This window comes from Carassius auratus, chromosome 27 (assembly GCF_003368295.1).
Source record: "Carassius auratus strain Wakin chromosome 27, ASM336829v1, whole genome shotgun sequence".
In the NCBI taxonomy this organism is placed as follows: Eukaryota; Metazoa; Chordata; class Actinopteri; order Cypriniformes; family Cyprinidae; genus Carassius; species Carassius auratus.
The window spans coordinates 18,938,429-19,010,517 of NC_039269.1; the positions used below are offsets into that span (position 1 = coordinate 18,938,429).

General features: G+C 32.9%; 1 protein-coding gene and 2 long non-coding RNA genes across 3 annotated transcripts in view; 2 read left to right on the forward strand and 1 right to left on the reverse strand.

Moving 5' to 3' along the window:
• The first annotated feature begins 993 nt into the window (after positions 1 to 993).
• Positions 994 to 42,614, forward strand: LOC113046331 (potassium voltage-gated channel subfamily H member 7-like). Its single transcript, XM_026207221.1, has 12 exons — positions 994 to 1,009; positions 1,106 to 1,317; positions 6,432 to 6,857; positions 12,843 to 13,242; positions 16,260 to 16,460; positions 21,545 to 21,799; positions 27,590 to 27,795; positions 27,875 to 27,959; positions 31,902 to 32,105; positions 34,796 to 34,952; positions 38,674 to 38,851; positions 39,877 to 42,614. The coding sequence occupies exons 1-12, from the start codon at positions 994 to 996 to the stop codon at positions 40,111 to 40,113; spliced, it is 2,577 nt and encodes an 858-aa protein (XP_026063006.1). The 3' UTR covers positions 40,114 to 42,614.
• A 22,782-nt stretch (positions 42,615 to 65,396) lies between these two features.
• On the reverse strand, positions 65,397 to 69,452 carry LOC113045765 (uncharacterized). Its single transcript, XR_003276031.1, has 2 exons — positions 67,562 to 69,452; positions 65,397 to 66,388 (listed from the first exon to the last, which is right to left on the reverse strand). It is a non-coding gene; the product is annotated as an uncharacterized LOC113045765 (long non-coding RNA).
• Positions 69,452 to 72,089, forward strand: part of LOC113045764 (uncharacterized) — a 4,171-nt gene continuing 1,533 nt past the window's right edge. The window contains exons 1-3 of the long non-coding RNA XR_003276030.1: positions 69,452 to 69,694; positions 71,167 to 71,325; positions 71,486 to 71,563. This is a non-coding gene — a long non-coding RNA (uncharacterized LOC113045764). The remainder of the gene's footprint in view (positions 69,695 to 71,166; positions 71,326 to 71,485; positions 71,564 to 72,089) is intronic.

A 72,089-nucleotide genomic window follows, 5' to 3' on the forward strand; every position in this document is an offset into this window, starting at 1 on the left:
GATTCTTTCAGTAAAATCTCACATCTACAGTTTAGATGATGGTATTTTAATTCAACACTGATGAGTTTCACTTAAATGGTTCATTAAGCTGAGCAAACAATATGTACTGTTTTCAAATATGCAAGTACGAATATTATATACCCACTATATTTTTCTTATATGTACGTTTTTTTTTTCCCTGAAATGCCTTAATTTGTTTTAAAATATATTTAAAATATTTGTATTTAATATTACGATTTATATATATTTATTTAATTTTTCAAGCAATATGTGTTCAACTATTCAAGGCAAGATCAAGCCTGTGTGATCTTACTAATATATTACATATTTATTTTTCATATGATAGTTATGTATTTGCTCTGAAATGCCTTAAATCGTTATTTTATAAAAATAAAAAAAAAATAAATTTGATTTACTTTTTTATGCATTGTATTTTAATGTAAATTTGTATTTAATATTACATTTTTAAATATATTCTTGAATAATAATAATTAACATTAAAATATGATTAATAATTTTTTTCAAATATTGAGATTAAAAGCATTATTTACCTGCATATTTTTCTTAAAACATTTGAATATATAATAATGTGTAGAGAAATGTATGCACATTGTGAATATGTTTTTAAATATTAAATACATTTATGAATAACTGATTAATAAATGCACAGTGATTAAAAACCGAATATATATATATATATATATATATATATATATATATATATATATATATATATATATATATATATATATATATATATATATATATATACAATTTATTTATTTATGTATTTTTTATTTATTTTTTTACACAATTTAATGCCTCCGTCTTAATATTCACATATATACTCTGTGACAGTGGACTGTGAAACTATTCTAATGACATGTTTTTTTATTCAAAAGTGAAAGTTTTGTCAGTGTTTACTTACCAAGTTCACACAGCTTTGGAATGACATGGTGAATAAATAAGTGAGCTGAGGGTTTAATATCCAAAATGCTGCCTATCACCAGTTTAATATCTCCAGAAATGATCTATTAGCTATATCACTCAGCCTTATGCGAGATAATCTCTGTTATTCACTCTCTTCTTTACTCTGTCCCTTCAGGTCCGTTCAACCATCTGAAGTCCAGTCTGCTGGGATCCACCTCAGACTCTAATCTGAACAAATACAGCACCATCAACAAGATCCCGCTCATCACACTCAACTTCTCCGAATCCAACGATAAGAAAGCACCTTCCCCTCCGTCCTCGGAGAAAACCATCATCGCACCGAAGGTCAAGGACAGAACACACAACGTCACAGAGAAGGTCACACAGGTAAGACTGAAGTGGGATGGTGTCAATGTGTCGACATCAACGCAAAACTGACCCTATTTACTTAATTTATGCATGTTACTGGCCTTATTGTGAACAATTAAGACAAAAATGTTCAGCAAGTTTGAAAAAATAAAATAAAAACTAATAATGTGATTTTCAAATGTACATTACTGTTTTCTATTTGAATAATACATTGCAATTTATAATTGCAATTTAAAATAGCTGTTTTCGATTTGAATATAATTTATGTACTGTAAAATGTAATTTATTCCTGTGATCTTCAGAAATCATTCTAATATGATGATTTGATGACCAGGAAACATTTCTGATTGTTATCAATGTTAAAACAGTTTTGTTGCTTCATATTTTTGTGGAAACTAGTAAATTCTTTAGGATTCTTTAAAGAATAGAAAGTTCAAAAGAATAGCATTTATTTGCATCCTTAACAATTTAATGCACCCTTTCTTAATAAAAATAGCAATTTCTGTCTCTCTCTCTCTCTATGCATATAGATATAATTAACTAAAACCATAAAAAATGTTTAACTTTTGTTGATTTTATTTAAGTTTATTTAAGTTTATTGATGTAAAAAAAAAAAAAAATGCTGTATATAATATATAATAATATATATATAAATATATATATAAGCTAGTAAAATAAAAATAATAGACATATTTAAAAAGAAATACTAATGCTTTAACTAAAATAAAAAAATATATATATAAAAATAAAAAATAAAAAAATAATATAAAATAATACATTATGCTTAATGTTTTTAAAATACATTTTTATACATTCTTTGATAACAATAAACTCTTTTGTATCATTATACATATCTTTACTCTCACTTTTTATCAATTTAATGTGCCCTTGCTGAATAAAATTATTAAAAGAATTATGGTGACTTTTGAATAGCAGTTTTTATAATATAGTATATGTACTAGTCCCCAATATTTACAAAGGGCCTTTAAAAGCATGAAATAAATGAATGTGAATGCTAACAGATGGATATTACAGACTCCCTCAGTTATGAATGCTTCATGTTGATTTAGCAAAGTAAAACTGGTTGTTTTTCCTCCAAGTTTCTCAATAAGACCTTGAGGTGAGGATGTGCTTTTGCTCTATTTCTCCTGCGTGGAGTCTGAGTTAATCGATGTGTCACGAGCGTAATCCGTTTGAGATATTGCATGTGTCTAGTGCTTCATGATTCAATTGGAAATCCAATAGTCTTGTGAACGAGCACAAACAAGCTGTAACAAATTCTCCCGCACAACATTAAACGATGCTAACAGTCATGTGTATGCAAATAAATGCTAATGAGGAGACCACTTAACCTCAGGGATATTAAGACGAGAGCAAGAAAACAGGGCAACCAGCAGTAATTATTCAGAGTCCGCAAACTACTTACAACCATATTTAGCACCTTTTTGAGACACCGAAATGCATCAAAAGAGCATCCGAGCATGAAGATGGATTTTCTACCACCTCTGGGAAATAGATCGCCAAATATTGGCAAAACACAATTCAGTAGCACTGCAACAGTCTCTGTGTGAGAGCCTCGAGTGTAAACTGAACTTCTTCTTTAATCCATGAAGCTGGATGTGTGTTTGCACATTAGATCTGTTCCAGCTGCCTAACTACACAGCATTTATATGCATGCTTCTAAACATATGACTACTACCAGGCATGCATTGCATGTGTTTTTCACGGAAATCTCAAAAATGCATGGCACATGGTGGACAAAGCAATAGAAATGTTAATAATAAACACACTTCCATTAAAAAAATTTGGGTCGGTGAGATTTCTTCTTATTATTTGTAAGAAATTAATAGTTTTATTAAGCAAGGAAGCTTAATACTGATGAAAAGTGACAGTAAATACATTTATAACGTGTCAAAAGATTTCCATTTCGAATCAACGCTGTTATTTTGATCTTGCTATTTCTATATTTTTTGAGCAGCCAATCAGCAAATCAGAGCGGATAATGTGATGAGTAATGATGCAAAAAAATTATGGCTTTTCATCATTTGAATAAATTATATTTTAATATATATTCAAATGGAGAATTGGTATTTTAAATGGTAATAATATTTCACAATATCACAGTTTTTTCTGTATTTTTTCCTTTGGTCTAGATAAGCAAAAGAGACTTATTAAAAAATAATAATAATAAATAAAATAATATATTTATTTGTATGTGCATTTTAGGCTTACAGCTTAATAATATGTTAATGTCAAATGATAAGTATGCAGCCACCTTCTAAATAAGTCACTTATCAGCCTGCGAGAGAAAAAGATAGAGAGAGAAAGAGAGCGCCCGTCATAATTTCTTATAAAGTATTTATCGGGAAAATACGCCTCATTTGCTGACTGTCAAAGGTGGTTAAATCCTGCAGCAAGGTGTGTGTGTGTGTGTGTTCATTCAGAGCTCAGTTACACACACACACACACACACTGCTGGATTACAGACTATTATTATCCTAATGCTTTTACTTCTGCCGTTCACTGGCTTTGCAAAATAGTGAAATGAAACCGTGGTTGAGACCTTTGTAGCGCAAAGGAAAGCCGTGTGTTATTGATTATCGTGGAGATCTTTCTATTCAACTCTGAGAGACACAGACAGCAGAAAACAAAGCATAATGCAAATAACACAGATTTTCATCATTTAGCTGATTCCAAAAATAGTGTCTCGAGTCATTCTGTCACAAAATATAATGCATTTGTAGCATTTATACTTTTGAAAACCATTTGTAAGTTGACTTAAGTCTTGTATTGTCCCTTAATCAGTAGAAAAACCGACACAATAGCAGGATTCCTGTCTGAATCTGAGTCGGTTACAAGTTACACCTATTCTTTATCAGATTTGTACATGTATGAATGATTCTGAAGACATTATGTTTTGCCTAATCTTGATTTCAAGGTTAGAATTATTGACAGAAGTGACAGAAGAAAAGGCAAACATGAACCAGATGTTTTCTTCTACTTCTGTGGTGTTTTACTTGCATCCACATGACAGAAAACGGCTGATTTTGTTTCTTTGACATTAAATGGAATATTTAAACATGTTTTCCCACTCCTTGCAGATTTTAAGTTATGTATTTAACTTATTTTTGTCAAATTTTTGACATTTCATTAGTTTCGTTATTTTGACGATTAATCGCATCCATAATAAAAGTTTTAGTTTACATATGAGTTTGTGCTGTGCATATTTATTATGTTTATATAAAAGCACACACAAACAGTATATAGAAAATATTATAAAAAACAGAAAATATTTTTACATGTATATATTTATAGTCATAAAATTTATATCATATATAAATATATTTATAATATAAACATTAAAAAAAATAAGTTGAAAAAACTACATTAAACCACGGTAGGTAATAAAATGTGCAGATTTATTTTTCAAGATGCAGGGCTACAGTATGTAATCAATTGCAACTAGCAATATAATAATATCTTCAAAAGCATGAACAAAACTACACAAGATAGCATATACAACACAATAAAATCACATTTAATAATGCAATCCGAATTTTATAATACAATATGATTATATTGTATATTATTGATTTAAAATTTTAACACAATTTCACCAATACAACATTTAATAAAAAAGAAGAATGTAGGTAGTGTAAAATGCTATAAAATAATATAGAACAACAAAATGAATGGTCATATATCTGATAATTTGCTGAAAATCTATAATTTTTACCCATGTTATTTTTACTTTCATTATTTCTAAAATAGTGATATAAAAGTAAATTCCATTGCTGTGAGCCTCCACTTCATGAATAGCTTTAAGGTAAAGGACATGAATAGCATATTTCATATTTCAGTGAAAAGGAGATTTAGTGAAGTGTTGTGCAGCGTTTTGTCCTTGAGCAGAGCTCTCTGATAACTTCAGAAACAACCTAAGATGCATGACAACTAGACTTTATAATCCAAAAAGCTATATGTAATGTGAGCCCTTGTGACAGCAGAGACGGCTGGTGCTGTGCAACTATACAGAAAGAAATGAATATTTATGTCATGCTCTGAGGCTCCCTGACACGCTGCGCTTATGAAATGTGAAGAACTCAGTTGTGCCGGTGCTTTCTGTGAAATATTGCATCAGCTGGAAAGAAAGAAATGACAACTGCAGGGAAATATGTGTGGTGTGGTGAAACTGTCACAAATACAGCATTATGAAGATGGGTCTGTGGATATCTGACTGACCGCTGTCAACTAGTGCGATGTAAACTATTATTGGGAGAGATTTTTAATAATCCAGCTATGTTCGGATCTCAGTTTGAAAATGCACAAATCAGTATTATGATTATTTATTTATTTATTTGCCGTTTTATTTTTTTAAACAATTAAACTTAAAGTGTACTACTGACATGGTAGTATTTTTACATGGGAGAAGTTTGAATGAATTAATTTATTCATTTCTCGACAACTTGATTTATTAAAATTTAATAATGTATAATTTAACATTTATCTGTTAAATTGAAAAAATTATACATTACTCAGCATTTTTATTAAAAGAAAATAATAGTTAAATAATAGAAAATAATAGTGCTTCTATCTATTATTATTATAACTGCATGAATGAATGAATGCCGAAAATTATACACTAAATTAAAATTAAATTAAATTTATGCATTTAGCAGATCCTTTTATCCATGTATACCTATCAATGTATACCTATTACACTACTCAATAATTGCAAAATTATATACAATCTGTTTAAAATGTTACAATATTCAACTTCTTTCTGCTGCTATTATTATTATTATTATTATTATTATTATTATTATTATTATTATTATTATTATTATTATTATTATTATTATGCAAATAATAATTATTATTGTGCACATAATGCATCTGTTTATAATCGAATCCAGATACAATGGCGTTCATAATAATACAAATAAATATTTAGCAATTTTTTACTAATAAAAAGGAGTTATTGTTCTTAATAAACTTCATTCCATCTGCATTAGTTGCTGAATTATTTGCAGAAGTGATTCTCCACTGGTTTTTTCCAGACAGTCTCTATCAGGACAGACCTGTGATCGTGCACCGTGCAATATTCACGTCTTTGCTTTCCTCTCTCGTTCCAGGTGTTGTCGCTGGGCGCCGATGTGCTTCCAGAATACATGCTCCAGGCGCCACGCATGGATAAGTTCACCATCCTGCACTACAGCCCGTTCAAAGCGGTGTGGGACTGGCTCATCCTGCTGCTGGTGATTTACACCGCCATCCTCACTCCTTACTCTGCTGCCTTCCTGCTCAACGACAGCGAGGAGCATAAAAGACGGGAATGTGGCTATTCCTGCAGCCCTCTCAACCTCGTGGACTTAATGGTGGACATCATGTTCATCATCGACATCCTCATAAACTTTCGCACCACTTACGTCAACTTGAACGAGGAGGTGGTGAGCCATCCGGGGAAGATCGCCATCCATTACTTTAAAGGCTGGTTCCTTATAGACATGGTGGCGGCCATTCCCTTCGACCTGCTCATATTTGGATCAGGATCAGATGATGTAAGTCACGCCAGAACTTAATCTGCTTCCTTCTGCACTTGGCTGCTGGTCTAATCTAGAGAGCTCAAACTCAAATTACCACTCGCCAGGTGGTGTTCTCCTTCATGTTGGCACAAGATTGCAGTGGATATGAGCAAACCGGCCTCTATGCTGTTGTCAGTGAAGTTGCAGTTATGCTTGCACTTGTGCATTAGGCCTATACTCGGCGTTTGTAAGAATTTTTAGTGGTTATGAAAAAGGTCTCTTTTGCTCATCAAGGCTTCATTTATTTAATTAAAAATACAGTAAAAACGGTAATATTGTGGAATATTATTGCATTTTAAAATAGCTGTTTTCGATTTGAATATATAGTAAAATATAATTTATTCCTGTGATTCAAAGCTGAATTTTCAGCATCATTACCCCAGTCTTCAGTATCACATGATCCTTTAGAAATCATTCTAATATGCTGATTTTTCTGCTCAAAAAATATTTCCTTTTATTATCAATGTTGAAAACAGTTGCGCTGCTTCATATTTTTGTAGAAACCTTGATACATTCATGTCAGTATTTTTAGGAAGTTCAAAAGAAAAACATTTATATGAAATAGAAAACTTTTAGAAATGTCTACTATTACTTTGGATTCATTTAATTTATCCTTGATGAACAAAAGTATGAATCTTTCCAACTCTTTTACAAACTCTGGAAGGGCAGTGCTTGCATTTGACAGATGATTTTATGCTAAACAACTCGCAATGCATTAAATATGTCTTGGATTTTGTTGTTATGCATGTTCATTAGAAATCAAATCCATGACATTGGTGACGCAATAACCATCAGTTGAGATACAAAAACATTTGGAACTAAAAAAATTACTTTAGGCTACGTACTTTAAGAAAACAACCAGAAAACATAAAAAAAAGAAGAAAGAAAAAATATTTGTGTGTCAGATTTAGGAGTAAACAGGTAAAACAACAGTTCACCTAAAATCTAAATTTTCTGAAAATCTTCCCAGCCTCAGGCCATACAAGTTATAGATGAGTTTGGACCAATGGATGCTGTGCAGTGAATGGGTGCCGTCAAAATGAGAGTCCAAACAGCTGATAAAAACATCACAATAATCCACAAGTAATCCACATCACTCCAGTCCATCAGTTAATGTCTTGAGAAGCCAAAAGCTGCATGTTTGTAAAAAAAAAATAAAAATAAAAAAAATATTCAAGATGTTTTAATGTTAAACTTATGCGTCCATAATCCACTTCTTCCAGTGAAAAAGTCCATCCTGGACTGGAGTGGTGTGGATTACTTCTGGATTATTCTGATGTTTTTATCAGCTGTTTGGACTCTCATACTGACGGCACCCATTCACTGCACAGCATCCACTGCTGAGACACTGATGGAGTTCTTCAAATCTAATCTGATTAAGAAACAAACTCATCTACATCTTATGACCCGGGGATGCATACATTCTAAGCAATTTTTCATTTTTGCGTAAACTATTCCTTTAACACACAGGGGCCTGAATAAAACAATCTCACAGGACCTTTTAGATGATCTGTTTATTCAATTATTGTTTGTACTGTACATTGTCCGTTATACAGATCAGATCAGGCCTAGTGTTTCCAGAGGTCAGAAAGCACAACTGTTTCAGTGAATCAGGGATTAGAGTATCAGAATACACTGTATGCTGTTTTTCCCTCTCTTTTTTTTTTTGAATGGCCTTCATTTCTGAATCCATTTATTTGGATTAGTGGCTAAGCAAATGGGAGTCAATGATTATGATGAGAGAGAGAGGAAAGAGAAAACTGATGTTTGAACAGCTTACAGGCTGAATCGCTGGCACGCCGGTTGGCTCTATTCCTCGCTTGTTTATGTGGGCACGTCCGTCAATGGCCTATCATGAGCTCTTGGCACATTGGAGCATATGGTTTCCCCGCTCTGTGGTCTGTTCCAGTGACAGCTACTCCATCTGAGCCATTTACAACCTAAGGGCAAGAAACACACACACAGCGGCTTTTAAAATATTAAAGAATGGCATTATAGATTAAGAGCTACTGGAAATGTCAGCAGGTCATTATTTGATGGCATGCAGTGTATATTTTTAGACTATAGAAGGGTTTTGCTGCTTGGTTTTGCTAAGTATATTGCTTTTGTTCAGATCATATTTTCCCAGAGGTTTCACATTCACACGCTTGTCAGAAAAGGGCTGTGGAGCTCCAGCCTTCACCCGGTTAGCAAACCTCACGCTTGCTGCATCTGCGCTCGGTTTTACTGCAGGCGCTCGCACATCTGTCTCTGGTCGCAACTAGAGCTGTGAGATACAGCTAAATTATCTTGATATTTATGTGTGCTCTGACATGTCTGAAAAGTGTGATTTCTTCGCAATCGGAGGAATCATTATTTTAATTCAAATTTTTTACAACCAAAAATTCAGTGTTGTCAAGACTCCAAATGTTTAACAAAGATAAGATAATAATTATATATATATATATATATATATATATATATATATATATATATATATGCTGCCTATGCAAAATAAAATAAAATTGTACCTGTATCAATCTTAATATATTTACTAGAATAACAAAACTCAATCATAAACATCCATATATACTTATTTGTTTTTCCTTAAATGTTGAAATAAATCAATTCCACTCTAAGGTCTCTGTTAACTTTTAAAATTTATGATGCAAATGAATCGCTCAACTGGATCAAACTTATCAGCTTCTTCTTTTATTTCTTACTTTCAATAATTTGAATTAAATTGAATTTCAGTGAATGTTTGGTTGAAGTTCTAATACTGATACTGTTAATTATTTGATGTTACCCTGTCCACTTCAGACATAAAATTTGGGGTCAGCAAGATTTTTTTCTTTATTTTTTGAAAGAAGTCTCTTATGCTCACCAGGGCCGCGTTTGTTATATATTATTACACCTTAAAATAACTTTACTTCAGTCTTCAGTGTCACATGATCTTCAGAAATCATTCTAATATACTGATTTACTGCTCAACAAACATTTCTGATTATTATGAATTTTGAAAACAGTTGAGCTGATATATTTATGTGGAATTTTTTCATTATTCTTTGATTAGAAAATGCAAAAGAACAGTTTTTATTTGAAATAGAAATCATTTGTAGTTATATAAATATCTTCAGTGTCACTTTTGATAAATTTAATGCATCCTTGCTGAATAAAAGCAATATATCTTTAAAAAAACAGCATCTCACTGACCCAAACTTATGTATGATGCATAAACTGTATATCAGGTTAAATAAAAAGACTGAGAAAAATATATAAATATATATATATATATATATATATATATATATATATATAGAGAGAGAGAGAGAGAGAGAGAGAGAGAGAGAGAGAGAGAGAGAGAGAGAGAGCACTAAAAGGCTTTGTCTTTATTATGGATCTGACATTCTGCATTACACAAATGCAGCCCTCTGCGGTCAGACAGTTGGATTTGATCTGTGGTCAGTGGTCAGAATGTGATATGTGTGTATGTGTGTGTGTGTGTGTGTGTGTGCGTGTGTGTGTGTGTGTTAGACAGATGGCAGGTGGCTACATGATGCATCTCATTTACAGCACTCAGATGAATGGCTTGACCACACTGGCGATGACCACAGCTTGAATCAAGCACTTGAATCATATTCCACAGGCTTTTATGACATCTGTAATAATCATCACTTATATAGCCTCACACTTTTACTGTCAGACAGTATACACCGTCAGCAGAGTGTGTTTTTGATTAAAAATTATGATGGCGTGATATAACATGTTAGCAAGATGCTAAAAATGCTAAAAACATGCATGCTAGCAATCTGTTAGAAACATGCTACCAAAATTCTAATTCATTATAGAAACAAGCTAGAAACATAATAAAAAATGGTAACTCAGGTTAGCAATATGCTAATGTTAGAAAAATACTAGCAACATAGCAACTAAAACTATGATGATACAACATATTATAAGGTTTTTATAATGCATTATGCATTTATTATAATGCCTTAAGAACAGCTTTATAATGTATTATAAATACAGGCTTCTCAAGCTTTTAAACTCATCTTAAACTTGCAGACAAGGCTTTGTCAACCAATATTTATTTATTACCAATAAAATTTTGTGTTCACACTTTTCTCATCTACTCAAAAGCTGTAATTTAAAGTATAGGCCATTCATGTGAGGTCAAGCTTAATGAACCATCAGTATAATTGAGTGTCCATCCTCACAATGTCCAGCTATAACTCAAAAGCGTGATTCGCTGCTAATCAGTTTTTAATGGGCTGTTCATGACAGATGCAGCAGGGCCTGTGTCTGCACTCAAAAAAGCCACGTGCTTTGCTCCACATGCTAGCTCGCTAACACGCTGTCAGCGCTAGTATGCATGCTAAGCATTGCTGTCAGACACATCTATTAAGACATATTCTAAAAATACCCAGCGCGGGTCCCAACCTCTCTTTGTGAGGCCACTGAATAATTGCCAGCCAAACAAATGGTCTCCCACCAGGGGACGAAGTAAGATGTTGAAGAGTCGTTTCGAATGAGATAGTGCCCGCTGTCAGCTCGCAGGGACCTTGTCTTCATATAGTGAACTGATTTCACCTGCAAATGAGGATTTATCTCTTTTCTCTTCAGTTTGGTAGTGTGAGAGCTGGGCGAGATACAGTATGCTAAAACTCATTAGCCGTGTCTCACATTTCTGGTGTTTATTTTATCCTCGCGGTGCGAAATTTTGATGAGATGGATCTCTGGTGTTAGCAGGCACAGCCGTGTGTAATGGGCTAAAATTAAGTACAACTATCAAAATATTAATTAATGTGGCAGTCACGCACAGACATGACAGATCTGAGCTTTGGGTATATTAGGACACAATGTGTCCCGGCTCTTCTGATACACTTAACTATGGATATTTAAAGGTATAAAAGACCATGGCTGTGTTCCAGGACCTAGAGAGCTGAATAGGTAGTAGTTTGAATGGAACCTGAAACGGAGTGACTGATTTGGAACACTCTTTGTAGGTAGCAATTCTCTGTGTTATATAAATTATACAAAGTATATTCATTTTTGTTTGCAGTAAACAGATGTCAAATAAAAAAAAACTGCATTTATCCTTTGTAGAAAAAAAACATCCCATAATGCAGTGCAAAAAGGCAAAATAGTCATCAAAAAATTCATTTGAAATCTGATTCAAAACTGACCTATTTATTTATTTTGTGTAATGTACTTTGCATTTTTATTTACATTTCCACTGTCAGTAATCAGTAATTACTTTTTATATATATAAACTAGCCAGTTGTTGTTGTTTTTTTAATTTGTTGAAACTGTTTTCATATTTTGTCATTGTATTAAACAGCTTTATTGATCATTGATATTTCTATTTTGTTTGTCATTCTGGATTAATTTTTTTCTCTCTTAGTCAATTTTAATGTAAGATAGTTGTCCAAACATCATCTTTCTATTGCACTTTTACATTTTATCTCACAATTTTTCTTCCTCAGAATTGCATAATACAAACTCGCAATTGCGAGTCAAAAAGTCATAATTGTGAGATATAAACTCTCAACTGCGAGGCAAAGTCGCAATTTTGACAAATAAAGTCCGAACTGCAAGATATAAACTCAAATCAAATCAAATTTGACGGATAACTTACAACATGCAATTGCAAGTTAAAAAAGTCAGAATTGTGAGATGAAAACAAATGCAAGTTGTGATATCCTTTTTTTTGTGTGTGTGTGTACTAATCACCCCCCCCCCCCACCCCCGCTTATTAGAGGTTTGGGTCGTTTTATGCAGATTTGATTGAGTTGCACCTAAATTCTGGGACAGCCTTTGTTTTGGGTCTTTAAGTGCAGTTCACTAGGTTTTGAAGTCTGTGAATGAGCAACAGAGAACCAAACTCAGCCTGAATGAGTTGAATGAGTATTAGCCAGTCATTCTTGGTAAAATCCAATCTGCTCTCAATGCAACTAATACACACCTTCTCTCTTTCCCAAGACGACCACTCTGATTGGCCTGTTGAAGACGGCGCGGCTCCTCCGACTGGTTCGTGTTGCCAGGAAACTAGACCGTTACTCTGAATATGGCGCAGCGGTTCTGATGCTGCTCATGTGCATATTTGCTCTGATTGCCCATTGGCTGGCCTGCATCTGGTACGCCATTGGAAACGTAGAGAAACCGTACCTGGAGCATAAGATCGGCTGGCTCGACAATCTCGAGGTGTCCCTTGGGAAGAGATGCAACTCTAGTGAGCACTGCTCTGGGCCATCCATAAAGGATAAATACGTGACCGCGCTGTACTTCACGTTCAGCTCGCTGACCAGCGTGGGCTTTGGAAACGTGTCGCCGAACACCAACTCGGAGAAGATCTTCTCCATCTGCGTCATGCTCATCGGATGTAAGTCTGAAAAACATGTAGTGTATGTACACAAATAGCTTAAAGGAATCAATCGTTCCAAAACTGACAGTTCTGTCATCATTATTTACTCATTCTCATGATGTCCCAAACCAATATATTGTTATTTTTCATAAGAAACATAAAAAGAGAACATTTCCATTCAAAAAAACAACAACATTATAGTGAGTAAATAATGACAGAAGTGTAATGTTTGGGTGAAAATGGCAATATATAAAAAATAAAAGCATGATGTTGTGTAATAAATGCAATACATACACTACCATCCAAAAAGAAAGCATTAAATTGATCAAAAGAGAGAGTGAACACATTTTTTTATTAAGTTACAAAAAGATTACTATTTTAAATAAATGCTGTTCTTTTGAACTTGTTTTCCATCAGAGAATCCTGAAAAATTGAATTTTTTTCAACATTGATAATTATAATCAAAAATCTTTCTTGAGCATCATATCAGCATATTAGAATGATTTCTAAAAGATCACTGAAGACTGGAGTAATGATGCTGAAAATTCAGGTGAGCATCATACATGTTAAATACATATTACAATAGAAAACAGTTATTTTAAATTGTAATAATATTTTATATATGTCTGTTTTTACTCTATTTTTAATACAAATAAAATACATCTTTGTTGACTTCTTTTAGAAAACATAACAATCTCCAAACTTTTGAATGGTAGTATACTGAAGCATAACTTCACAAGTTAAATTGTGTAAAGTTTCAATTTATGAGTAAAATCCAGTTGAAGTGCATGTCCTGAGATGACTGCAGTGAATCTGAAATGACCCAGGCATCTGTAAAACTATTCATCCTGATATACTTAATCTCTGTTTCAATCTACCAGATGGATTCTAATACTTGGAAACAATGCTGTGTATCAATATGTTTATTGTCTTTTCCATTCAAAGACTGCATTACATCATCTTTAATCCATGTCTGTTGATCTTTAGTCCAGCTGGTGTACTTTTAAATGCTGACAAAAATATATATTAACTGTAAAACTACCAATGAAAATATTAACGAAATATTAATCAATATTGATAAAATATTAATATCATCTGCCTTTGACTAGCAATTGCAAGTAGCCAATCATGTCTCAGTGTTGTGATATAACTAAATCCTATTGGCTGACAGGCTAGCATGCAGTTAAGTAAATAGATAAATTAAATTAAATTAACATCCATTTTTAATCTAATTAATACATTTTATTTAAAAAAAAAAAGCATTTTATTCACAAACTATTAAAGCATAAAGCACAAAACTATTTAATTAGACAGTCAGTTTTGAATAAGTAAATAAATAACCGTTTGGACTTATTAAAAATAGACTAATTTATTATTTTATACACTATTAATTTTTATTTACATTTCTACCGTTTATGGATCAATATAACTGAAAAAGCGTAAGACACTAAAATATTTAATAAGATAGTTTATTGTGAATAATAGAAAAAAATATATAAAATTAAGTATTTTCGGAGCTGCTTTGCGGATCATTTGAATCAATTCGAGAGTTCGGAGCGGGTTCACGAATCATTTGAGTCAGTTTGGGGATCGCAAATCATTTGAATCAATTCGGGAGTTCGGAGCGGCTTCGCGGATCATTTGAATCAATTCGAGAGTTCGTATAGGGTTCGCAAATCATTTGAATCAGTTCGGGAGTTCAAAGCGGGTTCGCGAATCATTTGAGTCAGTTTGTGGATCGCGAATCATTTGTATCAGTATCCAAAGCGACTTACAGATGAAGACAGTGGAAGCAATAAAAAACAACAAAAAGAGCAATGATATAAGTGCTATAACAAGTCTCAGTTGGGTTAACACAGTAAACGTAGCATGGGATTTTAACTAATATCATAAATAAAAAGAAAACAGATAGAATAAAAAATAAAAGAATAGAGCAAGCTAGTTAGAGGTCTTTACACATACACACACACATACACAATTGCATAATAAATGAAAAGAAAATAGAATACAAAAAGATTACAAAGGTAGTTAGATTTTTTAAAGAATAGAATTAGAATAGTAAGTGTTAAAGTTAAAGGGTCAAATAAAGATGGAAGAGATGTGTTTTAAGCCGATTCTTGAAGATGGCTAAGGACTCAGCGGCTTGTATTGAGTTGGGGAGGTCATTCCTCCAGAAGGGAACATTTAATTTAAAAATCCGTAAAAGTGACTTTGTGTTTCTTTGGGATGGCACAATCAAGCGATGTTCACTTGCAGAACGCAAGCTTCTAGAGGCACATAAGTCTGAAGTAACGAATTTAGGTAAATGGGTGCAGAGCCAGTAGTAGTTTTGTAGGCAAACATCAATGCCTTGAATTTTATGAGAGCAGCTATTGGAAGCCAGTGCAAATTGATAAACAGAGGTGTGACATGTATTCTTTTTGGCTCATGAAAAATTAATCTTGCTGCTGCGTTCTGAATTAATTGTAAAGGTTTGATAGAATTGGCTGGAAGACCTGCCAAGAGAGCATTGCAATAGTCCAGCCTGGACAGAACAAGAGCTTGAACAAGGAGTTGTGCAGCATGTTCCGAAAGAAAGGACTTGATCTTCTTGATGTTGAATAAAGCAAATCTGCAGGATTGGACAGTTTTAGCAATGTGGTCATTTGAGTCAGTTTGGGAGTTCGGAGCTGGTTCGCGAATCATTTGAGTCCGTTCGGGAGTTTGAATGCAGTAATGCAGTAGCTCTTTCTAAGGGTATTTTTTTCAAAATCCTTTTGCACATTTTATTTATGTTCAGTTGTTCTTTCTAGCTCAAGGAAATACACAAACTAATAAAAGGATTAATTATTAAGGTTGCCTGTTGACTGCTGTATATAAAAGCCCTTCAATATAGTTGTTCTTACCTCAGGGGATGAGGGGAATCATCAAAAAAAAAAAAAAAGAAAATATATATATTTTTTTGCTATAATAGGGTACCGGCACCTCTTTTGGGCCACTTAAAGCACTGCCTGGCAATAGCTTTCATCTGTGTACCTCTGTCCTGTCCTCTCCAGCTTTGATGTACGCCAGCATTTTTGGGAATGTTTCTGCCATCATCCAGAGGCTGTATTCGGGAACGGCACGGTACCACATGCAGATGCTCCGTGTGAAAGAGTTCATCCGATTCCACCAGATCCCAAACCCGCTCAGACAGAGACTGGAGGAGTATTTCCAGCACTCGTGGACCTACACCAACGGCATCGACATGAACATGGTGCGTCTAGTTATTCAACCATCTTATTTTCAGATCTTTATCTGATGTGAATTGATCATTCACTAAGATGGGATCAGTCAGTGATGTTTTAAGGCATAAGGTCATTTAAGACATCATAAAACAAGAACAAAAAAAGGGTTTTGAAAAGCAAACTAAATTATAAAAATGTAACATTGAATATATGTTACAAATACATGTAATCAAAATCAAAATAATCTTACTTTTATAATAAAGATTAAATATTTTATTTGTTTACTTACTGTACATTAGACCACTGACCAACAAAACGTTAATGTGTTGTTAAACTATTGAAATATTACCTAAAAAAAAGTTTTTATTTTTTCTTTATTTTTTTTTAGCACCATGTCAGATTCAAGGGGTCGGCTGACATATAAGTTTGGGAATCCCAGTGCTAAGTCACGTTTATTGGAGAAATTCAGTCATTTTCATTAATTATTTACTTTCTTTAATATGGATGTAAACCCACATGCTGTTATTTTATCTGAAATAAAATGTATTTAAAAAAAAAAAACTTTAATCTTGTTGCAAATGCAATATTTCTCATTTTTATTTGTGCATTAAAATAACTAAACCCAATAAAATCTCAAATTAAATAATAATGAACTATTTATATAAACAAACAAAAAATTGCAAAATATTAACTAATCCAATAGTATCTTTATGATGCCAATATAACACTGTATACAAAGAATGCACTGTATTTCATATCTCCTGAAGCAATATGATAATATTGCATCAGGAAAATGACCCAAATTCAAAGTTTTTATCCACATTTTTGGCTGAACTATTCCTCGCAGTGATCTGTGAAATGCTGTTTGCACATGGCATCACATCAGTGTAAATATGTAAGTGTTTGTACTGAAAGCAACACCTTTCTTTCTCTCTCCATGTCTGTCACATATGAAATGGAATGACCTCGTCGCCCTGGGAAGAGCAGGAGGTATTTATATACAGTCAGGACTCATCTTCATTCATGTCTTTAGAGACTCTTTCATACACATCAGCCTCCCTCTGCTCACCTCAGTTACAAAGTGCATCTTTAACACTCTTCTTCAAGGTCTCTTAGCAGAAAATGCTTGTTTCCAAAAAATGTTTCTGGCTGAGAAATATAACTTATTTGATCTTTTTTTATTATTATTATTATCATTTTCTTTTTTACTTTTGATGATATTTCATGCAAATCTTTTTTATTTATGATGAAAGGGAAAATAAAAGTAAAAATGTATCACAATTTCCAAAAAAAATAAAAAAGATGCCTTTTGGTGATATTTGATGAATATCTAATTTATTCCAATTATATTGTGAAACCAAAAAAAAAAAAAAAAAATCAAAATAATGACCAAATAAAATGTGCATCAAAGTAATCAAAATTTCCAAATATATATTTTTTAATAAATTTATACATACAGGTATTTATAAAATTAATTTTTGTAATTATGTCTTTAAGAAACCAAAATAATAATAAATAATCAAATAAAATGTGCATCAAAATCATTATAATTTCAATAAATAAATGTAAAAAATATATATAAATAGAGTAGGGCAATATAACTTATTTTATTTTATTTTTTAATGTATTTTTTGATGATATTTTATGTATATCTTAGCATTTATTCTCGTGATATCGTCTTTAAGAAATCAAATAAAAATGTAAAACAAAGCACAAGAAATCAAATCAAATCAAATAATAAGTTCTTCAAAATTGATTTATGTCCTACTACTTATTCTCATGATACTGTCTAATCAGTGTTCAGAAAACACAGAAAACACTTTTTCAAATAAAAAGTGCACACTGTAAAACCCGACAAGTTAACTCAACTCAAATCGTTTGAGTAAACTGATTGCCTTGACTGTAATACCTGACAAGTAAACTTAACTCAAACGGTTTGAGTAAACAGATATCCTTAAGTAATGTTAACTCAAACCGTTTGAGGAAACCGATTGCCTTAAACCATTTAAGTTGAAAAAACTAACAGTTATGAGTACTCCGAACTTAATTCAGTTGAGTTCACTGAAAGAAGATATACATTGCAATTAAGTGATTAAGTGATTAACTGAGCTTTAGTGATGAACACCTGCTGTTAACAAACATAATTACTGAAGAAAAGAGAGAAAGGAACAACAGCTGACTTCAGACACAGCCTTACTCAAACCTGACAAGTTAACTTAACTCAAACCGTTTGAGGAAACTGATTGCCTTAAACCATTTAAGTTGAAAAAACTAACAGTTATGAGTACTCTTTACTTAATTCAGTTGAGTTCACTGAAAGATGTACATTGCATTTAAATAATTAAGTGATTAACTAAGTGCTGATTGAGAATTAGTGATGAACAGCTGCTGTTAACAAACAGAATCACTGAAGAAAAGAGAAACACAAGAACTACTACAACTGACTTCAGACACAGACTTAGATGAAATCAACTGAAATAAAATACATGAAATCTCTCAAGATCTGATTAAACAACCCCACAAACATGTTTGTTTGATGCTGCAGCATCACCAGCTCCACTTATTAATAACCAGACTGACTTTATTTCTGTCAGACGTCTACAGAAGATCTTATTGAGAATGAACTAAGGTTTAGATGTTGATTTGTTTCATTTGAAGTAACCATGTTAGAGATCAGTGTTTGCTTTAGTTGGGCTCTTGACCCTTGATTTCTGTCTTAGTCTTTTCTCTGGCTGTTATAACCGTGTGTTTCTAAAACACATTTGTTGTAACTCAAAAGCCCAGAAGAAATGCCATCAGTTGTTAATCTGTACCTAGGTGTAGGTTGTTATACTTTATAAAGGTGATGGTAATTATTCATTATTATTCACAGTTATTGATCCATGTGGAGTCTAATCTCTGATGTGTAATTAGAAGTGGACCTAGTAAAAATGAAACTAAGAGCCAGTGATTCTGTAATATTCAATTAATCTTAAAATAACTTCATAAACATTTTGTACACATACTTTTGTCTTCTATGCAAGTAACTGGTCAAACACAGAGATCAATAATCAGAATATGAACCTCTACAATGGTGACAAAAAAACATGCTGCAATGCATGCTGGGTACTATTGTAGAACAAAACTCATCCATGGCGCCCAGCATGCTCTGCAGGATTTTTTTTTTTATGGTCACCATTGTTGAGGTTCATATTCTGATTATTGATGTCTGTGTGTGACTAATTGACACCATAGAAGTCCACACTGTTTGGAAAGTCTTTGTATTAACTGTTTATTACAGAACCACTGGGTCTTAGGATCACTTTTACTGTAATCAATCAAATTACATAACACTTATTTCATCAGAAATTAAACTTCTTATGAATCAATAATTGATGCTTATCACCAATATAAAGTATAACAACCTACACCTAAGTACAGGTTAAGATCTGATGGCATTTCTTCTGGGCTTTTGAGTTACAACAAATGTGTTTTAGAAACACACAGTTATAACAGCCAGAGAAAAGACTAAGACAGAAATCAAGGGTCAAGAGCCCAACTAAAGCAAACACTGATCTCTAACATGGTTACTTCAAATGAAACAATAAATCAACATCTAAACCTTAGTTAATTCTCAATAAGATCTTCTGTAGACGTCTGACAGAAATAAAGTCAGTCTGGTTATTAATAAGTGGAGCTGGTGATGCTGTTTGTGGGGTTGTTTAATCAGATCTTGAGAGATTTCATGTATTTTATTTCAGTTGATTTCATCTAAGTCTGTGTCTGAAGTCAGTTGTAGTAGTTCTTGTGTTTCTCTTTTCTTCAGTGATTCTGTTTGTTAACAGCAGCTGTTCATCACTAATTCTCAATCAGCACTTAGTTAATCACTTAATTACTTGAATGCAAAGTTTTAAAACTTACAGGGTTTAAATCAAGGCAATCTGTTTACTCAAACGATTTGAGTTAAGTTAACTTGTCGGGGTTTACAGTGCATGAAAATGATCAAATTGTTGTATAATTCAAGCACAGTAGCCAATCTGAGTTAGGAGAGAATTGGAGATTAGCAAGTCTGCTGTTAGTAAGAAACTGAATCTTCTCTGTTTGCCATTATTGAGCCCTCATTATTTCAACTCTTTTAATTGATGATTGCACCGCTTATATGAGCACAGTAATTGGCACTTGGAACATTAGTCTGTGTAGTTTAAAGTCTCTCTCCTGCCACTTTAACTGGATGAACACATTGGCAGAAACATCATAATGCAAAACAATTTCATTAGCAGTGGAAAAACACTCTCAACACAAGGCTCTGTTCCAGAACTGAGTGAATTGTCACTTTTAAAGCATCATAAAAGCACTTCAGACACAAAGGCTGTTCAAAAAGACAGACGCCTCTTCTTCTGGCCAAATTTGAAGGCAGCGTGATGTTTCCAAGGCCATAAAGCATTGCAAAATGCTGAGTGAAAAAGTCCATCCAAAAAAAAGTCTTCATAAACTAATAAAAAATTGGGTTAAAAAAAAAAATCTGCTTCAAATAAAAGCTGTACTTTTGAACTTTCTATTGCTGAAAAATAAAATGTATCACAGTAGCAGCACAACTGTCTTCAACATTGACAATAATCAGAAAAGTTTCTTGAGCAGAAAATCCTGAAAAAATAGACACTATTTTTAAAGACTAGACTTTGTTTCTTATCAAAACTAACAAAAAATAAAACATTTCCAATTTCCAAACAAGAAGTTTCCAATTAAGTTCTGCTCAGTGGTTAAAATAATACTGTATTTGTTCAGTACACATGCCTACTGAACCACAAACAATTTTTACTGTATTTTTGATCAAATAAATGTACCCTTGGTGAGCAGAAAGAGGCATCTTTCTGAAACATTAAAAGAATCTTACTGACCCAAACTTAAGCACAGTAGTGCACGTCAAAAACTGTACTTAATATTTATAATAAGAGTACTTAATCGTTAGCACCAGACAACAGTATACTGAAATCAGTTTCAATGCTATAAACAGTAAGGCATCTCTCTCTGTTTCCGAACAGAGCCTATAACATTACAGAATAACAGTGTGTTGATGTAGATAGTGTCTGCACTGATGTACAGTGTTTTTCACCTTCATTCTCGCATCTCTCTGCAGGTCTTAAAGGGCTTTCCTGAGTGTTTACAGGCAGATATTTGTCTCCATCTGAACCAAAGTCTCCTTCAGGGATGCAAGGCTTTCAGAGGTGCAACTCAAGGATGTCTGCGCGCTCTCGCCATGCGCTTCAAAACCACCCATGCTCCTCCTGGAGATACGCTGGTGCACTGCGGGGACGTCCTCACCGCGCTCTACTTCCTGTCTCGAGGATCCATCGAGATCCTCAAGGATGACATAGTGGTGGCCATTCTGGGTACGAGAGCATGCGCTCCTTCTAAACGAAACACTGAAGGAAAAAGACATTAAAAGCAATGCAAGAGAAGGCTTGAGATAAATAATTGGACACCAAATATTTATAGTTGAAAGAGAAAGAGAAATAAATATTGCTTACTTGATAAAAAAGCAAAGTGGCTCTGAATCAAGCAAAATGAACAAATCAAATTAAATTACAACATTAAAATAAATGTAATATATAACATTGATAGATAGACAGACGGACGGACGGACGGAAGGATGGATGGATAGATAGATACAGTAGAATGATAGATAGATAGATAGATAGATAGATAGATAGATAGATAGATAGATAGATAGATAGATAGATAGATAGATAGATAGATAGATAGATAGATAGATTTGAATAGAATAAAACTATAACTAGCCATATATAAAAATTATACAAAAAAATACAGACACACAAAAAAACATTTTAACATTAAAATGAAAACGGAAAATAAAAATAAAAAACCCTTAAAGTCCCTTATGTTTGTTGTTATTCATGCTACAAAAAAAAAAAAAAAGATTCAGGATTCTTTGATAAGCACAAAGATCAAAAGAACAGCATTTATTTAAAGCAGAACATTTTTGTAACATTATAATTGTCTTTACTGAAACTTTTTATTAATTTAATGAATCCTTGCTAAACTGTGTGTGTGTGTGTGTGTGTGTGTGTGTGTGTGTGTGTGTGTATTCAGATTCAGAGAGTAGATCTCTTATAACATGAATTGAATATCCCTGCCTTACATATTTAATTAAGGAATCACTTTTTCACTTATAAATGACTATTTTAATCAGAGGTGGACTATTTTTAAACCTTGTATAATATCTTTCATTAGCCTATTACTCTCACTGTGCTCTTTGTTTCCTCTGATGGATGTTTGCCGAGTGTTTTAGAGGGAGGAATAGTATTTTGTTATAGTAATAGTAGGGTAGTATTTTGTTCCGAACACAATCTTGCAGTCATTAGTTTGTGTGAAAGCCTTACAAGCTTAACACGAGCAGTTCGTGTCAGAGAGAGCGGTGTGTGTCTGACAGGTGTTTCTGAGCTCCAGCGCCGTTTAAAAGCACTGTTTTTTTCCCCTGATGAATATTTGCCGGTTGATCCGGTGACATAATAGGGTCAAAACAAAGAACGGCGCAGAAGGCCACGGGGAACAAGTTCTCAAACCTCACAAAGTGACTATTTATGCTGAAATGCTGTCGAACTGACGTTGAACCCTGAACGCGTGTTTAATGATGTTCTCGGGATCCATTAAAAAAAGAAAGTGCTTCTCATCTCTCCTCTCCCCAGAGTGCTTTGTGTCTGCTTCTTCATGGTGAGGTGATCCCTCGTGAACAGCTGTGTCAGGCGTTTTAGCCGATTGAGTTGAATGTCACCTGCAGCTTATTTCAAGCACAATCGCTCCGAGGGCCTGACATTTAGAGGTCCAACTCAGAGCCCGATGATTTTTTAGATAAACTATAACTTGAGTGAACTTTGGTGGAGAACTGTGGTGACGTTTTTGCCATTTTATAATAGATGATGACTAGGGAAAAAATACTCCTGCTTTTGCTAATAAAATAAAATAACCTTAAACTAACACAGATTAATTAAAATAACTCATGCATGTCCAAATTCCCCGCTGCCGTAATATTAACAGTTTTAATAATATGCTACCATGACGTCTGTTTTTAAATTGTTTATCAACAGTAACGTTATATTGTTTGGATTAACTAGACGAGTAAGGTTAGACAGACATGAATGTTTATTCATAACCATACTGAAAATAAGTAAATATTGTAGCTGATGCTAAATGTCTAGCTAACAAGCTTGCTGGTGCTAACTTGAGGTAATTTTTATAAATAATGTCCAAATATTTTTATTCAACCACCTATATATATATATATATATTACATCTGGGGAGAAAAGAAAGGATGTGGTGTTCAGAACATGGTAACTACAGTAATTATCATAGAGGGGAAGAGATGCACCCAGGGGTGTTTTTACACCACAGACAAGGTTTGGAGAAGGAAAAAAATCATTATGAAAATATAATTATATTTTCCTTAAAATGTTCTTCCTAACTTCAGGCCTTATTATCATGTCATATATAACTGTGATGTTCTATAAAACCACAAACTTTAAAATACTTTTTTCTTACTGGTGAAAATCAGATCATCTCTGTTTTCTCTCAGGTACATCACAGTGTAAGCTTCACAGTGAACATTATTCTCGTCAACGTAGTCCATATCAACAAGAAAAATATATCTTGACTCCATATAGTGGTTATTTTGGAAAAAATCCCAGGTATTTTGAGCAGTAGGATTATATTAAAAAAATGTGCTAATATAAAATTAAATTAGCCTATATAAAATTGCAAACATCTATCTTTCAGTACTTTTTTACTTTTTTTTTACTTAAGTACATAAAAAAACGAGTACTTTTGTACTTTCACTTGAGTAAAATTGAAAAAGGAGTACTTTTACTCTTACTGGAGTAATATTTTATTTTACGTATCTGTACTTTTAATCAAGTTTATTTATTTAATCTTAACTTTTTATTCATCAAAGAATCCTGAAAAAAGTATCACAGATTCCAAAATAATATTTAGCAGCAAAACTGTTGATAATTCTAATAATAAAAATGTAATTAAATTATACATCGAAGAATCCTGAAAAAAGTATAGCAGATTCCAAAATAATATTTGATAGCACAACTATTAATAGTTCTAATAATAAATCATCATATTTTCATGATTTCTAAAGATCATGTGACACTGAAGACTGGAGGAATGATGCTGAAAATACAGCTGCACATCACAGAAATAGATTATATTTTAAAGGATATTAAAATAGAAACCATTATTTTATATATTTTATTTTGATAATTTAGAATTATTACTGAAATACAACCTTTTTTTGTTTCAAACAGTTCATTGAACAATAATAAATGAAGTACCTGAAGCTGACAATGAAGTAAATGTATAATAATTAGCAAAGATGATTAATTTAGCGCTGTAAACGCGCGTGTGAGGGGCGGAGACGCGCCGCGGAGCGTCAGACGCGAGTGAGGACCAAACACAGCAGAACGGTAGGAAACTTCACTCCTCTACTCCTTCACTCACTCTTTTACTATAGCGATTTATTTTTAGATACGTGATCTGATTGTTTCATAGAGTTGTAGAGTTATTAGAGTTATTAGAGAAATAGAGTTATTTTTTACATTCTTTGATCGAGGTTTCCAGATCGGCAATTCGGAGCCTGTTCGCGACTCTGTTGAATCAGATCGGCACTTCGGAGCTTGTTCGCGACTTGGTTGATTCAGATCGGCACTTCGGAGCCTGTTCGCGACTCGGTTGATTCAGATCGGCACTTCGGAGCATGTTCGCGACTCGTTTGATTCAGATCGGCACTTCGGAGCCTGTTCGCGACTCGGTTGATTCAGATCGGCACTTCGGAGCCTGTTCGCGACTCGTTTGATTCAGATCGGGACTTCGGAGCCTGTTCGCGACTCGGTTGATTCAGATCGGCACTTCGGAGCATGTTCGCGACTCGGTTGATTCAGATCGGCACTTCGGAGCATGTTCGCGACTCGGTTGATTCAGATCGGCACTTCGGAGCATGTTCGCGACTCGTTTGATTCAGATCGGCACTTCGGAGCCTGTTCGCGACTCGGTTGATTCAGATCGGCACTTCGGAGCCTGTTCACGACTCGGTTGATTCAGATCGGGACTTCGGAGCCTGTTCGCGACTCGGTTGATTCAGATCGGCACTTCGGAGCATGTTTGAGGTTTTTTTTTTAATTCAGATCTGGACAAGCAGGAAGTGTTTGTCAAACAGTTAATTGGTGATAAATGAATATTTGGACTTGAGGCTTTTTTTTACCTGTAGATTCAGTATGGACCCACACACAAAGGTGGACACACTCTAGACTTAATCATCAGTAGGGCTCTAAACTTTTCATCCATTGTTATTAAGGACGTAGTGTCACAGATCGCAAGAGGCGAAGACTCAAGTGCAGGCAGATGGGAAGACTTTATTTATACGTCACCAAAATAAACAAAAACACAACTGAAACCAGAGGAGCATTCAAAGTTATGAGACATATTGATTAAAATAGTCATTTATAAGGAGAAAAGTGACACTTTAATCAAAATTCTCGAGCAAGAATATTCCATGTGTGTGTATTATTTGTAGTATTATAATTAATATTATATATATATATATATATTTATATACTTTTTATTCAAAATTTTGGCGTCAGTAAGATTTTTTAAGCTAAGAAATTCATACTTTTATTCAGCAATGATGCATTAAATTAATTAAGAGTGACAGTGAAAACATTTATGTTACAAAAGTATCTTTTCATCAAAGGATCATGAATGAAAGTTTTCACCAAAATATGAAGTAGCCTGACAGTTTACAAGCACAACTCTGACAATAAGCAGAAGTTTATTAAATATATGCAGCCTTATCATATATATATATATATATATTACATACCACAGACAGTTGTGTGCGGTTAGGTTCTTCATTGTTTACTAAATTTCTTTGGTTCTGCAGCAATGATATGCTGCATCACATCTGTCATGTCACTCAACACATGTCCTGTTTTCAGATGCACACAATAATCAATACAGTAAAGGCATAAATTATTAAATATATGCAAAGAAGACGAGACTAACCACTATGCGGGATGCAAACAGAGGAAAGAAGAATCGAATTCAGTTGGCAAATATAACAGTGACACCTTTGAAAATTTTACAGTCAGGCTTTATTCTTTATTCTTTTCAGTTTCCTAAAAATAACATTTAAGGAAACTATACAGGCTTTCATGATCGACTTAAACCATCTTAAATCACAAAAACATGTCAAATCCCGTATTCTCAGGGTTTCTCCAAGCTTTATGAAAGAAAATGTAAGACTTTAAGATCAGTTAAGGGATAAAAAGTTTCACTCAAAAACTGTTGCAGTTTTTATTAATATTTTAAATTAGTTATTTTATTTTAGTTTTAATCAAATTGTAAAGTTTTATGTTATTGTCCGTTTTAGTAGTTTTGTATATATACATATATGTGTGTGTGTGTGTGTGTGTGTTTGTGTGTACTTTTTACCCATGTTTAACTCGTTGAATATAGTAGTTTTTCTGTTTCATTTCAGTTTGTTGTTTATTTCTAGTACTAAAATTGTTTATGTATGGTTTTGGTTTTCAATTTCTCAGAAAACATTACTTAAAATCTTGATTTTGCATCTCAAATAAATGTATCTTGCTTTAAGGAAATGTAGATATTTATACTCGAATACGAGACGAAGATACAAAAAATTATATTCATTTTTTGAACTGCATGCAACATTTAATGCCATTATTTTATAAATTCAAGATTTTTGGCTCTAACCTTTTTATGGCCTTGATTTGTGAACATGCAACTTAAGACGTTTTCGGACCTTAAGCCCAACAGAAACCCCGACGATGAGGCCTTTAAACAAAAGCAAGGGAACAATCATTTGTTATTTAATAAGAGCATATACTATACCTGACATCATCTGATTCATAATCTCTGCGGAGATAATCCGCATGCACAGATTCTGACCTAAACTGACACCGCTTGCACAGACACGCTTATACAGACACAATCAACATCTGAAATCCAGCGCAGATGCATGCTACCACATGCACACAGACAGATCTCTGTCACAGCACTTGTCCAGATAATCCAACATTTGTCCAAAAATACCATGCAGACTTATGATATGCCAAACCTGAATGTGTCTTTTGTTTCTCCAGGTACGAATGACATATTCGGCGAGATGATCCACCTGTATGCGAAGCCCGGGAAGTCCAACGCAGATGTGCGAGCGCTCAGCTACTGTGACCTGCACACCATCCAGAGAGAGGAGCTCCTGGAGGTTTTGGACATGTATCCAGAGTTCGCTGACTATTTCCTCACCAATCTGGAGCTGACCTTTAACCTGCGGGATGACAGTTCAAAGGTTCTTCCCATCAACAGCTAGAAATTAACCACACTAAATAGACTAAATTAAATCATCATTATTATTATTGTTTGTTTAGGCCACTTATTCACCAGCCAGTGATTCAGACGGAGAGGAGACCAAGAGCCGAAGGAAGATCTCCTTTAAACGCAAACCATCCAAAGGTGAATATGATCTGTTTATTAATTATATCACACCATTGCAGGAATTTAAGGGTAAAAATTGTTACAATTTACAGTTTCAGTTCAGATTAGTAAAGACAACACACATTACAAAAATGCACCGTAATGTATAAAAATTATTATATCTAAAAAATCTTTTGCTGTATTTACATGATAAAAATGCAGTAAAAACAGTAATATTGTGAAGTACTTCTACAATAAAAAATAAAATAAAAATTGCGATATATTATAAAATGAAATTTATTCCTGTAATGTAAACCTGAATTCAGCATCATTACTTCAGTGTCACAAGATCCTTCAAATTCTAATTTTGCTGCTCAATAATTATTTTATTATTAATGTTTTATTATTAATAATTTATTATCAATGTTTAAAATACTTGTGCTGCTTCATATTTTGGTGGAAGCTGTGATACATTTGAATACATTTTATTTTCAGGATTTTTTGATGAATCGATTCTTTAATAGAACAGCATTTATTTGAAATATAAATCTTTTGTAACATTATAAATGTCACTATTGTCACTTTTTAATAATTTTTTTGTGTGTCCTTAATGAATAAAAAGCCTTCATAACCTATATATTTTTTTCTTTAAACGAATCATACAACTCTGTGTGTGCTGATAGCCTATATATATGTGTGTGTGTGTGTGTGTGTATAGAGAGAGGGAGAGCTGAATACTATTCATGTATGATAAGTGATGATGCTGCAAATCCAAACAAGATTTTTAAGCACAGTACTGAGAGCGCTTTGTTATGAACGACCTCCTGGTCTCATCTGACTCAGGTGCCTCTATCATTTTGGTTTTATTAGACCTGAGTGCAGCATTTGACACAGTATGTCACTCTATATTACTTAATAGACTAAAGAGTTGACTCATTATCTCTGGCACTGTGTTTGACTGGTTCAGATCCTACCTTACAAATAGATCCCAGCTTGTTGTTCTGGGAAATAACAAATCAGACATTAGTCAGGTCCAATATGGTGTCCCTCAGGGTTCTGTTTTGGGGCCCGTACTATTTAGCATTTATATGCTTTCTCAAATCATTAGAAAACATGGTCTTGGTTATCATTTTTTATGCTGACGATATCCAAATATACATCAGTTCAAAGTCTGATGTTACAGTTTGTTCTGCAATCCTTTCTGAATGTTTGCAGGAAAAAATTAAATAGCTCTGAGGGCCCTATTTTAACGTTTTAAATGCAAAGTGTAAAGCGCACGGTGCAGGTGCACTCAGAGGGTGTCCAATTCCACTTTTGCTATTTTAACAAAGGAAAATGGTCTGTGCACCGCTGTGCATTTTAGGAATGGGTTGTCCCTTGTGGTTCTTCTTATTGGAACACCAGCAGCCATCCATAAAAAAGTAGCATTTTTAATCTGACACTGGATAACAGTTCTGTACTGCCGTCTACACAAGCTCGTAACCTTGGTGTCATATTTGATGATAATTTGACATTCGAGGCTCCCATTAGGAGTGTTACTAAATCAGCATTTCATCATATCATCTCAGAAATATTGCTAGGATTGGATCATTCCTTTCTGCACCTGATACTGAAAGTCTCATCCATGCTTTTATCACTTCAAGAACTGATTAGGGCACTTCTCTTTACATTGGTCTATCAGCAAAATCTATCAGAGGACTTCAATATATTCAGAACTCAGCAGCACGTGTTCTCACTAACAGCCTAACAACTAACAGTGGTGTCGTCTGTAACTAGCACTGGCTTCCAGTTCAATCACGTCTTGAGTTTAAAACACTTGTTTTAACTTATAAAGCTGTGCATGAATTGGCTCCTTCTTATGTTTGTGATTTAGTTACCTCTTACATGTCTTCTCGTCCTCTTCGCTCTGCTGATTCTCTTCATCTTTATCAGCCCCACTCCAGATTATCCAGAGAATTTAGCATTTTAATTTGTTTTTTACATTGTTGTAGCGCTTAGGGTGTGAGAAAAGTGAATTATAAATAAAATGTATTATGTATATATATATATATATATATATATATATATATATATATATATATATATATATATGTGTAAATATATATATATATATATATATATATATATATATATATATATATATATATATATATATATATATATATATATATATACAGCACACACAGAGTTGTATGATTTGTTTGAAGATGCATTCTTGCAGGATAAACTGTTATTTTTTTATAGCTGTAATCATGATGATCATCTATATCTCTGGTGAGCTCTTAAAACACTGTGTGGACGTTTTAAAATGCTTTGCGTGGAAAAACACTTAGCATGGCTTAAATGCACTACTACAACAACCAGGGAGAACCAAATATATGGTAATAAAATCAGTTTACTCTGAACTCCAAGGACAAAGACAAAATATATGTGAAGTGTCTCTATGACCTCATAAATGTCTGTTATGAGGAAACCGCTTAATGCTGGTTAATGTACTGAGAAAGTGACTGGAAACACCATTTAGTTTTTGACCCTCACTGATCATAAATACTCTCTCTGAGCTCTGAATGTCTTAATCGTGTATACTATACTAAACAACGACAGGTAAAATTCACATTTCTGTAATGCTAAACAATTATTATGCCATTAAATAGTATTTTTAATGGACAATTTTTGCTAGAAAAAAAGTTGTGAGTTTTACTATTACTATTTATTTATTTTTGTACATAACAGAAAATATTATGCATATTTTAACAAGGCAGCAAAATAATCATTAAGGTCTTCCAAAGTTGTTTTTATTTATAGTGGGTAAAATAAATTACATGTTGACTAAACAAAATGCTTTTAGTTTTAGGGTATAAATTCTACTTTAATATTATAATTTAGTTTAAACTAATTTGGCTTTTATGGTCAAATTAAGTTGTAAAAATCCAAAAGTTATAAAACAATAATTGTGTAATTATAATTATATAATAAACAATTATATATATATATATATATATATATATATATATATATATATATATATATATATATATATAAATATATATATATATATATATATATATATATATATATATATATATATATATATATATATATATATATATATATATATATATATATATATAAACTACAGCTGGGTCTTTATAATAAATTACTTGTTATGAATGATTTTGTCTTTGGAAAATAATATTTGAACACTTTGTATTGAACTAAAAAAAAACGAATACATTTATGTTTTTTACTTTATTTTAAGTGAAAATTCTACCTACATATTATAGCTAATTTAGCATTTATTTATTGTTAAATTAAAATTAATAATAAAATAAAATGAAAAAAAAATAAAAATAAATGACCTACAATAAGTAACATTTTAGCATAATAAAAACAAATAAACCAAAAAATTACTAAGTATGTAATCATTTTACTTAGTATGAATGTTTTTCAGTGTGTTTGGAAAATAAATATTTTGTGGTTTATTTTAAATTAAATTAATTTCTGGTTTGAACTAGTGCTGTCAAACAATAAATCACGAGTAATCGCATCCAAAATAAAAGTTTTAGTGTGTATACTGTGTATATTTATTATGTATCTTTAATATAAATACATTCTTACGCTATAATTTTTGAAAATATTTACATGCATTTACATATATATATATATATATATATATATACACTGTATTTATATATACAATTTATATTATATATAAATATAATTAATATACAAATATAACATATTTTCCTTAAATATATGCATGTATTCAAAAATTATATATATATATATATATATATATATATATATATATATATATATATATATATATATAGGTCCAAAGTATATTATTTTCAGTGTGCTCTGAAACTCTTTCGGATTAAAAACATGTTTCGTACAGTGTTCTTGTTGTTGTTTTCCATGGAGTCTGTCCCAGAATTTGTTTTTGAGTACATTTTGTACCTCTGACCGATCGTCCCGTAGGAGGAAGCCTGAAGGAAACAGACAGCGAGTGCAAGAAGGAGCGGCGAGAGTCTCGTCTCAGCTCTAAGAGAAGCTCAGAGGACCGTCACACCTCCAGAGAGGAACAGCAAAGGCTTCTGGGAGCAGGTATAACAGAGTATCCATCAGTACAGAGCTACACCTGCAGTCCTCCTGCTGAAGACATGGAGAAGACCACATATGATGGTGAGCATTCAGAGTTCGTTCACTGTCGCTTCAAATCTGAAGGGACAAATACACCATACATTATCTCCTAATTCATTCAAAAACTCATTTGGCCTGATGCACATGGCTGGGAATTGGAGACAAATGTCAAAGTCAGTTAAAAACCGAGTAAGGTCAAGTCTAGGGGAAGATTGTGCTCATTACGTGGTTTGTTTGCGAGACATCGCTCTCCTGTCTGTTTCCCAAAAAGCCCATTATGCTTAATAAAGGTTTCAGTGGATCTCATCGAGTCTGACTTGGGCATTCAGTCACAAACATCTTTTATTCACAAACACAGCTCAAGTCGCTAATAGTCACTAATGAGATCGATGTGTGAATCTGTCATCATCTAGCCATTCAAATATTATAGAGCAGATCATGACAGGAAAAACCTCAGCGTAAATCCTTATTTCTTTGCGTACAGGGAATGTTTTACTTGTAGCTGTTGTTGAAGTGTACCATTTATTTATTTTATATATATTAATTTGCTTAAATAACATGTTCTATCAGTTGTCCCTTTTTGATGTAGAATCATCACAAAATAATAACGATTTATGCTGATCGTCCAAAACCCTACAGACGTTTGGTGAGCACATTATATTTCATTATAGAAATAAATTATTCATCTTTTTTTAACTAACAGTTTAATTGTTCAATTTGATTCAACTTTTATTTTCAATCTTTGACTTTAAATTGATTAGTATTACATATACATACATATATATATATATATACACTCTGATGGCATCATATTTAACATATTTATAGAAATCATATATTACCAATGTGCCATGTTCTGCAGTTTTTATATTATATTTTTTATATGAATGTATTTACATATGTACATATAAATGTATTAATTTTTTTTCTTGATGGCAATATTTATAGCCATTAATTTTAATTAATAATTTTGTATTTTCTATCATTTAGTTGATCATTTATATCAACTTTTTAAATGTAACTGTATATTTTCTAATGTCGATTTTTAAACTTTTCAATTTATTCTACCTGGAAATGATAAATTATTTACACTCCTCTGTCGCTTTTTGATGTCATAAAAAATAAAAGTATATCGACCTTCACACGTTTTAAAATACTCTGTACATTCGGTGCTTTCAGCTTTCAGAAGCAGCAGGCTTTCAGTTTGATGGATGACTTCAAAACAAACAAACCATCGCACATTCGTCCTTAAAACTTTTCAGACATGTTAGTCCTTAAAACACTGCTCGACAGGATATAAAAGGAAACAGAGCTCGGACGCAAATATAAAAAGAATTGATCGCATCGGTCTGTTCCTAAATCCAGGCTAAAGCAGCATGATGAGCAAGAGAGAGAAAGAGTGAGAGAGAGAGAGGTACATGCCACGGTAAACAGGGTCTTTCAGGAGCTTAAGGCACAGCGCGGCCCGTTTTACAAGCTTTAGGAAAATCCAGCGGCCAGATCTTCCCTAACTCTCCTGAACGAGCACACAGTGTTCCCTCCTGCGCTTCAGCCACGCAAACTACTGGAAAATGCCCTCCACGTGCACAAACACACTCGACTCAATATGATTATCATGCCATTGTAATGTTAAAGCAATTGTACCCCCAACAATTTAAATGTCGTAATCATTTCCCTTCATGCCTTTCTGAACCCACGCCATAATTGAGACTGTTAAACACCAAAAAGGACGAAAAGCACAACTAAATTGTTTAAAAGGTGATATAACATTGTACACTATTTTTCTGATCTTTTCATAGTCATATGATAGAAAGCTTTTCAGGCTGAAAAACATGCAGTTTTTATAATCTTCCTTGATTTTTGAATTTGAAGTATGCAATTACTACCAATATATTACTGAAAGTAGTATTTCAAGATAAACACTCTTTGTATTGCTTTGCAATATATGTTTTGAATATTAAATTTAAATATAATCTAAATACATTTAAATATACTCATACTAAGACATATTACTGGAGATATAGACCGATGGCTGATATTTAGTGTATTTCATTTTATGTAAGTATTCGGCTAAACTATTATCAAGATCATTTCTTGCTGATTTACAAGTTAAAAGAATTGCATGCCTCTGAATAAAATGTTTTTTCCTCCTCACGTATTAGCTCCATATTCTCACTTTTGTGACTCTGGACCACAAAAGCAGTCTTAACTGTCAATTATATTAATTCATATGTATAGGTAAATGAAAGCTGAATAAATAAGCTTTACATTAATGCATGGTTTGTTAAGGTAGGTCAATATTTGGCAGAGATACAACTATTTGAAAATCTGGAATCTGAGGATGCAAAAAAATCTAAATACTGAGGAAATCATCATTAAAGTTGTTCAAATGAAGTTCTTAGCAATGCACATTACTGATTAAAAATTAAGTTTTTATATATTTGCGGCAGGAAATTTACTAAATATCTTCATGGAACATGATCTTTATTTAATATCCTTATGATTTTTGGCATAAAAGACAAATCAATAATTTTGACCCATACAATGTTTTGTTGGCAATTGCTACAAATATACCCCAGAGACTTCAGACTGCTTTTGTGCCCCAGGGTCACATATGATGCGTAAAAGCCAGATGCATCAAATAGGATACAAAACAAAAAGGATTCTGTCTATAAAGTAAAAACTGAATGAAATGACACAACAGTAATGTGTGTGTATCTTATCTGTTTCAGAGATGCAGACTGATGGATGGGTAGCTGACAGTGTGAAAGCAGACATGGACACGGCTGCACAGGAGCACGGCGCCGCTCAAGATGATGATCTGGACTGTGACGTCACGTACGGAGAAGTGGAGCAGAGACTAGACCAACTGCAGGAACACCTGAGCAGGTAAAACCCAGATCACGCTTCATTAGGAAACAATGCATTGCATTGAATATGATCAGAAACACAAACTTGTGATTGCATGCCCTGAATTAATTTTATTTAAATGGGAAGTGAATGCGTGGAAAAGTGGGCATTACATACCATGAATGCATCAGATGAATGAAAGTTAATATAGGTTTTATATATATATATATATATATATATATATATATATATATATATATATATATATATATATATATATATAACTTAATGTTCATCATTATGACACAACACTGTTTTTGTATGTTTTAATAATTAAATAATACAAATAATTATTATAAAAAATGTATTTAATAATTAAAAAAATACATGAATTAAATAAAAAAATCTAATTAAATCTTTTTAAATTTGTAATAATCTATCCCATTGTTAAAGTAATTTTTTACTATTTACTAATTTTATTAAATAAAAATATATAGGACAGTTATTAAAAATAAAATACTCATACACAAATACACAAACTAATGCTGCATTGCTGTATAGCATTAAATACATTATTTCGGTTTATTTTTTTTTATCATGTTAGCTTCCCTTGAGTCATATGTAACATTTATGTATAACATGTACATTTTTTGGGTGTCAGTATCAATATGTTAGTCTTGAAGTTATCTATAAGCCAGTGTGCTCCAAATCAGGTGTGTCTTACCATTATATTTTAATGTATCGTCGGCATATATATTAAACACTTTTAAAACTACACAGTCTAAGCATGATTATGATCACTTTTTTGTTTTACTAAGAGTTTCATATTGAATCAATAAGACTGTGGCTGTCAAATGCGGCTTTACCGAGCTCAACCACTCTGGCCTGAGCAGATATAAACAAAACACTATTTTAAAAAGGGGGCGGGGCTGCTCAATATGCCCCGCCCTGTCTTCCTGTTTCAGTTGACATTATGTCACCACATAATATAATGCTGCGTGTTTCAGGGCACTTCAGGGGACCTTTAAGAAACATTTGAAATGGTGAAGTACTGTGTGCATCTGTGAGAGCTGTGCGAGTCTTCCGTACACTACAACAAATTACACTAAGCACATGCACGCCTGCAGTAAACATTACTATAAAAACATTGCTTGTGGTTATCATTCACATGCACATGAAAATTAGCCTCAGCTGACAAAACAAGTTTAGATAACGGCAGTTAAAGCGCACACACACACACACACACACAGACAGTGGAGCAGCAGAATCACAGCAGGTGGTATTTTTAGCTGTAACACTGGCTTACAGAGAAAGACACACCAGGCAGCAAAACCCTGCATCAGCTGAGCGCCACATCACACATCTTACAGCACAGAATCAGATGAAACCTCACAAGCACAAGTACAGCTCACATTCAACCAAAACATCTAACATTAGGTTTTTATTGAAGACAATGAAGCCTGTTTTTGGACCATTACTATTCGTTGTATATTGTATATTCTATTGGCCTTCACCAACCCTACACCTAACCCTAACCCTCACAGGAAACTTTGTGCATTTTTACTTTCTCAAAAAAACTCATTCTGTATGGTTTATAAGCGTTTAGAAAAATGGGGACATGGTTATGTCCTCATAAGTCACCCTCTCCTTGTAATACCTGTGTCATACCCATGTCATTATACAGAGTTGTGTCCTGATATGACACAAAAAACAAGAGCATATATATATATATATATATATATATATATATATATATATATATATATATATATATATATATATATATATATATATATATATATATATATATATATACACACACACACACACACACACACACACACTCACACACATTTCAGCATGATTCCGCTATGAACTTGAAACAGCTGCGTTCTGCGTCTCATAAATTGAATCCACACTTGTGTATTTCTGCACACAAGATTTATTACAGCTTCAGTTCCATACGGAAAATTATTAGATGCTCTGTGTTGCAAATGCTAACCATTCAATTCAGCTCAAGAAATCATTTTGCTTCAGTGTCGTTGGGCTGCGTGTGCGCAAAGACGGAAGGAACATCGCCAGCCTGCAGACTCCAAGAAAGGAGGGAAGGAGGGATGGTCTTATTCCTTTGTTTCCTGACTCTCTGTTATAATGATTAGGTGTGTCTTACACACTTCTGAGCAACCCTCATATCACACCGCTGAACTCAAATCATACTCCCTCCGCACACATCCATTATCTGGAAGGAAAATGAACATGCCTCCTCAAGCTTCAGGTGTCAATTTTAAGGAGTGTTAATAATGAAAGTGCCCTTCTGAAATGCTCGTGAAAGGCCAGCTCATGGTTTCTATGCTTGAAGCAATCATCTCTCTCTCTCTACTCTGCCCTACAAACTAGGTCATCAATAACTTCATCATGACAGTTTAGCAGGTAAAGTGATGAATTGGAAACAAGTAATCAGATGCATGCAATGCTGACAGATCAGTGCAAGATCTCCCCCTGCTGGACAACAACAGTCAACACACATCAACCGTGCACCATTTCATTACATTGAACTGTTACATGAAGAGCTTACAGAATTAAAGACTTACTGCAGTTATCTTCTGTAAAGCATTTGAAAGTAGTACTTTGTGAAAAGAGCTATATAAAAGTGACCCTGAACCACAAAACCAGGCATAAAGGTAATTGTCATAATTCAGTCATAAGCTGAATAAATAAGATTTCCATTGATGTATGGTTTGTAAGGACAGGAGAATACTTGGCTGAGATACAACTATTTAAAAATCTGAAGTCTGAGGGAGCAGAGAAATCTAAATATTGAAAAATCACCTTTAAAGTTGTTCAAATGAAGTTCTTAGCAATGTATATTACTATTCAAAAATTATGTTTTTATATATTTACGGTAGGAAATTTACAAAATATCTTCATGGGACAGGATTTTTACTTATTATCCTATTTAATTTTATTTTGTATTTTATTTTTTGGCTTAAAATATATTTGTTTTTGACCCATACAGTGTATTTTTGACTATTACAAATAATATAAAATTAAAATAAAATATAAAATACTTTATTTTTTTTATTTAACTTACTTAAATATTTATTATTTATTTTAATATGTAGCTTATTATTTATTTAATGTTTTCTAAGTTTGCACACATTGTTTATCCAAAAATGAACAACAGAACCACTATATGAAGGGTTAACAGAATTAAAGACTTTTTACTGCAATTATACAATTAAAACCAATTATAGGAACCATTTGATGCACGTCACATAAAATATTTTTATGATTACTTTGTCTTATTTTGGTAATTTAGGGTCTGTTATTTTTTTATATACAGTAAAATCAGTACTATTGTGAAATTTTTTTACAGAATAAAATAACTTCTTTCTGTGTGAAAATTTAATTTATTCTTGTGATGCACAGCTGTATTTTCAGCATCATTACGCCAGTCTTCAGTGTCACATGATCTTCAGAAATCATTCTTATATGCTGATTCGCTGCTCAATGGTGTTGTTATAACAGCATTTATTTAAAGTAGAAAACGTTGTAACAAAATGTCTTTACTGTCACTTAAGATCAATCTCTTATGCTTCCTTGCTGAATAATGTTATTATATTGAACAAACACATTACAGACTCCAAACCTTTGAATATTAGTGTAGTTACAGAAACTTGAACAACACATGTTTCATCCTGTCACAGAGATCTATGAATGTATGGTGAGTTTCACTGCGCTCTGGTTCCTGTCTCACCAGGTTAGAGTGTCAGATGACGTCAGACATCCAGAATATCCTGCAGCTGCTGCAGAGACAGACGTGTTTGGGACCCCCGGCCTACAGCAGCCTTAGAGCCGGTCCCGAGGACAAGAGACCAGCCATCAGAGTGCAGCCCGTGGCTTCTGTTCCCAGCATCCCACAGCACTGCACAGCACAGGTGCCACATGCAACAACAGGAACAAAAACTGAACCGTTAACTAAACCAGATGTCATGTGTATGTGTGTGCATGTATACATACATTATATATGTTTATGATGCTTAACTCCTAATAAGCATCATACGTTTTGAAGATGCATCCTAAGTTACAGTACATACCTGAGGTCTACATAGAGTTTCTTCGCTTATGAATAATTTATTTTACCGTTAACAAATCTTTTTCACTGCATCTGAGATATGCATTAAATAATTCTAATATTGCATGAATAAGTGCATATTTTATGCCCTGATTCTCTAAGAGCATTGAGAAGTGTTTACTGGCATAATAGTATGTGTTATATGGTGACACTGGAATGAGATCACATGACCAGCTGTAGGGCGCCATCTGCTGCAGACACTGATTATTTTTCATACATTTCATATCAGCCTTTTTGTGATCAGTCATGGTCAGTCTAAATATAGAGTAGGTGTATTATAGATTTATACAAAATTTGTAAATGTATAAAAAATAAATAGATATTTTTAATTATTAAAAAAAAAAATATCTATACAGTACATATGTCAGTGTTAACACAGATTTTTTTTTTTTTTTTTTTACTGAACAATGTTTTTAAAAACCTAATAATTTTAATTCAGCTAGTTCTGAAATTAAAAAATAAAACTATATAGACATATTAAAAACAATAATAATAAAAATGGCAAAAACTCAAAATAAAATGACTAAAACTTTAACAAATATTAAAATAAAAAAACAAAAATGTAAAAAGAAAAATTATTCATGAAAAAAAAATATAATAGTATCTCACTGATACTAAAAAAATAAAAAATAAAGTTTCCAGATTTTTTTCTCTGAAGGTTACTCCTAAAAAATGTACCATGCTGATTAAATCCGGATGTAATTGGCTGCTTTAAGGACTACACATTTCATTTTAATAATGCATTTCCGAATCATGCACAACACTGAAATACACATGCTAAATGTTCATCATCACCAATAAACAATGCACTAAACCCCTCTTTTACAGAACGCTGACTTTTTGGCCATGACGAACCCCAAAGACTCTCTATCAGGTTTGGCCTTTACAGACTCCAACCCAAAGCAGAGCCCCAGGACATGGTCCCCACAGGCATCCAGCACCACGTACCGCTTCACAAACAGCCAGACTCTTCCTCTGACGCGCCAGCAGTCCAGATCCCTGCTCCCAGACACCACAGCCGCTCTGGAGCTGCACAGACCGCCGTCTGATCCAGCACTGCACTGACCACAACAGCTCTTCCACACCTACATGGAGGCATAAAGGATGTAATGAAAACAGGCACTGGCCAAAACTTGAGATTCACTGCTGGCTCTCGCCTGTACAGTACATTAGCTTCCTTTTCCTGGAAGATCTGGAACGGATTCCTGGACCACACTTCCGTTATCAGGAAGTCAGAGACATTTCTAGGACACTTTTTTTCACAATCATGTGTTCTGCACAGATTTACACCAGTGTGAGACTCAGGACATTGATGGTGGTTAATATATAATACTGGCAGAATCTCTTCCGTGATTTATCATTATCATTCTAAATTATAATAATAGCATTTTACACTTACACTTGCAGAACCCTGTAGAATAATATACTGTACGGTGTGGTCCACTAATGAATTTTTATTTATTTATTTTTTGCATTATTTTCTAATAAAGTGTTTTTCACAAAAATTAAACAGTATGTTATACAAAATATTTTGAATATATTTTGCAAATAAAACATTATTTCGACAAAATTTAAAAAAAATTAAGTTGCAAACTTAAAAAAAAACTGTAGCAAACCAAAATTATTTATAAAAAATAATAAACAAGTATAAATGTTATTTTCAATGTGCTTTGAGTTTTGAACCCCACTAGTAAAAAATATTAAATTTATTTAGAATGTATTTTTTTTATTTTATTAAATGTATTCATTTAATTTTTTATTAAGATTGAATATTTATTTGCATTATTGCCTAATTTAGTACATTTTTAACTATGAAACATTGTTACAAAATATATTTGAATTTGAAAAGTTAAATTGCAGCTTACACATAAAGGTGAATTTTTATCACAACATTTATCAATTTTGATGTAAATTCATTTTACATCATAAAATTTCATATATAAATAATAAAAAAAGTATATTCTCTCGGTTTTGGACCTCACTGTAGCAAAATATTGTTTTTTTTTATTCACTTGAATTTTTTGGAATCTTACTTAGCTGCCATGTACAGTACACACATGATACCCCTCTATGAAATGAAAAGAGATGCATGGCTGAAGGTTTTACGCATTGCATGTTTACTGCAGCAACATATTGGGAAGCAGATTTACTGTATGTCGGCATGTTTCAGAGCTAATCACTGAATGCACTCCTCTCTATTTGACTAGGTTTATTTGCACATGGTCATTTTAGCTTGAACCAAGCTCTGCACGACATAAAAAATGACATTGAGCAGCTTCTTTGCAAGCACTGGCGAACAAGACAGCCAAACGTGTAATAATAATAATATGGAATACAAACATACATTTTATTGCACCAAATGTGAGGAATAATGAATCATAGACACTCAAAACTATAACTCAAAAAGATGCACAGGAAATATCGTAGGGGTGCACAAACTCAACACACGTCCATTTATGATGTCACTGTACGCCACTGTTTGCAAAGCACACCTTAGTCTCATATGTAGCTACAGTATGAATATATATGCATACTAAGATTTTTATTAAATTCTCGCTTCATTCAAAATCTTCTTACAACAAAATCACTTTGTTTTCCAAATATTTAGCCTAGAGAAGATTCTGTTGCACATCCTGCTAGCAATAATGATAAGACACTGGATCTTTACACTCTTGTTTCTCGTCTAAAGGGTTGATTTGCTGATTTGTTTTGAAAAGACTGTAATATTTAACATGATCTGAGGGGAAATTTTTGCATCTGTTTTCTATTTCTGTAATATTAGCTTATACCTAAAAATATATATTTATACCCAGTAACATACTGGAGTTTTATTTTATTTTTATTTATTTATTTTTGTATGTGCAATAAACACTTTCGTGAAGTTCTAGATTTTGCCACTTGATTTAAAAGTTGCAGCTTTAATTTGAGCTATTTTATTTCTGTAAAATAAATTATGTCACTGTATTTTGGATTACAAGCAAGCAATCTAGTAAATTGCACAGAAACGTGTATTAACAATCATCACACCAACAACAACAAAAAAAAACTCTAATCTGCAGATGAATGCATTAAATCTCATTGGAATATCGTTCGTTTCTGCATGAAATGATGATATCTGCACTTTATTTTAACATAAAGACTACATGCCCTTATAATAAATATCACCAACCTCTGCATGAATGTGTGAGTGCATATGAGTGCATGTACGCGCCATTATCTTTAATTTAGTATTTACATTTTATTTATATATGTGGCGTTTTGCTGCATAACAATCATATTGAAGACAGCCAGAAGCAGAGGTGGAATTTTGTTTTGTTTTTAGTTTTCGGACATATTCAAAATTGTTAATAAATCTGCAAACATTTGCACGTAACACTTTCACTTTTTATCCCAGTGTTTCACTTTGACTGACATGTTTTTATAGTTTGCACTGTATGGTTTGTACACCGCAATACTCTACAGGTGTTTTGAATGTGTCTTATTTAAAGATTGATTTATAATATACATATATTTGATGCATTTAGGCAATGACTTTTGACTAACTGTACAAACAAATATATAAATAAAAGGAATGCATATCAGTTTTGCGTTTACTGTTTTTCCTATGGATGTTTAAAGAGTCAAAATTATTTTTTTTTAAGGAAGAGGCACTTAAATATAAAATTAATACTCGTTAATAAAAATTTGATTGTCACTAGTGAAAAATAAACCCTAAATAGCAACACAAAATCACAGCAATTTTATAAACACCTTCCTGTCAATATGAAATGATAATTTAGTATTTAAAATTTTATACGATATATTATTTTCAGCTTTTATTTCACACTCACTTTTTCTCACGCTCACTGATCGTAAACTACGATGGTAACGTTTATTCTCGCTGTAGTATTGTTGCCGTCGCCATGTTGAGAAGCTGTGTGTTTCATTGTGAAGGCGAAAGAGGAAACGTCTAGAAATCAGTGGTTAAGTTGTATTTACAACTATGTCTCATAACTTTAAATGCCCCTCCAGTTTCATTTGTGTTTTTGATTATTTTGGTGACGTACAAATAAAATCTTTCCATCTGCCTGCACTTGAGTCTTCCCCTCTTGCGATCTGTGACACTACGTCCTTAATAACAATGGATGAAAAGTTTAGAGCCCTACTGATGATTAAGTCTAGAGTGTGTCCACCTTTGTGTGTGGGTCCATGTACATGCTGAATCGACAGGTTAAAAAAAAGCCTCAAGTCCAAGTATTCATTTATCACCAATTAACTGTTTGACAAACACTTCCTGCTTCGATGTCCAGATCTGAATTTAAAAAAATCTCAGACATGCTTCGAAGTGCCGATCTGAATCAACCGAGTCGCGAACAAGCTCCGAAGTGCCGATCTGAATCAACCGAGTCGCGAACAAGCTCCGAAGTGCCGATCTGAATCAACCGAGTCGCGAACAGGCTCCGAAGTGCCGATCTGAATCAACCGAGTCGCGAACAGGCTCCGAAGTGCCGATCTGAATCAACCAAGTCGCGAACAGGGTCCGAAGTGCCGATCTGAATCAACGGAGTCGCGAACAAGCTCCGAAGGGCCGATCTGAATCAACCGAGTCGCGAAAAGGCTCCGAAGTGCCGATCTGAATCAACCTAGTCGCAAACAGGCTCCGAAGTGCCGATCTGAAAACTTCGATCAAAGAATGTAAAAAAATAACTATTTCTCTAATAACTCTATTAACTCTACAACTCTATGAAAGACTCAGATCATGTATCTAAAAAATAAATCGCTATAGTAAAAGAGAAATAATAAGAGGAGTGAAGTTTCCTACCGTTCTGCTGTGTTTGGTCCTCACTCGCGTCTGACGCTCCGCGGCGCGTCTCCGCCCCTCACACGCTCGTTTACAGCGCTAAATTAATCATCTTTGCTAATTATTATACATTTACTTCAATGTCAGATTCAGGTACTTCATTTATTATTGTTCAATGAACTGTTTGAACAAAAAAAGGTTGTATTTCAGTAATAATTCTAAATTATCAAAATAAAATATATAAAATAATGTTTTCTATATTAATATCCTTTAAAATATAATCTATTTCTGTGATGTGCAGCTGTATTTTCAGCATCATTCCTCCAGTCTTCAGTGTGATCTTTAGAAATCATGAAAATATGATGATTTATTATTAGAACTATTAATAGTTGTGCTATCAAATATTATTTTGAAATCTGCGATACTTTTTTCAAGATTCTTCGATGTATAATTTAATTTAATTTTTATTATTAGAATTATCAACAGTTTTGCTGCTAAATACTATTTTGGAACCTGTGATACTTTTTTTCAGGATTCTTTGATGAATAAAAAGTTAAAATTAAATAAATAAACTTGAGTAAAAGTACAGATACGTATAATAAAATATTACTCCAGTAAAAGTAAAAGTACTCCTTTTTCAATTTTACTCAAGTGAAAGTACAAAAGTACTCAATTTTTTATGTACTTAAGTAAAAAAGTACACTGTGATGTACCTGAGAGAAAACAGAGATGACCATCTGATTTTCACCAGTAAGAAAAAAGTATTTTAAAGTTTGTGGTTTTACAGAACATCACCGTTATATATATGACATGATAATAAGGCCTGTTCTGAACATCACATCCTTTCTATTCTCCCCAGATGTATCTATTTATATATATATATATATATATATATATATATATATATATATATATATATATATATATATATGTATTTATATATATATATATATATATATATATATATATATATATATATAGGTGGTTGAATAAAAATATTTGGACATTATTTATAAAAATTACCCCAAGTTAACACCAGCAAGCTTGTTAGCTAGACATTTAGCATCAGCTACGATATTTACTTATTTTCAGTACGGTTATGAATAAAAATTCATGTCTGTCTAATGTTACTCGACTAGTTAATCCAAACAATATAACGTTACTGTTGATAAACAATTTAAAAACAGACGTCATGGCATTTTAATAAAACTGTTAATATTACAGCAGCGGGGAATTTGGACGACTTTTTAGTTTTCGGACATATTCAAAATTGTTAATAAATCTGCAAACATTTGCACGTAACACTTTCATTTTTTATCCCAGTGTTTCACTTTGACTGACAAGTTTTTATAGTTTGCACTGTATGGTTTGTACACCGCAATACTCTACAGGTGTTTTGAATGTGTCTTATTTAAATATTGATTTATAATAAATATATATATATATATATATATATATATATATATATATATATATATATATATATATATATATATATATTTGATACATTTAGGCAATGACTTTTGACTAACTGTACAAACAAATATATAAATAAAAGGAATGCATATCAGTTTTGCGTTTACTGTTTTTCCTATGGATGTTTAAAGAGTCAAAATTTTTTTTTTTTTAAGGAAGAGGCACTTAAATATAAAATAAATACTCGTTAATAAAAATTTGATTGTCACTGGTGAAAAATAAACTCTAAATAGCAACACATTTAAAATTTAAAAAATCTTAGACATGCTTCGAAGTGCCGATCTGAATCAACCGAGTCGCGAACAGGCTCCGAAGTGCCGATCTGAATCAACCGAGTCGCGAACAAGCTCCGAAGTGCCGATCTGAATCAACCGAGTCGCGAACAGGCTCCGAAGTGCCGATCTGAATCAACCGAGTCGCGAACAGGCTCCGAAGTGCCGATCTGAATCAACCGAGTCGCGAACAGGCTCCGAAGTGCCGATCTGAATCAACCGAGTCGCGAACAGGGTCCGAAGTGTCGATCTGAATCAACGGAGTCGCGAACAAGCTCCGAAGTGCCGATATGAATCAACCGAGTCGCGAACAGGCTCCGAAGTGCCGATCTGAATCAACCGAGTCGCGAACAGGCTCCGAAGTGCCGATCTGAAAACTTCGATCAAAGAATGTAAAAAAATAACTATTTCTCTAATAACTCTATTAACTCTACAACTCTATGAAAGACTCAGATCATGTATCTAAAAAATAAATCGCTATAGTAAAAGAGAAATAATAAGAGGAGTGAAGTTTCCTACCGTTCTGCTGTGTTTGGTCCTCACTCGCGTCTGACGCTCCGCGGCGCGTCTCCGCCCCTCACACGCTCGTTTACAGCGCTAAATTAATCATCTTTGCTAATTATTATACATTTACTTCAATGTCAGATTCAGGTACTTCATTTATTATTGTTCAATGAACTGTTTGAACAAAAAAAGGTTGTATTTCAGTAATAATTCTAAATTAAAATATAATCTATTTCTGTGATGTGCAGCTGTATTTTCAGCATCATTCCTCCAGTCTTCAGTTTCACATGATCTTTAGAAATCATGAAAATATGATGATTTATTATTAGAACTATTAATAGTTGTGCTATCAAATATTATTTTGAAATCTGCGATACTTTTTTCAAGATTCTTCGATGTATAATTTAATTTAATTTTTATTATTAGAATTATCAACAGTTTTGCTGCTAAATACTATTTTGGAACCTGTGATACTTTTTTCAGGATTCTTTGATGAATAAAAAGTTAAAATTAAATAAATAAACTTGAGTAAAAGTACAGATACGTATAATAAAATATTACTCCAGTAAAAGTAAAAGTACTCCTTTTTCAATTTTACTCAAGTGAAAGTACAAAAGTATTCAATTTTTTATGTACTTAAGTAAAAAAGTACTGAAAGATAGATGTTTGCAATTTTATAATTTAATTTTGTATTAGCACTTTTTTTTTAAAATAATCCTACTGCTCAAAATACCTGGGATTTTTTCCAAAATAACCACTATATGGAGTCAAGATATATTTTTTCTTGTTGATATGGACTACGTTGACGAGAGTAATGTTCACTGTGAAGCTTACACTGTGATGTACCTGAGAGAAAACAGAGATGACCATCTGATTTTCACCAGTAAGAAAAAAGTATTTTAAAGTTTGTCGTTTTACAGAACATCACCGTTATATATATGACATGATAATAAGGCCTGTTCTGAACATCACATCCTTTCTTTTCTCCCCAGATGTATCTATATATATATATATATATATATATATATATATATATATATATATATATATATATATATATATATATATATATATAGGTGGTTGAATAAAAATATTTGGACATTATTTATAAAAATTACCCCAAGTTAACACCAGCAAGCTTGTTAGCTAGACATTTAGCATCAGCTACGATATTTACTTATTTTCAGTACGGTTATGAATCAAAATTCATGTCTGTCTAATGTTACTCGACTAGTTAATCCAAACAATATAACGTTACTGTTGATAAACAATTTAAAAACAGACGTCATGGCATTTTAATAAAACTGTTAATATTACGGCAGCGGGGAATTTGGACTACATGAGTTATTTTATTTAATCTGTGTTAGTTTAAGGTTATTTTATTTTATTTTTTAACCTAAAACACAGAGACGCTGATTGATGTGTCTGCATCGTTTGCACTGGAGCATTTCAGTGGGCTTAAACAGATCACTCTTAATAGCGGATTTAGTTCCCAAACAACTGACAATTTTGACCTAAATATGATTTTCAGTTACAATAATTAATCCTAAATTTCGACATTAATAACTGACTTTTAGCAACACCAGACGCACGCGCGCTCACAAGATCTGCCGGTTCTTACTTCTGGAGACTCGCACTAAACGGTTCATTTGAATCAGTGAGTGGTCGACGCCAGAACAGCTGCAATCAGATCATTCTAATTCGTAAACGAATCGTTTGGTGCGATTCGCGATCCGATTAAAGTTTATTTTGAAAAGACTCAGTTCGTTCATGATGAATCAGACACAGCTTCTGCGTGTCGGAGCACGTGATATATTATAGGGAGCAGTGGCATAACCAAAGGTGTGCCACGGTGTGCCTGTGCCACCCAAAGTGGCAGCTGGCACACCTAAAAATAGATGCAGAATTATTTTTCATAGTCTCAAAAAATGTTTACTAAACTTGGGCTATTGTTGTTTACTTTGAATATATATATATTTTTAAATCAACCCTTTTCACGCCTAAATTACAAATATTAATACAAATTTAACTGACCCCTTGTTTCCATGGCGACGCGTCATCATTGTCACGTTTTTTTTTTTTTTTTTTTATGATTGTCCCTTGACACACAGCAGCCACTAACAGATGTATCGGTATTCGTTTTATTTTATTTTTTTCATTTTTTATTAAACAAACTTGTTTACCATGTGAACTATCTGATATTCCGATTATTCGTTTAAAAACCTTTATAAATTATCTTGATCTATAACGAGATGAGAACTGCAGTTCAGAGTCCTGTCAGTCGGATTTAGCGTAGCCTACAGCACTTGAATTCCCCAGTTTCTCCTGAAATGAAAGTAAGTGGCTGTTGAACTGGAGGAAGAATAGAGTAAACTTTATTGTTCTGCTATGTGTGTCTTTAATTTAGTATTTACAATTTATTTATATATGTGGCGTTTTGCTGCATAACAATCAAATTGAAGACAGCCAGAAGCAGAGGTGGAATTTTGTTTTGTTTTTAGTTTTCGGACATATTCCAAATTGTTAATAAATCTGCAAACATTTGCACGTAACACTTTCACTTTTTATCCCAGTGTTTCACTTTGACTGACAAGTTTTTATAGTTTGCACTGTATGGTTTGTACATCGCAATACTCTACAGGTGTTTTGAATGTGTCTTATTTAAATATTGATTTATAATATATATATATATATATATATATATATATATATATATATATATATATATATATATATATATATATATTTGATGCATTTAGGCAATGACTTTTGACTAACTGTACAAACAAATATATAAATAAAAGGAATGCATATCAGTTTTGCGTTTACTGTTTTTCCTATGGATGTTTAAAGAGTCAGAATTATTTTTTTTTAAGGAAGAGGCACTTAAATATAAAATTAATACTCGTTAATAAAAATTTGATTGTCACTGGTGAAAAATAAACCCTAAATAGCAACACATTTAAAATTTAAAAAATCTCAGACATGCTTCGAAGTGCCGATCTGAATCAACCGAGTCGCGAACAGGCTCCGAAGTGCCGATCTGAATCAACCGAGTCGCGAACAGGCTCCGAAGTGCCGATCTGAAAACTCTGATCAAAGAATGTAAAAAAATAACTATTTCTCTAATAACTCTATTAACTCTACAACTCTATGAAAGACTCAGATCATGTATCTAAAAAATAAATCGCTATAGTAAAAGAGAAATAATAAGAGGAGTGAAGTTTCCTACCGTTCTGCTGTGTTTGGTCCTCACTCGCGTCTGACGCTCCGCGGCGCGTCTCCGCCCCTCACACGCTCGTTTACAGCGCTAAATTAATCATCTTTGCTAATTATTATACATTTACTTCAATGTCAGATTCAGGTACTTCATTTATTATTGTTCAATGAACTGTTTGAACAAAAAAAGGTTGTATTTCAGTAATAATTCTAAATTATCAAAATAAAATATATAAAATAATGTTTTCTATATTAATATCCTTTAAAATATAATCTATTTCTGTGATGTGCAGCTGTATTTTCAGCATCATTCCTCCAGTCTTCAGTGTCACATGATCTTTAGAAATCATGAAAATATGATGATTTATTATTAGAACTATTAATAGTTGTGCTATCAAATATTATTTTGAAATCTGCGATACTTTTTTCAAGATTCTTCGATGTATAATTTAATTTAATTTTTATTATTAGAATTATCAACAGTTTTGCTGCTAAATACTATTTTGGAACCTGTGATACTTTTTTCAGGATTCTTTGATGAATAAAAAGTTAAAATTAAATAAATAAACTTGAGTAAAAGTACAGATACGTATAATAAAATATTACTCCAGTAAAAGTAAAAGTACTCCTTTTTCAATTTTACTCAAGTGAAAATACAAAAGTACTCAATTTTTTATGTACTTAAGTAAAAAGTACTGAAAGATAGATGTTTGCAATTTTATAATTTAATTTTGTATTAGCACTTTTTTTTTTTAAATAATCCTACTGCTCAAAATACCTGGGATTTTTTCCAAAATAACCACTATATGGAGCCAAGATATATTTTTCTTGTTGATATGGACTACGTTGACGAGAGTAATGTTCACTGTGAAGCTTACACTGTGATGTACCTGAGAGAAAACAGAGATGACCATCTGATTTTCACCAGTAAGAAAAAAGTATTTTAAAGTTTGTGGTTTTACAAAACATCACCGTTATATATATGACATGATAATAAGGCCTGTTCTGAACATCACATCCTTTCTTTTCTCCCCAGATATGTATATATATATATATATATATATATATATATATATATATATATATATATATATTTATATAGGTGGTTGAATAAAAATATTTGGACATTATTTATAAAAATTACCCCAAGTTAACACCAGCAAGCTTGTTAGCTAGACATTTAGCATCAGCTACGATATTTACTTATTTTCAGTACGGTTATGAATCAAAATTCATGTCTGTCTAATGTTACTCGACTAGTTAATCCAAACAATATAACGTTACTGTTGATAAACAATTTAAAAACAGACGTCATGGCATTTTAATAAAACTGTTAATATTACGGCAGCGGGGAATTTGGACTACATGAGTTATTTTATTTAATCTGTGTTAGTTTAAGGTTATTTTATTTTATTTTTTAACCTAAAACACAGAGACGCTGATTGATGTGTCTGCATCGTTTGCACTGGAGCATTTCAGTGGGCTTAAACAGATCACTCTTAATAGCGGATTTAGTTCCCAAACAACTGACAATTTTGACCTAAATATGATTTTCAGTTACAATAATTAATCCTAAATTTCGACATTAATAACTGAGTTTTAGCAACACCAGACGCACGCGCGCTCACAAGATCTGCCGGTTCTTACTTCTGGAGACTCGCACTAAACGGTTCATTTGAATCAGTGAGTGGTCGACTCCAGAACAGCTGCAATCGGATCATTCTAATTCGTAAACGAATCGTTTGGTGCGATTCGCGATCCGATTAAAGTTTATTTTGAAAAGACTCAGTTCGTTCATGATGAATCAGACACAGCTTCTGCGTGTCGGAGCACGTGATATATTATAGGGAGCAGTGGCATAACCAAAGGTGTGCCACGGTGTGCCTGTGCCACCCAAAGTGGCAGCTGGCACACCTAAAAATAGATGCAGAATTATTTTTCATAGTCTCAAAAAATGTTTACTAAACTTGGGCTATTGTTGTTTACTTTGAAAATATATATATTTTTAAATCAACCCTTTTCACGCTTAAATTACAAATATTAATACAAATTTAACTCACCCCTTGTTTCCATGGCGACGCGTCATCATTGTCGCGTTTTTTTTATGATTGAGGCTTGACACACAGCAGCCACTAACAGATGTATCGGTATTCGTTTTATTTTATTTTTTTCATTTTTTATTAAACAAACTTGTTTACCATGTCAACTATCTGATATTCCGATTATTCGTTTAAAAACCTTTATAAATTATCTTGATCTATAACGAGATGAGAACTGCAGTTCAGAGTCCTGTCAGTCGGATTTAGCGTAGCCTACAGCACTTGAATTCCCCAGTTTCTCCTGAAATGAAAGTAAGTGGCTGTTGAACTGGAGGAAGAATAGAGTAAACTTTATTGTTCTGCTATGTGTGTCTTTAATTTAGTATTTACAATTTATTTATATATGTGGCGTTTTGCTGCATAACAATCAAATTGAAGACAGCCAGAAGCAGAGGTGGAATTTTGTTTTGTTTTTAGTTTTCGGACATATTCCAAATTGTTAATAAATCTGCAAACATTTGCACGTAACACTTTCACTTTTTATCCCAGTGTTTCACTTTGACTGACAAGTTTTTATAGTTTGCACTGTATGGTTTGTACATCGCAATACTCTACAGGTGTTTTGAATGTGTCTTATTTAAATATTGATTTATAATATATATATATATATATATATATATATATATATATATATATATATATATATATATATATATTTGATGCATTTAGGCAATGACTTTTGACTAACTGTACAAACAAATATATAAATAAAAGGAATGCATATCAGTTTTGCGTTTACTGTTTTTCCTATGGATGTTTAAAGAGTCAGAATTATTTTTTTTTAAGGAAGAGGCACTTAAATATAAAATTAATACTCGTTAATAAAAATTTGATTGTCACTGGTGAAAAATAAACCCTAAATAGCAACACATTTAAAATTTAAAAAATCTCAGACATGCTTCGAAGTGCCGATCTGAATCAACCGAGTCGCGAACAGGCTCCGAAGTGCCGATCTGAATCAACCGAGTCGCGAACAGGCTCCGAAGTGCCGATCTGAAAACTCTGATCAAAGAATGTAAAAAAATAACTATTTCTCTAATAACTCTATTAACTCTACAACTCTATGAAAGACTCAGATCATGTATCTAAAAAATAAATCGCTATAGTAAAAGAGAAATAATAAGAGGAGTGAAGTTTCCTACCGTTCTGCTGTGTTTGGTCCTCACTCGCGTCTGACGCTCCGCGGCGCGTCTCCGCCCCTCACACGCTCGTTTACAGCGCTAAATTAATCATCTTTGCTAATTATTATACATTTACTTCAATGTCAGATTCAGGTACTTCATTTATTATTGTTCAATGAACTGTTTGAACAAAAAAAGGTTGTATTTCAGTAATAATTCTAAATTATCAAAATAAAATATATAAAATAATGTTTTCTATATTAATATCCTTTAAAATATAATCTATTTCTGTGATGTGCAGCTGTATTTTCAGCATCATTCCTCCAGTCTTCAGTGTCACATGATCTTTAGAAATCATGAAAATATGATGATTTATTATTAGAACTATTAATAGTTGTGCTATCAAATATTATTTTGAAATCTGCGATACTTTTTTCAAGATTCTTCGATGTATAATTTAATTGAATTTTTATTATTAGAATTATCAACAGTTTTGCTGCTAAATACTATTTTGGAACCTGTGATACTTTTTTCAGGATTCTTTGATGAATAAAAAGTTAAAATTAAATAAATAAACTTGAGTAAAAGTACAGATACGTATAATAAAATATTACTCCAGTAAAAGTAAAAGTACTCCTTTTTCAATTTTACTCAAGTGAAAATACAAAAGTACTCAATTTTTTATGTACTTAAGTAAAAAGTACTGAAAGATAGATGTTTGCAATTTTATAATTTAATTTTGTATTAGCACTTTTTTTTTTTAAATAATCCTACTGCTCAAAATACCTGGGATTTTTTCCAAAATAACCACTATATGGAGCCAAGATATATTTTTCTTGTTGATATGGACTACGTTGACGAGAGTAATGTTCACTGTGAAGCTTACACTGTGATGTACCTGAGAGAAAACAGAGATGACCATCTGATTTTCACCAGTAAGAAAAAAGTATTTTAAAGTTTGTGGTTTTACAAAACATCACCGTTATATATATGACATGATAATAAGGCCTGTTCTGAACATCACATCCTTTCTTTTCTCCCCAGATATGTATATATATATATATATATATATATATATATATATATATATATATATATATATTTATATAGGTGGTTGAATAAAAATATTTGGACATTATTTATAAAAATTACCCCAAGTTAACACCAGCAAGCTTGTTAGCTAGACATTTAGCATCAGCTACGATATTTACTTATTTTCAGTACGGTTATGAATCAAAATTCATGTCTGTCTAATGTTACTCGACTAGTTAATCCAAATAATATAACGTTACTGTTGATAAACAATTTAAAAACAGACGTCATGGCATTTTAATAAAACTGTTAATATTACGGCAGCGGGGAATTTGGACTACATGAGTTATTTTATTTAATCTGTGTTAGTTTAAGGTTATTTTATTTTATTTTTTAACCTAAAACACAGAGACGCTGATTGATGTGTCTGCATCGTTTGCACTGGAGCATTTCAGTGGGCTTAAACAGATCACTCTTAATAGCGGATTTAGTTCCCAAACAACTGACAATTTTGACCTAAATATGATTTTCTGTTACAATAATTAATCCTAAATTTCGACATTAATAACTGACTTTTAGCAACACCAGACGCACGCGCGCTCACAAGATCTGCCGGTTCTTACTTCTGGAGACTCGCACTAAACGGTTCATTTGAATCAGTGAGTGGTCGACTCCAGAACAGCTGCAATCGGATCATTCTAATTCGTAAACGAATCGTTTGGTGCGATTCGCGATCCGATTAAAGTTTATTTTGAAAAGACTCAGTTCGTTCATGATGAATCAGACACAGCTTCTGCGTGTCGGAGCACGTGATATATTATAGGGAGCAGTGGCATAACCAAAGGTGTGCCACGGTGTGCCTGTGCCACCCAAAGTGGCAGCTGGCACACCTAAAAATAGATGCAGAATTATTTTTCATAGTCTCAAAAAATGTTTACTAAACTTGGGCTATTGTTGTTTACTTTGAAAATATATATATTTTTAAATCAACCCTTTTCACGCCTAAATTACAAATATTAATACAAATTTAACTGACCCCTTGTTTCCATGGCGACGCGTCATCATTGTCGCGTTTTTTTTTTTTTTTTATGATTGTCCCTTGACACACAGCAGCCACTAACAGATGTATCGGTATTCGTTTTATTTTATTTTTTTCATTTTTTATTAAACAAACTTGTTTACCATGTCAACTATCTGATATTCCGATTATTCGTTTAAAAACCTTTATAAATTATCTTGATCTATAACGAGATGAGAACTGCAGTTCAGAGTCCTGTCAGTCGGATTTAGCGTAGCCTACAGCACTTGAATTCCCCAGTTTCTCCTGAAATGAAAGTAAGTGGCTGCTGAACTGGACGAAGAATAGAGTAAACTTTATTGTTCTGCTATGTGTGTCTTTAATTTAGTATTTACAATTTATTTATATATGTGGTGTTTTGCTGCATAACAATCAAATTGAAGACAGCCAGAAGCAGAGGTGGAATTTTGTTTTGTTTTTAGTTTTCGGACAAATTCAAAATTGTTAATAAATCTGCAAACATTTGCACGTAACACTTTCACTTTTTATCCCAGTGTTTCACTTTGACTGACAAGTTTTTATAGTTTGCACTGTATGGTTTGTACACCGCAATACTCTACAGGTGTTTTGAATGTGTCTTATTTAAATATTGATTTATAATATATATATATATATATATATATATATATATATATATATATATATATATATATATATATATATATTAGTGCTGTCAATCGATTAAAAAAAATTAACTAATTAATCGCACAATTTTTTAAAATTAATCGCGATTAATCGCGATTAATCGCAATTAAAAGACTGAAACTTTTTGGATATGTAAATGTAAAATGTAAATAATTAATGTAAACTCAAGACAAAGAAACTATTTAAATTCAAAATATGATTGTTTATTGGAATTTTTGTTTAACTTGTAACACAGATTTTCTCATGTAAACAACATACCTGCAATAAACCATCAATATCCTCCAAATTAACTGTTGGCTTGAAAGCCATATTTATTACAGAAATAAAAACACAGGCATGTAAGTACCATTTGAATTTCAAAACAATCAATGCCAATAAAAAACAAAAAATGATTTCCATGTTGAATTCTAAGTGGACTGCAAAAAAATTCCAAAGTATAGTCATTGCCAGTGCTTTAAGTGGGCCGGTATGCACTGGTACTCAGTACCGCCACTTCCAAATATAGCTCTTGAGCGTACCGCCACCTCTCCGTGCGCCCAGAACGTGCTTGTAGCGTACCGGTCGCTTTTCCCACTGTTAAGTGTCAACAACTCAACGTGGCCGGAGAAGGTGTGTGAAACTCGTTGTGAGTTATACTAAAGCAAAATCTTGAGTATTTATTGTCTGATAAACATTAAAAACTGTCTGCGGAGGCTGAGTCGTCCTGCAGCCCCCCGCTGGCTGCTCATTGGCTGCAGCATCTTTTTTCTAAGTTCTAAAAAAATACCGTAGACGGCAAGGCACAAATTTAGATATTAATTCATCTAATTAATCTATAGCCTATGCACAAAGACAATATGATCTTTTTGTCCCCTTTTTGTTTTAAAGCTTGATGAAGAGAGAGAGCGGAAGTTGCTGCAGCTGAGGAGGACAGTGATGCACGCGCACAGGATGATTGACAGTTCGCGGCACTGTGTACAAAAAATACTCCGCTACACAATTATTTCGTTATTTTCGTTTAAGCTTATTAACGTTAGCGTTACAGAAAGGTCTGATTTACGCACTGTTACAGTCATTGTTTTTTTTTTTTTTTGTTTGTTTTTTAAACAATGACATTTGAGTTCATGATTTTAATGTTGCTGTTTCTTGTGGCAGACTGAATGAAGAGTAATGTTTCTTGTGGCAGACTGAAGAGTAATCCGGCAGAGTTTTATACTGAAACTTTCCGTCTAAAAGTCCTTCCTTGGTCTTATCCATATTTCTTTGCACGTTGAACACACATAGGCCACAACTGGAAATAATAAAAAAAACTGCAACCGCGTTAATTGCGTTATTTTTTTTTTAACGCGTTAAATATTTCAAATTAATCAAATGCGTTAACGCGCTAATTTTGACAGCACTAATATATATATATATATATATATATATATATATATATATATATATATATATATATATATATATATATATATATATATATTTGATGCATTTAGGCAATGACTTTTGACTAACTGTACAAACAAATATATAAATAAAAGGAATGCATATCAGTTTTGCGTTTACTGTTTTTCCTATGGATGTTTAAAGAGTCAAAATTATTTTTTTTTAAGGAAGAGGCACTTAAATATAAAATTAATACTCGTTAATAAAAATTTGATTGTCACTGGTGAAAAATAAACCCTAAATAGCAACACATTTAAAATTTAAAAAATCTCAGACATGCTTCGAAGTGCCGATCTGAATCAACCGAGTCGCGAACAGGCTCCGAAGTGCCGATCTGAATCAACCGAGTCGCGAACAGGCTCCGAAGTGCCGATCTGAATCAACCGAGTCGCGAACAGGCTCCGAAGTGCCGATCTGAATCAACCGAGTCGCGAACAGGGTCCGAAGTGCCGATCTGAATCAACGGAGTCGCGAACAAACTCCGAAGTGCCGATCTGAATCAACCGAGTCGCGAACAGGCTCCGAAGTGCCGATCTGAATCAACCGAGTCGCGAACAGGCTCCGAAGTGCCGATCTGAAAACTTCGATCAAAGAATGTAAAAAAATAACTATTTCTCTAATAACTCTATTAACTCTACAACTCTATGAAAGACTCAGATCATGTATCTAAAAAATAAATCGCTATAGTAAAAGAGAAATAATAAGAGGAGTGAAGTTTCCTACCGTTCTGCTGTGTTTGGTCCTCACTCGCGTCTGAAGCTCCGCGGCGCGTCTCCGCCCCTCACACGCTCGTTTACAGCGCTAAATTAATCATCTTTGCTAATTATTATACATTTACTTCAATGTCAGATTCAGGTACTTCATTTATTATTGTTCAATGAACTGTTTGAACAAAAAAAGGTTGTATTTCAGTAATAATTCTAAATTATCAAAATAAAATATATAAAATAATGTTTTCTATATTAATATCCTTTAAAATATAATCTATTTCTGTGATGTGCAGCTGTATTTTCAGCATCATTCCTCCAGTCTTAAGTGTCACATGATCTTTAGAAATCATGAAAATATGATGATTTATTATTAGAACTATTAATAGTTGTGCTATCAAATATTATTTTGAAATCTGCGATACTTTTTTCAAGATTCTTCGATGTATAATTTAATTTAATTTTTATTATTAGAATTATCAACAGTTTTGCTGCTAAATACTATTTTGGAACCTGTGATACTTTTTTCAGGATTCTTTGATGAATAAAAAGTTAAAATTAAATATATAAACTTGAGTAAAAGTACAGATACGTATAATAAAATATTACTCCAGTAAAAGTAAAAGTACTCCTTTTTCAATTTTACTCAAGTGAAAGTACAAAAGTACTCAATTATTTATGTACTTAAGTAAAAAAGTACTGAAAGATAGATGTTTGCAATTTTATAATTTAATTTTGTATTAGCACTTTTTTTTAAATAATCCTACTGCTCAAAATACCTGGGATTTTTTCCAAAATAACCACTATATGGAGTCAAGATATATTTTTCTTGTTGATATGGACTACGTTGACGAGAGTAATGTTCACTGTGAAGCTTACACTCTGATGTACCTGAGAGAAAACAGAGATGACCATCTGATTTTCACCAGTAAGAAAAAAGTATTTTAAAGTTTGTGGTTTTACAGAACATCACCGTTATATATATGACATGATAATAAGGCCTGTTCTGAACATCACATCCTTTCCTTTCTCCCCAGATGTATCTATATATATATATATATATATATATATATATATATATATATATATATATAGGTGGTTGAATAAAAATATTTGGACATTATTTATAAAAATTACCCCAAGTTAACACCAGCAAGCTTGTTAGCTAGACATTTAGCATCAGCTACGATATTTACTTATTTTCAGTACGGTTATGAATAAAAATTCATGGTTGTCTAATGTTACTCGACTAGTTAATCCAAACAATATAACGTTACTGTTGATAAACAATTTAAAAACAGACGTCATGGCATTTTAATAAAACTGTTAATATTACGGCAGCGGGGAATTTGGACTACATGAGTTATTTTATTTAATCTGTGTTAGTTTAAGGTTATTTTATTTTATTTTTTAACATAAAACACAGAGACGCTGATTGATGTGTCTGCATCGTTTGCACTGGAGCATTTCAGTGGGCTTAAACAGATCACTCTTAATAGCGGATTTAGTTCCCAAACAACTGACAATTTTGACCTAAATATGATTTTCAGTTACAATAATTAATCCTAAATTTCGACATTAATAACTGAGTTTTGGCAACACCAGACGCACGCGCGCTCACAAGATCTGCCGGTTCTTACTTCTGGAGACTCGCACTAAACGGTTCATTTCAATCAGTGAGTGGTCGACTCCAGAACAGCTGCAATCGGATCATTCTAATTCGTAAACGAATCGTTTGGTGCGATTTGCGATCCGATTAAAGTTTATTTTGAAAAGACTCAATTCATTCATGATGAATCAGACACAGCTTCTGAGTGTCGGAGCACGTGATATATTATAGGGAGCAGTGGCATAACCAAAGGTGTGCCACGGTGTGCCTGTGCCACCCAAAGTGGCAGCTTGCACACCTAAAAATAGATGCAGAATTATTTTCATAGTCTCAAAAAATGTTTACTAAACTTGGGCTATTGTTGTTTACTTTGAAAATATATATATTTTTAAATCAACCCTTTTCACGCCTAAATTACAAATATTAATACAAATTTAACTCACCCCTTGTTTCCATGGCGACGCGTCATCATTGTCGCGTTTTTTTTTTATGATTGTCGCTTGACACACAGCAGCCACTAACAGATGTATCGGTATTCGTTTTATTTTATTTTTTTCATTTTTTATTAAACAAACTTGTTTACCATGTCAACTATCTGATATACCGATTATTCGTTTAAAAACCTTTATAAATTATCTTGATCTATAACGAGATGAGAACTGCAGTTCAGAGTCCTGTCAGTCGGATTTAGCGTAGCCTACAGCACTTGAATTCCCCAGTTTCTCCTGAAATGAAAGTAAGTGGCTGTTGAACTGGATGAAGAATAGAGTAAACTTTATTGTTCTGCTATGTGTGTCTTTAATTTAGTATTTACAATTTATTTATATATGTGGCGTTTTGCTGCATAACAATCAAATTGAAGACAGCCAGAAGCAGAGGTGGAATTTTGTTTTGTTTTTAGTTTTCGGACATATTCAAAATTGTTAATAAATCTGCAAACATTTGCACGTAACACTTTCACTTTTTATCCCAGTGTTTCACTTTGACTGACAAGTTTTTATAGTTTGCACTGTATGGTTTGTACATCGCAATACTCTACAGGTGTTTTGAATGTGTCTTATTTAAATATTGATTTATAATATATATATATATATATATATATATATATATATATATATATATATATATATATATATATATATATATATATATATATATATATATATTTGATGCATTTAGGCAATGACTTTTGACTAACTGTACAAACAAATATATAAATAAAAGGAATGCATATCAGTTTTGCGTTTACTGTTTTTCCTATGGATGTTTAAAGAGTCAAAATTATTTTTTTTTAAGGAAGAGGCACTTAAATATAAAATTAATACTCGTTAATAAAAATTTGATTGTCACTGGTGAAAAATAAACCCTAAATAGCAACACATTTAAAATTTAAAAAATCTCAGACATGCTTCGAAGTGCCGATCTGAATCAACCGAGTCGCGAACAGGCTCCGAAGTGCCGATCTGAATCAACCGAGTTGCGAACAAGCTCCGAAGTGCCGATCTGAATCAACCGAGTCGCGAACAGGCTCCGAAGTGCCGATCTGAATCAACCGAGTCGCGAACAGGCTCCGAAGTGCCGATCTGAATCAACCGAGTCGCGAACAGGGTCCGAAGTGCCGATCTGAATCAACGGAGTCGCGAACAAACTCCGAAGTGCCGATCTGAATCAACCGAGTCGCGAACAGGCTCCGAAGTGCTGATCTGAATCAACCGAGTCGCGAACAGGCTCCGAAGTGCCGATCTGAAAACTTCGATCAAAGAATGTAAAAAAATAACTATTTCTCTAATAACTCTATTAACTCTACAACTCTATGAAAGACTCAGATCATGTATCTAAAAAATAAATCGCTATAGTAAAAGAGAAATAATAAGAGGAGTGAAGTTTCCTACCGTTCTGCTGTGTTTGGTCCTCACTCGCGTCTGACGCTCCGCGGCGCGTCTCCGCCCCTCACACGCTCGTTTACAGCGCTAAATTAATCATCTTTGCTAATTATTATACATTTACTTCAATGTCAGATTCAGGTACTTCATTTATTATTGTTCAATGAACTGTTTGAACAAAAAAAGGTTGTATTTCAGTAATAATTCTAAATTATCAAAATAAAATATATAAAATAATGTTTTCTATATTAATATCCTTTAAAATATAATCTATTTCTGTGATGTGCAGCTGTATTTTCAGCATCATTCCTCCAGTCTTCAGTGTCACATGATCTTTAGAAATCATGAAAATATGATGATTTATTATTAGAACTATTAATAGTTGTGCTATCAAATATTATTTTGAAATCTGCGATACTTTTTTCAAGATTCTTCGATGTATAATTTAATTTAATTTTTATTATTAGAATTATCAACAGTTTTGCTGCTAAATACTATTTTGGAACCTGTGATACTTTTTTCAGGATTCTTTGATGAATAAAAAGTTAAAATTAAATAAATAAACTTGAGTAAAAGTACAGATACGTATAATAAAATATTACTCCAGTAAAAGTAAAAGTACTCCTTTTTCAATTTTACTCAAGTGAAAGTACAAAAGTACTCAATTTTTTATGTACTTCAGTAAAAAAGTACTGAAAGATAGATGTTTGCAATTTTATAATTTAATTTTGTATTAGCACTTTTTTTTTAAATAATCCTACTGCTCAAAATACCTGGGATTTTTTCCAAAATAACCACTATATGGAGTCAAGATATATTTTTCTTGTTGATATGGACTACGTTGACGAGAGTAATGTTCACTGTGAAGCTTACACTGTGATGTACCTGAGAGAAAACAGAGATGACCATCTGATTTTCACCAGTAAGAAAAAAGTATTTTAAAGTTTGTGGTTTTACAGAACATCACCGTTATATATATGACATGATAATAAGGCCTGTTCTGAACATCACATCCTTTCTTTTCTCCCCAGATGTGTGTGTATATATATATATATATATATATATATATATATATAGGTGGTTGAATAAAAATATTTGGACATTATTTATAAAAATTACCCCAAGTTAACACCAGCAAGCTTGTTAGCTAGACATTTAGCATCAGCTACGATATTTACTTATTTTCAGTACGGTTATGAATAAAAATTCATGTCTGTCTAATGTTACTCGACTAGATAATCCAAACAATATAACGTTACTGTTGATAAACAATTTAAAAACAGACGTCATGGCATTTTAATAAAACTGTTAATATTACGGCAGCGGGGAATTTGGACTACATGAGTTATTTTATTTAATCTGTGTTAGTTTAAGGTTATTTTATTTTATTTTTTAACCTAAAACACAGAGACGCTGATTGATGTGTCTGCATCGTTTGCACTGGAGCATTTCAGTGGGCTTAAACAGATCACTCTTAATAGCGGATTTAGTTCCCAAACAACTGACAATTTTGACCTAAATGTGATTTTCAGTTACAATAATTAATCCTAAATTTCGACATTAATAACTGAGTTTTAGCAACACCAGACGCACGCGCGCTCACAAGATCTGCCGGTTCTTACTTCTGGAGACTCGCACTAAACGGTTCATTTGAATCAGTGAGTGGTCGACTCCAGAACAGCTGCAATCGGATCATTCTAATTCGTAAACGAATCGTTTGGTGCGATTCGCGATCCGATTAAAGTTTATTTTGAAAAGACTCAGTTCGTTCATGATGAATCAGACACAGCTTCTGCGTGTCGGAGCACGTGATATATTATAGGGAGCAGTGGCATAAACAAAGGTGTGCCACGGTGTGCCTGTGCCACCCAAAGTGGCAGCTGGCACACCTAAAAATAGATGCAGAATTATTTTTCATAGTCTCAAAAAATGTTTACTAAACATGGGCTATTGTTGTTTACTTTTAAAATATATATATTTTTAAATCAACCCTTTTCACGCCTAAATTACAAATATTAATACAAATTTAACTGACCCCTTGTTTCCATGGCGACGCGTCATCATTGTCGCGTTTTTTTTATTTTTTTATGATTGTCCCTTGACACACAGCAGCCACTAACAGATGTATCGGTATTCGTTTTATTTTATTTTATTTTTTCATTTTTTATTAAACAAACTTGTTTACCATGTCAACTATCTGATATTCCGATTATTCGTTTAAAAACCTTTATAAATTATCTTGATCTATAACGAGATGAGAACTGCAGTTCAGAGTCCTGTCAGTCGGATTTAGCGTAGCCTACAGCACTTGAATTCCCCAGTTTCTCCTGAAATGAAAGTAAGTGGCTGTTGAACTGGACGAAGAATAGAGTAAACTTTATTGTTCTGCTATGTGTGTCTTTAATTTAGTATTTACAATTTATTTATATATGTGGCGTTTTGCTGCATAACAATCAAATTGAAGACAGCCAGAAGCAGAGGTGGAATTTTGTTTTGTTTTTAGTTTTCGGACATATTCAAAATTGTTAATAAATCTGCAAACATTTGCACGTAACACTTTCACTTTTTATCCCAGTGTTTCACTTTGACTGACAAGTTTTTATAGTTTGCACTGTATGGTTTGTACACCGCAATACTCTACAGGTGTTTTGAATGTGTCTTTTTAAATATTGATTTATAATATATATATATATATATATATATATATATATATATATATATATATATATATATATATATATATATATATATATATATATATATATATATATATATTTGATGCATTTAGGCAATGACTTTTGACTAACTGTACAAACAAATATATAAATAAAAGGAATGCATATCAGTTTTGCGTTTCCTGTTTTTCCTATGGATGTTTAAAGAGTCAAAATTATTTTTTTTTTAAGGAAGAGGCACTTAAATATAAAATTAATGCTCGTTAATAAAAATTTGATTGTCACTGGTGAAAAATAAACCCTAAATAGCAACACATTTAAAATGTAAAAAATCTCAGACATGCTTCGAAGTGCCGATCTGAATCAACCGAGTCGCGAACAGGCTCCGAAGTGCCGATCTGAATCAACCGAGTTGCGAACAAGCTCCGAAGTGCCGATCTGAATCAACCGAGTCGCGAACAGGCTCCGAAGTGCCGATCTGAATCAACCGAGTCGCGAACAGGCTCCGAAGTGCCGATCTGAATCAACCGAGTCGCGAACAGGGTCCGAAGTGCCGATCTGAATCAACGGAGTCGCGAACAAACTCCGAAGTGCCGATCTGAATCAACCGAGTCGCGAACAGGCTCCGAAGTGCCGATCTGAATCAACCGAGTCGCGAACAGGCTCCGAAGTGCCGATCTGAAAACTTCGATCAAAGAATGTAAAAAAATAACTATTTCTCTAATAACTCTATTAACTCTACAACTCTATGAAAGACTCAGATCATGTATCTAAAAAATAAATCGCTATAGTAAAAGAGAAATAATAAGAGGAGTGAAGTTTCCTACCGTTCTGCTGTGTTTGGTCCTCACTCGCGTCTGACGCTCCGCGGCGCGTCTCCGCCCCTCACACGCTCGTTTACAGCGCTAAATTAATCATCTTTGCTAATTATTATACATTTACTTCAATGTCAGATTCAGGTACTTCATTTATTATTGTTCAATGAACTGTTTGAACAAAAAAAGGTTGTATTTCAGTAATAATTCTAAATTATCAAAATAAAATATATAAAATAATGTTTTCTATATTAATATCCTTTAAAATATAATCTATTTCTGTGATGTGCAGCTGTATTTTCAGCATCATTCCTCCAGTCTTCAGTGTCACATGATCTTAAGAAATCATGAAAATATGATGATTTATTATTAGAACTATTAATAGTTGTGCTATCAAATATTATTTTGAAATCTTCGATACTTTTTTCAAGATTCTTCGATGTATAATTTAATTTAATTTTTATTATTAGAATTATCAACAGTTTTGCTGCTAAATACTATTTTGGAACCTGTGATACACTCAAAAAAATGGTTTTCCGGTGTGGTGAGAAATCCAGTCCCCCCGCGAAATCGAGTCCGCTTAGGACCAAGGCGGTAGCTGTTTTAAATGCCTGATCAAAAGTTGTTATCGCGATAACTTGTTGCATGGCTAATCGGAGCTGCGGTAGCTTGTTGTTTCAAGCTAAAATAATTTAATAAAAGCAAAATACAGAATGTAATCGTTCAAAATGTTTTTTTAAATGTCATAAAACTAGCAGCATCTCATAAATGATGCATTGTAATTAGTTTTAATATTCGGTTACTAAAACGCCTCAGCACAGCTTTTGAATATATTTTCCAGTTCTAAAATAATAATAATAATAATAATTCAGTTGTGATGACTAAAACACGTTTAGCCCACAAATTCAGAAGATTGTGGGATAGTTTAAAGATAATTATTAATAAAACGAACCTATATATATATATATATATATATATATATATATATATATATATATAGACACACACACACACACTTTGATTTTTATTTATTTTGACTTACTACCTAATTCATGTAATTTTTTACATTATTTTCAATATTGTAATAAGTATACTTATGTTGTTATATATGGTTTTGCTTACAAGCAGTTCATGTATTGCAATTGCTGATTGTATATTATTTAAGAAACTATTGTTTTCAAAGAAAATCATACAGCAATTATCACATTATGATGACGAAATTACAATTGTAATTGACTTTAACTCATATAACACAGTACATATAATAGTACAACAGTTACTTGTACTATTACAAATCAGTAATAGTAAGGCAATAATGGCTGTTTGTGCACTGAAAGTAACTAAAAATGCAGCTAGTTTATAATTGTTAATTATAACTTGCAATTATAATATAATTCTACACAATTTTTTTACATATAAATGTTCAAGCAATATGCACACTATCTATGTAAGACATTTATACATTTTTCAAAATGAATAACATTTTCAAAGAATCTTTACAGAAAGACATACTGTTGTGTCTATGTGGTCAAAAACACCCTCACTGTTTTAATAGTTGGTGTTAAATGCATTAGTCGTCATACATACAGCAAGCAAGCCAAAGGCAACGGTGGTTAATTAAGAAAAAACTGTAAGATGTCGATACTGGAGTAAAAAAAACCTTTGGAGAAACCAGACTAACCAAAAACACTGGGGACCAGTTCTCCTCTGTATATTCAGTCTGAACATTTGGTACAATATCATTGGTAGTTAACAGTGTTACTGCATTGATTCAGCTGTAAGGTTAGAGGTTAAATGTGCCATGTACAGGCAGCAACATTGTTTTCTCTGTGGCCCAGGTGAGGCAAGCAGTGGCAGTGAAGAGTGCTAAGGTGCAGTCATCCATTCATAAATTCTTGCTGTTTTGCTGAAACTGGAAACAGTTCATCCTATGTGAAGTCCATTGTGGAAGATTGGGGAATCCTCAGTCTCAACGTAACTCGAGAGCATCTGGGACAGAGCTTCTGTGGTAAAGAAAAATATAAAAATTGTTTAGGAACTGTAATATAATTTTAAAAAGAATTTCCTCTCTGCCTTTGTAATATACAGTATGCTGGAAGACTTTCTTGACATCATACAGAACGGGTTCAGAATACAACAGAAGCAGGAAACATCAAAAATCACTGTTAACCGTAGAGCATCGGTTTACAATTCTTGCAAAAATCAAGTTATGATTTATGTGTAGGTTGTTATAAAAACAATCAAACAGACATAAATGTAATCTGTTAAACTTAGTCTATTTTGCATTCAAACATTGCTTTAAATAAAGAGACAGGTGATTTATTTGAGCAGAGCTTGTTTTCTGCCTCCACTATTTGGAAAGTCTAATACGAAAATACTTATATATATATATATATATATATATATATATATATATATATATATATATATATATATACTATTTTATATTAAACAAAAAAACTGCTGCAATGAAAATCTCCTTTTGATTTATTGTGCCTTAATTTACTATTAATTTCATTCATAATTATTCACTTACTGAACGCTATTATGAAAGTATATGTGTTTGTTTATGTTAAATAAAAGATAAACATGAGAAAAGAGTCGTATCTTCACTTAAAATCATAGAAATGCATCTTGAACAATCGGGTCCCACCTAGCGAGGACCCCTAAGATGGCGGCCGTCGCGATGCCTGTGCGCAGGATGCAACGGAGGCACTTGTCCCGAACGAAGGACACGAGACAGTTACTAATGTACACTAAAAATCTTTGTCAGATTTGAGATCGTATTAACTACCAGCAAAATACGCTCATATGTGGAAAAAATAGCAGATGGAGTTGATAAAACGCCTGAACAATGAATACAGACCTCATCGTCAAAGATCGCGAGAAAAAGGCTTGAACAATCGGGTCCCACCTAGCGAGGACCCGTAAGATGATTCATTATTATTATCAGTACTAACGTTACTACTATTATTTTTGTGTTTATTGTCAGTGTCATATTACTGTACAAGGACAGTGGATAATATTGGTAGTTAATAAGAAAATCAGCTCAAATCATTAATCGCCCCTCCCCTCCACACCCAAATACATGCGTGTGCAGGACGGGTTTAAGCACACCTCTAGTTCTGTCATACTTGTGCACAAATCACACGAAGATTTTTAGTGTGAATTACTACCTGTCTTGTGTCCTTCGTGACAAGTGCCTCCGTTCCGACTTGCGCACAGGCATCGCGATGGCCGCCATCTTAGGGGTCCTCGCTAGGTGGGACCCGATTGTTCAAGATGCATTTTAAGGGAAGATACGACTCTTTTCTCATGTTTATCTTTTATTTAACATAAACAAACGTATATACTTTTATAATAGCGTTCAGTAAGTGAATAATTATGAATGAAATTAATAGTAAATTAAGGCACAATAAATCAAAAGGAGATTTTCATTGCAGCAGTTTTTTTGTTTAATATAAAATAGTATATATATATAAGTATTTTCGTATTAGACTTTCCAAATAGTGGAGGCAGAAAACAAGCTCTGCTCAAATAAATCACCTGTCTCTTTATTTAAAGCAATCTTTGAATGCAAAATAGACTGAGTTTAACAGATTACATTTATGTCTGTTTGATTGTTTTTATAACAACATACACATAAATCATAACTTGATTTTTGCAAGAATTGTAAACCGATGCTCTACGGTTAACAGTGATTTTTGATGTTTCCTGCTTCTGTTGTATTCTGAACCCGTTCTGTATGATGTCAAGAAAGTCTTCCAGCATACTGTATATTACAAAGGCAGAGAGGACATTTTTTTTAAAATTATATTACAGTTCCTAAACAATTTTTATATTTTTCTTTACCACAGAAGCTCTGTCCCAGACGCTCTCGAGTTACGTTGAGACTGAGGATTCCCCAATCTTCCACAATGGACTTCACATAGGATGAACTGTTTCCAGTTTCAGCAAAACAGCAAGAATTTATGAATGGATGACTGCACCTTAGCACTCTTCACTGCCACTGCTTGCCTCACCTGGGCCACAGAGAAAACAATGTTGCTGCCTGTACATGGCACATTTAACCTCTAACCTTACAGCTGAATCAATGCAGTAACACTGTTAACTACCAATGATATTGTACCAAATGTTCAGACTGAATATACAGAGGAGAACTGGTCCCCAGTGTTTTTGGTTAGTCTGGTTTCTCCAAAGGTTTTTTTTTACTCCAGTATCGACATCTTACAGTTTTTTCTTAATTAACCACCGTTGCCTTTGGCTTGCTTGCTGTATGTATGACGACTAATGCATTTAACACCAACTATTAAAACAGTGAGGGTGTTTTTGACCACATAGACACAACAGTATGTCTTTCTGTAAAGATTCTTTGAAAATGTTATTCATTTTGAAAAATGTATAAATGTCTTACATAGATAGTGTGCATATTGCTTGAACATTTATATGTAAAAAAAAAAACAGTAGAATCATTATATTATAATTGCAAATTATAATTATATAGCAATTATTGCTATCTATATAAACTATCTAGCTGTATTTTTAGTTACTTTCAGTGCACAAACAACCATTATTCACTTACTATACTTAATGGTATAAATATAATAGGCATACTGACATACTTCATGTAAAATTAATATAACATTCATTTTACATAAAATAATAATATATCTGTATATAATACAACAATAACACGGTTCTGCACAAGCAATTGCGATATTATATCATTAAGATTAACAATATAAATTTACACACACACACATCGAGTAGCTGTATGCTATGCTGATACGCGAGTAACAAAAAAAAAAAAAAAAAAAAAAAAAACGAGAAATGTTTGATTTCACAACCTAAAGCGCGTCGGCTATATACTAGCCTATGAAACATGTAATTTAAAGTACATAAATGGTCATTATAGCAAAGTTCAAACGACAAAAATAAAAACGCTATTTAGCAGGAATTGTAATCAGGCGCTAAAAAATAATACCCAATAATTATTCGTTGAGCCAATGGGATCACTCGGGGTCCTAAGCGGACTCGATTTCTCGGGCGGACTCGATTTCTCATGACACCGGCACTGTTCGTTTTACACATATATGTTTTGTTAAAACAACACAAATATATTTAGTTTTCCGACAAAACACAATTGTATTGTGTTTAATCAACTTAAAATGTTTAATTTTAAATTTTACTTAATTATCAATCGTTAAAGTAACGTAAAGGGTTTAATTTCGTGATTCAAAAAAAACCGGAAGTGACGATTTCCAACGCATTTGATGACGGTGTGGAGGGGAGCAAGAGGTATCAGTCAGGTAAGAAAATCTAAAGTTTTTATTGTGTTAAGTCAAAGTCTTTAATTTCTCTTAGAGTTTCTGTTTTGAGGTGCTTTTGTTTTGCAGTCTAGTATTGTGTAATCGGTTTATTGCACCGTTAATAGATGATTTTGAAGCGTTGGGAGATGTGAAAGCGCACGACTCTCTGTAATGTATTTACTTTAGTATATATATATATACACTAGGGCTGAAACAATTACTCGACATTATCGACAACGTCGACGATAAAAATAAAATTTTCAGCAAATGTTTTTGAGTAACGTTAGTGGTTTGATCTCGTATCTGCCTGATTTGAAAGCCTGCATTAATGCAGTTTGACCAGTGTGGCGCTGTAGCTCAAGATTGTAATACACTCTCCTGATTCAATTAAAAAGAAGAAGATAGCACTTCAGTTTGAGGCAAACCGACCCGATCCGAACCTTGGATGAATATGTAAATATATACTGCACGCCTTCCTCTCAATAACTGCATAAACACAACAAAAAACGGACCGCGATGTAAAAGCAGCTCTTAAGAACACAGAGATATGGATGTTTGCACGAACTCTGAGGTTCTCCAGGCACTCCAGTAAAGAAAAGTCCAGTCACGTTTATTTATATAACAGTCCTTTATGCAATCGATAGCTTTTCAATATTAAACATGAAAATACAGAGTAAGTGTCGCTAGAATTATAACTTGATTTCCTTTTATAAAGCAGCTCTCCGGTATGGAGCTAGCTAATAATAAAATCATTTTATAAGTGGGGGAAATATTTCATTAAAGTCTTAGTTCTGCGCTAGATCAAACCAAACTGTTTTGATTATCATAACCCAATAAGGTATTTTAAGAGAGATTGTATTTATTAATAAAATGTTTATCCAAAAATAAAACGTCCTATCACTTACCTTTACTTTATATTATACATATGGCTTACAATAAGAGATGTTAAGAGACAGAATGATTTGTCATTCAGCTACTTCCTCATATAACTAATCAAATGGCGAATAGGAGTTTCTCTCTTATCTCATTTTGTGTGCCAAATATATTTGTATAAATTAATTGTATTAGTAATACATAATGACTTTAAAAAGTGGAAGTAATTATCTTTATTTGTTATAATATGTATATTTTAACTAATTTAAAAAGATAAATAATCAATAAATGTCCAACCATGAGATGTTGACCGAGTTTTGAGAGCCCTGGCTCAGCACAGTGGGAGTATTTGAAGCTTTGTGTATGAACATGGCGGTGTGGTCATACAATGACTTTAAACCGGACACTACTCTGAGCTGTTCACATTATACATATGCTCCAGATATGTAATCAGGTCCTCCTTTAGGAATGGTAAACATGACACTATTCATCACTCACACAAATAAATCACTTAATATTTTGATCATTGAATTGGTTTTTGCTGTTCAATTTTTTTTTTTTTTTTTTTTTTTGTAACACATTGCACTTCATGTGTACAGGTTTGTGCAGAATTTGAGACATCCAGAATTACCATAGGCCCATTAGAATCAACAATCTTTGCCAAACTTGATTCGGACTGCAAAATTTACGAAGATGTTTTCATACTGAAGAAGAGACCTTGGACAAATACTGAAACCCTCTTGGTGCCCACTACACAGGTAAGAACAACTGCACCCAACACAACCTTGTATTAAAACATTATTCTCTCACTGGTTACTGGAAATTGACAAAAAAAGACAGATAAGATAAGGTTTATTAATACAATAAATACAAAATATGTGGTATATCTATAAACTGATAGATTTATTTTGATGCAAGGCAGGGGTGTCCAGACCTGCTCTAGGAAAGCCAGTGTTCTGTGGGGTTCAGCTCTAACACACCTGCCTGGAACTTCAGGTAGGACTTTTTTGTTTTAAAATTCCCAAGAACCTTGATTAGCTGGTTCAGGTGTGTTTAAATGGTTAGATCACCCAAAAATAAACATGTCATTATTCACCCTCATGTCGTTTCAAACCCGTAAGACCATCATTCATCTTCAGAGCACAAATTATGATATTTTTTAAGGATGCCCCGATCATGATTTTTCATTGCCGATACCGATTTCTTTTACAAGCAAACTGGACGATTTTTTTTTTTTATCTTTAAGCAACAAACAAGAAGGAAGGACAGTCCACAGTCTACAGTCCAAAATTGAGGGAAAGCTCAATAAAGCACCTTTCACACTGCGATTCCGGCAAATACAGATCCCGTAACGACACGTGACATCAGGGCGTGACGTGTAATGTACGAGTCGAAAACATTAGGCATGTAATACTTTCACTGAATCTGGCGAACGATCTCGGTGTCACCGTGAAAAATGAGGAACTAACTGATCTCTGCTTCATACAGTTTGCACTTTTTTTTTTTTTCAGTGAACATTGAT

Bases quoted from the DNA above. Each gene is read 5' to 3' on its own strand.
- LOC113046331 (XM_026207221.1), top strand. The intron at 27,960-31,901 runs GTGAATATGATC...ATCGTCCCGTAG, and splicing joins TAAACGCAAACCATCCAAAG to GAGGAAGCCTGAAGGAAACA. The intron at 32,106-34,795 runs GTGAGCATTCAG...TATCTGTTTCAG, and splicing joins GGAGAAGACCACATATGATG to AGATGCAGACTGATGGATGG.